The following is a 71,348-nucleotide window of genomic DNA, read 5'->3' as shown; positions in this document are numbered from 1 at the left end:
TACAACCTACAAAATTTAATACATATCGGATCCTGTTCTGCTAGAACCGTGAGGAACATTCCTTGCTTTTTTTATCTTCTCTAAGCTTTGCTTTGATCTAATCCGTTAGATCAATTTTTAGTCGCTCAACGCGCACAGAGCACCATCTTATAACTTTTTATTTCACCAAAACAACAGACCACGTGCAAGGGTGATATACGCTAATTAAGCTGATTTATGCTAAATTAAACGTAACACTACGGTTATTGGTATCAGGACAGTAACCGTTACACTAGCTTTGAAATCCTGAACGTTTCGTTAGAACCCTCTGAATAACAGCCTCATCGCTTAATGAGCTACCCTAATTAAATACTGTAATAATAAACTTTACTCACCTTGATAGTAACAGTAATAAATGCGGTGGGTTGAATTATCAACTCTTGCATCATAAGGATAAGCCCCTATTGCCTTGTCCATATTACCCGTATCCTCATTATCAAACTGTATCCACTCCACGCTAGCCATCGCCCACTTCACCTGCTGGCATTCAGCTGATTCATAAGCCAGTAAGTAAAATGGTTTCAGGGTGGGGAGGGACATGGGATCCTGTTTGTCTCCGTCTGTTCTGCAGCAGAATTGAATCTGCGTATTTTTCATATATGTGCCACGAGGAAGTGCCCCTGACTTCTTGTTTTTATTTTCGTCGTTTTCGTCATCCCATTTGATTAATCCTTTTGTCAATTTTTCTGGGCAGGATTCTCCTTTTCTATAAATGCAGTATTTACCTGTAGGTCAGTAATAGAATTAAGATTAATTATGTCTTATGACTTCAGTGCTTTGCTGTTAGGAATTTCTGATAGACAAATCAGTCTACAGTACCTCTTGGCCAGGGGTTTCGTTTTACGTCTGTCGTTGTATTTTTCTTGATGCAGAAGGAACGTTTAATGCCTTCCTTGTTGACCGTTGCGTCAAGGTGCAGCTTGCTGGATCTGTTGTTGGCGGTATTGTTATTCTCTGTGTCCTGATATCTCCACCCACTCAGCCAATGAAAACCGTCAGCATCAGGACACCCGGATTCTGCCTTTGGTATCCCGTATGTGCCTGCTGGCCAACAAATGGACTCTGTGCAAAATATAAAATAAAATAAATAAACAAATAAATAATACTAGCAATAATAATAATAATAATAATAATAATAATAATAATAATAATAATAATAATAATGATGATGATGATGATGATGATGATGATGATGATGACGACGACGATGATGATGATGATGATGATGATGATGATGATGATGATAATAATAAGGGAGGGAATAGCATCGGAGCTCAATATAGTTTCAGTATTAGAGAGCTTTAGATTGTCTACAAGATTTTTATATTGTATCGCTAATTTTTTTCTAACTCAGCAGTTTTCTTTTTATAGTTCCTTCAGATCGCATATGTTGCGCTGCGCGCCCTATGTGGTTCTATTTTGGCATCCATACGTTTGTCAACTCCAAATAATAGTAATAATAATTTTCAAATGAACAGGTCTGCACTTTGCCTCGCTGTCATAATGAAGTTGACAGCAACTCGAACATGGCTTATAATTTGGAGCCTTTTAAATGGTTGGCTTTCAAAGGTGAAATAAGAAAAGAAGAAAAGAAGACGAAGACGAAGAAAACGCCCCAGCATGTACTATACAACTGCACAGCATACATGCATTACTTACTTCGTATAATTTAATTTTGTTATTTAATAATTAAATAGAAAAAGTTTGTTTCCGCTTTGCATCTCACATCTATAACCATTTTCTCTTCTGTCACCTTACCTTTTCCTTCATTCTTCTCTTTCGTTACCTCCACATCAGGCGTTGGTGTCATCTCCGAGTAAGATGACGTCATTGCCGATGACATCGTGGATGTTTTTGCTGACGTCGAAACGGATGGTGTAGAAATTGCTTTCACTGAGTGAAAGGGAGGAAAAAAATGAAAGAAAAAATACAACAATGTCATTTTATGTGAGTGTCAATGTATTTAGTAATTAGCGCTTATTCGGTTCTAGAGGATACACGGTAACGTACAATTGATTTAAATCTACAGCTTCGATTTCCAGGCCAAATTCTACGCAAAAAGCGTTGATATTGTTAGTTGAACAAACCGAGGGAATTCAATCCATAATAGACCATAGTATAAGGTCTGTTTCCCTCTACGTGTACATTTGCAACAACACCTATACTCATTTCATTAGTACTATAGGAAAAGTACAAAAGACAACGAAAGAAAAAGGAATCAGTTATATTATAAATTGACTAAAAACAACACTCACCACCAAGGTTAACAGCACTGTATGAAGCACTGAAGCCCGTGTACGATTTGTTCTTATCGGATTTGAATATTACCAACATGTTGTTTGACGAGGAGTAGATCCCTTCTTTTGGAGGGGCGCGACCTCCGTAAAATACTCCTAGCGTTTTTCCATCGGCATTCTCTCCATCATACACGTATAAAGCGTCCGTATTATTCTCGCTTTGCAAATTGAAGAATGTGAATGTTAGGTGAATTTGTTGTGGTGGGGTCACCGTGATCGTCCAAGAGCAATACTGTCCATCTGGGTACTTTCTTGGATAGTTTGGTGAGTGGAAAGTGCCGTTGTCTCCTGTTATGGTTTTCGTACAACCTACAAAATTTAATACATGTCGGATCCTGTTCTGCTAGAACCGTGAGGAAAATTGTATTCCTTTTTTTATCTTATCTTAGCTTTGCCTTGATCTAATCTTTTAGATCACTGTTGCGCATATCCCTTAAAACAAATGAAAGTCTGCTCTACAAAAGCCATATTTTTTTTACTAGAGAGGTTTACTTTGTGTAATTTTTAGTCGCTCAACACGCACACAGCACAATCTTATAACTTTTTATTGCACCAAAACAACAGACCATGTGCAAGGGTAATATGCGCTTGTTATACTAATTTATGCTAACTTAAACATGACACTTCGGTTGTTGGTATCAGAACAGTGACAGTTACACTAGCTTTGAACTGTAAGATAGGATAGTTTTACACCTTATAGCCAAGATATTAGTAACTACAAGATTTCTAAAAAAGTCCAGTATTATTAAAAACTTTATCCTGACAGTTTTGTTAGGCAAGGAGACCTCTCTGGATAGCGGCCTCGTCACTTAATGAGCTACCCTAATTAAATATAGTAGTATTTAGTTTTACTCACCTTGATAGTAACAGTAATAAATGCGATGGGTTGAATTATCAACTCTTGCATCATAAGGATAAGCCCCTGTTGCCTTGTCCATATTACCCGTATCCTCATTATCAAACTGTATCCACTCCACGCTAGCCATCGCCCACTTCACCTGCTGACATTCAGCTGATTCATAAGCCAGCAAGTAAAATGGTTTCAGGGTGGGGAGGGACATGGGATCCTTTTTGTCTCCGTCTGTCCTGCAGCAAAATTGAATCTGTGTATTTTTTTTATAAGTGCCACGAGGAAGTGCCCCTGACTTCTTGTTTCTATTTTCGTCATTTTCGTCGTCCCATTTAATTAATCCTTTTGTCAATTTTTCTGGGCAGGATTCTCCTTTTCTATAAATGCAGTATTTACCTGTAGGTCAGTAATAGAATTAAGGTTAATTATGTCTTATGACTTCAGTGCTTTGCTGTTAGGAATTTCTGATAGACAAATCAGTCTACAGTACCTCTTGGCCAGGGACTTCGTTTTACGTCTGTCGTTGTGTTTTTCTTGATGCAGAAGGAACGTTTAATGCCTTCCTTGTTGACCGTGGCGTCAAGGTGCAACTTGCTGGATCTGTTGTTGGCGGTATTGTTATTCTCTGTGTCCTGATATCTCCACCCACTCAGCCAATGAAAACCGTCAGCATCAGGACATCCGGATTCTGCTTTTGGTATCCCGTATGTGCCTGATGGCCAGTAAACGGACTCTGTGCAAAAAATAAAATAAAATAAATAAACAAATAATAGTAATAATAACAATAATAATAATAATAATAATAATAATAATTATAATAATAATTTCAAATGAACAGGTCTGCACTTAGCCTCGCTTTCATAATGAAGCTCACAGCAACTTGGAAATGCTTATTATTTGGAGCCTTTGAAGTGGTTGGCTTTTAAAAATGTTAAGACGAAGACAAAAAAAATGCCCCCTCGGTCTCAACAGCACTATATAACTGCACAGCATACATGCATAACCTACTTCGTATAATTTAATTTTAGTATTAAATAATTATTTCCCGCGTTGTCTAACTATCTGACACACGTGACGTAACTTTCGTACCAAGGACGAAGAGTATACGAATGAGAGCGGAACACCCTCAGACGTTTTTCCTTCGTATTTTCTCCTCGCATTTTGCGCGAAATCCCTGTTGACTTGGACCACAACCCCAATCCCGATCTACTGAGTTCCTAGCCTTTTAACACGCAATCCCGAACCCAAAATTTTGATTGTAACTAAATCGTTACAAGCTGGCTCGCAAAGTCTTCGGTCGAAATATTCCTCTCAATGTCCCTTTTGTTTGAGTAAAGGACAACAGCTGCTCCAATATTGAAGAGAAACAAAACAATAAACAACATAAAGTACACCGTGTTAACACTTCAGTAGGTACTTATTAGTGGCGATGACGAATCCATGGATTGAGGGACCGCCTAAGGTGCGAGCAGAGCCCAGAGTTCAGGGCTGGCCTGATTTATCTTTCTTCACGAGCTTGGCGCTTCTGATCCAGATCCTACTGTTAGTTCACTTATTGCACTTATCAAATACATACCTGATGATTTGAGGAAGAAGAAGAGAAGAGTGAAGAGACTGAAAGGTCTCCACAGCAGCATTTCAATTTCCCTTGAAAACAATGGAACAAGAAATTTAAGTATAACCAGTTTTGATCTAAATTAAAGAGTTCAGATAAGTTCTATTAATCCAGGGATTTTCGTCTAGTGGACCCTAATAGACTGATGATTCCTTTCGGAGGGTATACCAACGCACGTAAATTATTTTACAAATAAGCCAGTTACACTCACAAAATTACAATTCCAGTCGCAGAGGGTCCAAGATGCAAACCTGAGCAAATGAGCAAACTTGTCTGTCTCATTTGAAATTTAAGAAATACATTCTATAAATGAAGCTGAAAAATCAGATCAACAGCTAGATAGATTAAATATTATCAGTTGTGTTCGTCACGTCTCTTACCACTTCTATTTATACCAAGCAGCTCATGTAGTGCTTTGACTTTCAGTGTCAATTTAGCCTTCCTCGCAGACGCTTTTCTGGCTCGTCACGAAATCTTTCCTCCCCAAGAAAGATCGTATAACGGGCCAAAAGAGCGTCTGCGAGGAACTGCTAGTTTCAATGAAGTGGGCTTCACAAGCGATTCTGTCCCTGAAATATTAAGAGATTTAAAATTGTTTAAGATATAGTGATCTGGTGAAAATCCCATTGGACTCGAATGTGAAACAAGATGAAGGGCATTCAATACGGTCGAACATTCCGTAAGCGACCACCCAAAATGCCAAGATTTAGTGGTCGCTTGCGGGAGGTGGTTGCTTACGAGAGTCGAGCCAAAAGGGATCAAAGAGCTTCGCGACTTGCTTCAAGGCAGAAACGTGACGAAATGAGTTATATACACATCCTGTGAACATCGCTGCAGCTTACTGAAATGGCAAACACTAGAGAAGCGAACAGAATTTCTATATCTGGTTCAATGTTATAAGATAGTTTTTGGTATTGATTACCTCTCTTTCCCAGATTTCTTTGAGTCTGTCAGAAGTACTCTACAAGAGCTAACCACGACCATAAACTTTACTTGAGAAGAGCGGTTCGTAATTGCTACAAATATGCCTTTTTTATTCGCATTGTAAGGAAATGGAATGACTTGCCGGGATATATTGTACATGCCGAATCATTATCTGTTTTTAAGAGTAGACTTCAAATTTACTTAAATATTTATTGAATCAGTAGCCACCGAATTTCATCTGGTTATAGAAATTTTAAAATAGTTTTGTAAGAGTGACGCACTTATACAGGGTTAACCTCGCGATTTCCCTATTTAAGATGTTTTTCAAGTATTTGTGTTGAAGCCTCCTGAATAAAAAGTGTTGAATGTTATGTTATATTTTCCACGAACAGGTGGACACATCTATTTATTCGAAGATAATTTATTGCATACATTTCTCTAGGTTACAATACGAGCAGTGATTGATTGTCACTTTAAGTTTCAATCGATCTGTTTGGCGAGATCGTCTGTAACCCCACCCACAGTCTCCATAGCCTCCTCCCTCAAAGGAAGAGTTGTAAATATGCACTGAGACGCAAAAGTGATTTCACTCTCCCCCTATGTAAGACCGAGCGTTTGAAGAACAGTTTTATTTTTAGCCATGTCTATAAGATGTAGATATTTTCTCATTTCCTCTTTGTTATCAGGGCCGTAGCCAGAAAAAAATAAGGACTGAGGCGATATCCATGTTTCATTCCCGGCCTAGCAATTTAGGGTCTTTATGATGATTACGTTTAAACAAAACACTGGGCAGTCAAACCTTATTTGACAAAAATTCCGCTAAGAGCCCTTAAGGCCGTCTAGATCTAGAGATCGAGGTGAATTTTTTTTTTGTGGGGGGGGGGGGGGGGAGGGGGCTATTTAAATGCTGCTTTAGGGGCTCTGTGTTCTTGTATGCGGCTGTTTAATGTGTTTGTTGGCGGTTTGTCTCTATAGGAAGGCCTTAGATAACAACGACCTAAACCAGGTTTGCCTGACCAGAGGTTTCGTGAAAAAAAAGGATTTATGGGGGGGGGGGGGGGGGGGATCAGTCTCGCAGGCTCATAAAACTTGGTCTCGGCCGTTCTCATTTGAGGATTTTCATTTCTAAATGGCAACGAAGTTAGCTGTTAAATGCCAGCGCGATTTGCCTCTGCCCACTAGCATGCCACCGCTGTAGAGGCTCAAGCGGGTCCACAGGGATTTCGCTGTGGACATAAGCTAATGCAAGGCATTTCAGCCTGTTAGAGCCCATCGATGAACGGCACTAGGTCCTCAACCTGTGGAGAGCGCTTAACCTGCGCTAGCACGAACAGCTTCCTGTACTTAGTGGCGCTGCCGCCTGTCCGGTTTTTGCCTCTACAACTTCTTTCCGACCATCTCCGTGGCTTTTTCACTGACACCACCATCTCTACTAGGTGGAATGAAAGACAAAGTTGCTTCGCTGAATACTAGTAATGCCAAAACAAGATTAAATTTTGGTTCGATTATTGAGAAGAACTGAAAGCATGTTATGAGAGCAACTACTTTCCGTTTTTTTTTTTTTGCAAGAAAGCTGTTGATAGAACGCTGCATTTTGATAGATTTTTCTCACTCAGAACAGAGAAGACAGGAGACTCGAGAAATGGCGGAAAACACATGAAAACAAGACAGTTTTCTTTGGGAAGCCGCTGCCTGGTTGGCATGAATTTTTGCTTAATTTTTCTCACCTGTAATTCAGGGCACTGCCTGATTCGCGTTATCATTCAACATAATATCATGTTACGTTAACATTTTTTTTACTTATTTAACTGTTTGTGAATTTGTCAACAATGACTGAGGCAAGTGCCTCGGTTTGCCTCATACTGGCTACGGCCCTGGTTATTATATTTTTAGCCATGTCTATAAGATGTAGATAATTTTCTTATTTTCTGTTTGTTATTATTGGAATTTGTAAATATCCCGTAATTCAGCTTATGGCTGCAATGGTGTTTATAATAAAGTATCTATCCTCTATCCATCCAAGTTCCTCGTAAACTTTGAGTAGCGTGGTACATACAGTATGTACAGCGAACATGGAGAACAGACCATGTGGCAAATGGTCGCTTACAAGAGGTTAAAAACAAAGAAAGCTTATAATGACGTTACCTCAAAAGTGGTTGCAGTCGCTTATGAGAGGTGGTCGTTTACCACATGTTCCAAATATAGGGCTTAGACTTGGAAAAAAATATAGTGTTTTGGATAAGTGGTCGCTTACAAGAGGTGGTCGCATATGGAAGTTCCACTGTAGTCAAGATGTCTTATGTTCGTGACCGAAAAACAGTGCGGCGGTAAAATGATAAGATGCCAGACTGTGATATCGAGAGATAGAATTATTGATGACAGTAGTTGTGCAAGGCATGTCATTTATTATTTTAAAAAAACTAATGCGAAAATAGTTACTGAAACCCTTATAAGAACGTAAGAGTGACGCACCTTATGTAATATGTTGATAACAAGTGCTTACCAGTTTATCGTTTGTCAAATTAGCACCAATTGTGTTGACAAGGGAAGGCGAATTAATTATTTACTATTTCCTTAAAACTCTCTGCCACTTGCTTACATTTTATAGAGCTTGGAAAACATTCGATCCATCTCTCAACAGAAGCTGGTAAGCTCTGCGTGCATAGAAAAACAAGTCATAACCTTTGATTAAAGCGCTGTTTTATGAGCTTTTCAATTGGAGATATTGGAAAATATCGCCAAGACACGGAATTTAAGCAACAAACTTGACCATACGGTCAGCTGTCCAACGACGTGAATGATGACTGGTCAGTTTGGGAAACTCCAGCATTTCTAAAATAACTTGTGTTTAACCTATATATAGATTAATATATATAATTCGAGACACGGGTTGTAAAGAATTTTGCAATCGTTTTGACTGCATAATAAAATCCGCAATGTTTCGATTATTTGTTAAAATGTTGTTCGTCCGTTGGTCGAAGGGGACCATTTATTTATCTTGGAGTAGGGGTAGCCTTGCTCTGTGGCACCGCAGATGACTGGTCAGACCACTCCGCGCCCGAAAGATTCTGTAACAGTGTGAACAAGGAATGGTAGCGGCTACTGTAAATATGTTGGTTCCATTCTTTCTGGCCTGCCTGCGTTCTTCAGCCACAGCAGTCCGGTTGGTTTCGCATGCTTTGGCACCCTTGTGGACAGCAAATCGCCACGCTGCTCTGTCTTGGGCTGACTGCTCCCAGGTGTCGTGGCTGATGTTGAATGCCTTCAGTGAAGCGTTCAGCGTGCTCTTAAATCGCTTCTTCTGGCCACCTTGGAAGTGTTTTCCTTGCTGAAGTTCGCCAAACAGTATTTTTTTTGGAAGTCTTTCATCTGACATGCGAGCTACATGTCCTGCCCAGCGAAGCCGTGACATTATCAGGATGGTGTACATGCTGGGTTGGTCAGCACAGGTGAGGACCTCAGTGTCTGGGATCTTGTCTTGGGATCTTGTCTCGCCACTATTTTTCTAAGGCAGGTGGTGTGGAATTGGTTCAGCTTCCTGGCATGACGCTGATAGACTGTCCATTTGTTAAAATAAAGTAAACATGACATTGCATGCATCCTTCGGTAAATCGGAATAGAAGAGAAAGTCTTTAGATAGTGAATCTCGGCGTATTAAGAGAGATCGGGGAAGTTTTATCACAGCTGTAGGGCACAAACAAAAAACATGGCGAGAAGAACGGTCAAAATTTTTGGCCCACTGAAAAACTTCAGAACCTCTTTACTCTGACAAAACTAATAACAAAAGCAATACCATCCCCTTATGCAATCTGAAGCCTTTTGATGCCGTAGTGGGGACAGAAGAATTCGTCGACGGAACCTCCACTGCACATTAAACCTGAAGCGGCCGTCGAGAGTAATGTTTGGATTTCGGGTTATGTTGATATGCAACAATGAGTTCAAACTGAAGTATCCGCCACTGGATGGATCGTTTTTGGTAGATCAGTCTATTTCAAGGTGTTGACCGTCTCCTGCCTGAGGCTCACTTCTACGCTGATGATTCTCAATTACACCTTTTGTTTTTTCAAGCAACTCATTCACTCAAAACGCGGCGATGAGTTGATAAAACCGAATTACAAAGTCTAAATCTGTCAGGAACCTTGATACATAGTTTAATGCCCCTTTGTATATATTTATGCAAGTGACATATATGATTTCAATATGACATCAAGAAGATGCAATGTAATTCTTAATCGCTGATATCGTGATCGCAATCACAAAATGTGGCTTAGAAATATCAGGCCTCACGTCTTATTTGAATGCAAGAAGCCGAAGTTCTGGTCCTTGCCCGTGAACCATATTTTCCGCACAAAGCACGTTATGTCTTCCTTTTATCATGTTTTATACGTTTACGTACTTTGTCCCTTTGATAGAACAGATCCTTTCAACGACACCAAGTGAAGATTTGGTTGATTCACTTCGTATGAAATTAATATTCCTTGCTGTCTGTTTCGTGCTAAATACATATGCTCTGTCGCGCAATATCAGGCGAGTAAAGATTTGCATTGCTACTCCAACAGATGAAAATATGTGCTTCAACATTTTCTGTGATCTGAAGGAAGGAGATGTATTTGCTTTGTCACACATAATCGGTGAATTAAGATGCAAATGTAGAGCTCGTTTGGTATTCCTTAGGTTTCAACTAAAAGCTGGTGGTTTATAATCAGGCCTCCCCAAGATTAAAACGAGACAAGACAGTTTGGTGCAGGGGTATAAGAGGTAAAATTGCCGAATATACTTAATCGCACTAAAACCAAGGAACAATTAAGTTAACACAATGCAACGAATATATATTTCATAATAGTAGCTTTTGCACTCACTTTTACGAACCTGATCAATTGTTGTAGCTCTGTTAGTACTAACTATTATTTTGCAGTGTACATGTAGTTTACTGGATCACTAGAACCATGTGGATCAATACTAAGTCATTTAAACTTTTACGATCATCTTGAATCGTGTTTATGATAGGGCTACTTGCAGGCAGCGCCTGAATCAGACAAGGTGGCTTTGCATATGTAGAACAGTTTAAAAAGAGGGACGTTTTTTTAATTAGTCAATGTTTCGAAAAACCACAAATCGCGATATTTTTTTACACTGTTCTTGAGCAAAACTCCCTTTATATTAAACGTGCTCTCCAGCGCATCTTTTCAGCCCGTTGTACAATTTGAGCGCTGCAGTAAATGATTCTCAGTCACCAGAAAAGCTTTAATTCGAACCAGCGTTTTGATATATATCTTGTAGCAGGGAAAAATTAAGTCAAAATATATTAACATTTGGCTTCGCTTTGCAGAATATTCCCTTGATCGTTCATTTTCAGGTCTTAGCACATACATCAGGCCAACCAACCTTATCCAACCACAAGTAGTGTGCCAGAAAGCTATCTAGATAATGACGTGAGAAGTAGCATTTTGTACTCTACCCGCACGACAGGTGATTCGATTCTGCTCTTTGGAAGTTTAACACTCTCGAGGGAAGCGAAGAAATTGATTGAAAAATGCAATTGAATCCTAGAAGCGCTTACCTTTCTTTTGGTTTAGCCGCTTTCTCTCTTAACCTGTCTACTAAACCTTTTTGTGGGTCTCCAACGTTTAGTCACTGTTCCTCTATGCACACCTGCTTGTATTCCATTGTCTCAATTTACCTTTATACAGTTGCATATAAATTAGTTTTTGCTCATTAAAATTATGTTGACAATTATGTCATCTTTGGAAGTTTCCGTTGATAACGTGTTCTTCTTCTAACCGCTTTTCTCACACTGACAAATAAACTCATAATGAGAGGTCGTTTTGATTAAAGTTAGAAAATTTGGAAAAGTGAGATATTTTAACTAATAATTTTGCAACAGTTGCAACATGTTGCAGTATGTTTTTGCATTTTGAGCTCCATGGATTAACAAAACTAAGATCTGCTATTATAAATAACTGAAGAAAGTTTTTTCGTGCCAACTTAATTTAGTTTTAATCTTTTATGTACGTGCATTGATAATGCATTTACAGCTGGCTATCGTATCAATCTTCACTCCATAAAGATTTTGAAACATTTTCTGACACATAACAAGGTAATATAAGCGTTTCTCTGGTTCTTAAAGTAACCAAATTTATGTACCAGTAACAAATTTCTAAGCAGAGTAAAACGTTTACTTATCACCTTGGTTCAACTAGTTCACAGCGCTTTTTTGGTTGTTAATACATTGCCTGGCACGTACACTTAGTCTGAGTTTCAGCCTTTTTGCTGTGGGCACGTAAACGGCCAAATGTATGTATACAAAACCAGTTACTTCGAAATAATGCTATATTAAGCAAAAAGATGGTGGATAGTAATGCCAACATTTCCGATGTTTATGGCAATAAACCCTTGTGAAAAAGAAAAAAGAGACCAGACTGAAATATCGAGTAGTGGAAAATTGGTCAAGTGTACTTTCAAAGCACGCGTTATTTGGCATGGTGAAAATCTCTTTGGACTCGAGTGAGTGTTGCTCGGGGAATAAAAAGAACACCATTCTACTGACAGGATTTCCGCATAACAAAGTCAAAAGGACAAAAGGTGAGGCTATGATATCTAAAGATGAAATTACTAATCACACTAGTTTCGTACTTTAAAAAGATTGCGAAAATATATGTTGTTATGGTATCTATGGTATTAGAATGAAAATTAGACCAAATAGTTGAAAGACAGTGGCTATCTAGACGAGGTCTGTGATTGGAGAACGAAACAATAGGTCATTAGTTGGGAACAATGGATCCCCCGCAGAAAACAATGGGAGCTATAGTACTAGACGACCAATGAAAATAGAGGTCTGGAAGAGGTACTGTACTATCCATAGTTTTAGGATCAGAATTAGACAAAAATCCATAGTCTATAGTATTAGGACGAAACTTGGACGAAAATTCTTAGTCTATAGTATAAGGATGTCATTTAGACCAAAATTCATAGTCTATGACATTAGGATGAAAATAAGACCAAAATCCATAGTCTATAGTATTACGACGAAACGTCAAACCAAAATTCAAGGTCTACATATTAGCAAGAATATTATGCTTAAATCAATGGTCTCAAGTATTACGATGAAAATAACACCGAAATCCACGGTCTATAGTATTAGAAAAAAAATTCAGCTCAAATCCACGGTCTATAGTATTAGGATGAAAATTAGACCAAAATCCATTGTCTATAGCATTAGGACAAAAATTAGACCAAATCCAAAGTACAAGCACGTAAATTCAGTGTAAATTAGACCTATATCTATAAAATTAGGATGAAATTAGACCAAAATTAAAAGTCTATAGTATTAGGATGAAAATTAGAGCAAAATCCATATTCTCTACTATTACGGCGAAAATTTGACCTAATTCCAAGGTCAATAATATAAGGACGAAAATTAGACCAAAATCTATATTCGATAGTTCTAGGATGAAAAGTAGACACAAAATCAATATTATAATAATTTCATCGACCATTGCGGCGTATTTTGCGGGCTAAAATGGAGAATTCAGCGGGATAAAATATATTTTAGCCCGCTGCTCTGAGCCAATAAAAAAGAAGAAAATAACGTAGCCAGCCAATCAGAACTGGAAAACCATTCAACTGTTCGCGCCGTTTTGTTGCTTGTTTGACTGGAAGTGCATGCCATTTGCGAAAAAAAGCTGTTTGAGCTACAAAATGGCTGAAAAACCTAACGAAGAAGCAAATTCCCAGTCGTCTCAGCTGGCTAGAGAAGAGGACTTACAGAAACTCGTGGGCGATGGTGCAAATAATGCCTGTAGTAGCTCCATGGCGGCGGCGAGGTGAAGGTAAACAGTTTGTCTTCGTCGAACGAAACCCGGTTAGTTTAGCACTTGCACAATTAATTTTAACTCCTGTAAGTGACCATGTCTTCGCTGTTCACAAATTCTGTTATTTTCTCTTTGAAAACTTAGAAGCAAATATTTTTTCGACAAATTTTGCGGTGTTCTGTCGAAGTTTAAAGCTTATGCAACAATAAATACTTTTGTACAATGAAATGACTGTAAAATAAACGCCGACGCGACGCTGGCAGCGTTCAAGATATCTCTTACTGTACTGTCTTTGATTTCTTTTCTGAATGCCCTCTGAAACTATTATAATAGTAATAGAGTTGATGTTCTTGGGCGTAAATATGTTTGTGGCCCTTCTCAGAACTCATTTTAGCCCTTGCATGCGGCTCGGGCTAAAATGAATTCTGAGAAGGGCCACAAACATATTTACGCCCACGAACATCAACTCTATTGTTATAGTCTATAGCATTAGGATGGATATTCGACCAAAATTCATAGTCTATAGGGTTAGGATGAAAATTAGACCAAAATCAATGGTTGATAGCATTTGGATGAAAAGTAGTCAAAAATCCATAGTCTATAGTGTTACGATAAAAATTGTACCAAAATCAATAGTCTATAGAATTAGAATTAAAATTAGAGCAAAACCAATGGTCGGTACCATTTGGATGAAAATTAGAGAAATACCCATAGTATTAGGATGAAAATAGGCCAAAAAATCAATAGTCTATAGTATTAATTTGGATGAAAATAGGACCAAAATCCGTAGTGTATAGAGTTAGGATTAAAATTAGACCATAATCCATGGTCTACAGTATTACGAAGAAAATTAGACTAAAATCCATTGTCCATAACATTAGGATCAATACTTAGGCCAAAACCCATAGTTTTTAGAATAAGGATGACAATTACACCAAACTCCACGGTCTATAGTATTAGGACGAAAGCTAGACCGAAATCCAAGGTCTATACTATTAGCAAAAAAATTATGCTTAAATACACGGTCTATAGTATTGGGATGGAAATTAGACCAAAATACATTGTCTACAGCATAAGGACGGAAATTAGACCAAAATCCATAGTATAAGCACGTATATTAGACCTATATCTATAAAATTAGGATGAAATTAGACCAAAATTAATGGTCTTAGAACAATGATGAGAATTAGACGAAAACCCATATTCTTTACTATTACGACAAAATTAGATCTAAATCCATAGTCTACAGTTCAAGGATGAAAACTAGACACAAAATCAATAGTCTATAGCATTGGGATCACAATTCGACCACAATCAACGCTGTATAGTATATGGATGGAAATTACAACATAATCCATAGTCAACCAAAATTCATAGGATATGCTTATAGTCTATAGTATTAGGGTAAAGTTACGCTAAATCCATAGTCTATAGAAATAGGATTAAACTAGTGGTCGGTAATTTTAGGATTAAAATTAGACAAAAATCTATAGTGTATAGTATTAGGATGAAAATTAGACTAAAAACAATAGTCTATAGTATTAGGATAAAAATTAGATTAAAATCGGTAGTCTATGGTATAAGGAAGAAAATTACACCAAAATCAATAGTCGACAGTATTACGATGAAAAATAGACCAAACTAAATGGTCTATAGTATTAGGATGAAATTATACCCAAATCCATAGTCTACAGTATTGGGAGGAAAATGAGAGCAAAATCAATATTCTATAGTATTAAGAGTAAAATTTAAGCTCAATCAATAGTCTATAGTACTAGGATGAAAATTAGACCGATATTAATGGTTAATAGTATTAGGATGAAAATTAGACCAAATCCATAGTCTTTAGTATTAGGACTAACATTAGCCAAAAATCTATAGTCTATAGCGCTAGGATGTAAATTAGACGGAAATCAATTTTCTATTGTATTAGGATGAGAATTAGACCAAAATCCATAGTCGATAGTATCAGGATGAAAATGACACCAAAACAATAGTCTATAGTATTAGGATGAATATTAGACCTAAATCGATACTATATAGTATTAGGATTAAAATTAGAGCAAAATCAGTTATCTATAGTATTTGTTTGAAAATTAGACCAAATTCAATAGTGTATAGATGGAGGACGGAAATCAGAGCACAATCTACAGTCTATAGTATTAGGATAAAAATTAGACCCAAATCTATTGTGTATAGTATTAGCATGAAAACTAGAACAAAATCCGTTGTCTCCAGTATTAAGATGAAAATTAGACCAAAATCAATAGGCTATAGTATAAGGATGAAAATTACTCCAAATTCGATTGTCTATAGTATAAGGACGAAAAAAAAAAAAAACAAAATCAATAGTGTATAGTATTAGGATGAAAATTAGACTAAAATCAATGGGCTATAATATAAGGATAAAAATTACTCCAAAATCAATTGTCTATAGTATTAGGACGAAAATTACACCAAAATTAATTGTCTATAGGGTTGGGATGAAAATAATACAAAAATCAAAAGTCTAAAGTATTAGGATGAACATTAGACCTGGAGCGGCCACTTCCGGTTGCAGCCTCGCTCCAGGCCTCTTAAGTTTTAGGTTTCCCAGTAGGTATCGCGCGCGTTGTTTTTAAGCACGAGGTCGAAAAATAAACATGTCGTGTTAAATCGTGTTTTGTAAGTTTTATTTGGTCCAACCAAAATTGGTCCTTCGAGTCCAAATACAAGAAATCAGCCGCTTGAGGATGAGCCTTAAAAGTACGTGGCACTCGGTGGATGAATGTGTGATATCCCCGCTTCGAAACAGTCCTGAAATAAGTCCTGAAGACTCGATAAGTCAAGTTCCAAGTCAGAATGATTCCGTCAAGTCAAAGTCCTCGTCAACCTCGTCCAAGAGAAAGCGAGAAGCACGAATTAAAGCTGCCGTCGCAAACCTGCAAGCAAAACAGTTAGCCGAACAAGTGAAGCGAGAAAATCAAGTCCGTGAGGAGGAATTTCGCGAAGAAACGGCCCAAAGGGAGTTGGAGCTAAAACTCGAATATCGGAAACGGGAGTTCGAGCTTCTACGAAAGAAAAGAGAGAGCGAAAAAGCCGTCATCTCAGCCCAGAATGAAGCTGAATTAGCCCAACTCGAACACGAAATAATAGGGCAAGAAGTCACCGAAAGAAACGCCGAAAAGAACCAAAACAGCAAGGTCAGTGAAACGATAACATCTCTAAAACCTTATTTAATGAACACTGATGCTGAAAGTAAGGATCATTTTTCAAACCCATGTACTGAGTTGAAACCTGGAATGACATCGGGATATGTTTCCCAAGAACTCAAAACATCAGATCATACACCTCTGCAATATGACAAACAAGTTGTCATGTCGTATGCAAATACTCCTTTAAATCCAGTTGCCAAGTGTTTACCGCCAAAGGTTTTAGAGTTTTATGCACCCAACATTGGTGGGTGCACCTCAACTCAGCCAGACCCATTCAGCCAAGGAAGTGAATATACATCTCAGCATATAATTACTCCTGTGAGTTTAGGGTCAGATCCTCAAACAAATACAGTGTCATCATGTCATTATGTGAACTTTCCCCAACCATTGGTTGGCTATAGTAATATATACGCACCTCCAGTCACATCAGTTACTTGGTCAACAAAACCTGAAATCAAGTATCCAGAAAGACTGAGTAGCCAAACTCCTCAAGACATTCCTTTGTCGTCAAGACCTACATGTGTTAGTACATCACCTGCTGTCAGTAATAGTTTCCAAGCCTATTCCCCTCATGATCCAAAGTTTGAAAGTCCATTGAATCACTCTTTCCCAAGTAGTACACCGTTGTGGGGCCCAAGCTCCAGAAGTACTTCAACTCCCCACTCAAGTCGGGTCAAGTCAAACCCCCTGCATCGACCAGCTCAAGTAGACCCTAGGGGAGAACCTGTAGATGCATTTATTGACAGGCTCATAGATGGCCAGGAAACTGTTTTTGCCGAAAGTCTCAATAGCTCACTGACAGACTCTGGTACAGCTCTGCTCCGAGCACAAGAGCAGCAACGCTTACCACCACTTGAGCTTTTCAAGTTTACAGGCAAGCCAATTGAGTGGCCCAAGTTTATTGAGAGATTTCGTGACCAGATCCATAATAAGACAACACTGACTGACTCTGATCGATGTCTTATCTGTTCCAAAATCTCAGCGGTGAAGCAAAGAAAGCCATTGAAAGTTTGGGTGTGACTGGCCATGGTTACCCAACCGCCCTCAAAACACTAAAACGACAATTTGGGAACCCCAGCAGTGTGGCATCAGCCTACTTAAAGAACATGCTTGATAACTCTTGTGTGACTCCAAATGATAGACAGGCATTGCGTGATTATTATTATCAAGTGAAAGCTTGCACTACCTGGTGCGTCAAGATGGGCCAGTCTGCTATACTCTTAACACCAGAGTATCTAAGTAGGGCTACTATGCGATTACCCATTAACCTCAGAGTGAGATGGTACGAACATATTGATGGTCATGCTGAGAGAGCTACCCTGCTAGGATTCGAGAAGTGGCTTTGCAAAAGAGTTGACACCTTATTCAACCCACTTGAGATTTCATATGTGAAGAGTGGAACAAGAAGCAGTCATGTATGAAACCAAAGTCAAATTTGAAGCTGCATTCTCTCGCTACAACTACCAAGCCTCCCAAACCACCTCAAGTTCAGCCGCGCATGAAGGAGGTCGGGAACATAGTCCATGTTAGTGAACAGAAGTGCGTTGTGTGTTCAGACAGACACCGTGTTGCGTTTTGTCCTGTTTTTAAGTCCAAAGCCTTGAAGGAAAGGAAACAAGTTGCGTGGGAGCACAGACTTTGCTTTAATTGCCTGAAAGCAAACCATCAATCGAAAGAATGTCCAAGTACAAACCGTTGTCTTAGGGAGCATTGCAGCCGACCACATCACACTCTCCTGCATGAAGATCGTCAAAGCGATCCACATACTGATAGTTCAGCTTACAGCGAAGGCACCGGTATTCAGTCATCAATCCCGCCAAAAGAGAGTGCTCAACCAGTGGTACCCAATACAAGTTCTCCTCTAGTTCCATCTGATGTCCCTCGAAGCATTAACCAAGTGAGTGTTCAGCCTCGGAGAAAGGTCCTCCTTCAAGTCCTGCCAGTTCAAATCCATAGCTATCGTGGTGTAGTCGACACATATGCTGCCCTTGATGCTGGGAGCGACTCGACCTTGATTAGAAAGGACTTAGCAGACCACCTGCAGCTTGAGGGTGAGACACACCAGCTAAGTTTAAATACAGTTGGCTCTGATGGCAAGATCCAGAACTTAAGCAGAGTAAGTTTCTCCCTGTCATCTAAAGACCATCCACAACTGATTTCTGTACAGGGAGCATGGGTTATTGACAAACTCAGTGTCCCATCTGTCAAGGTGTCAAAGGAAAAGGCAAGCGGACAATGGAACCACTTGTTGAACATTGACCTTCCCGAACTCTATGGTAGTGATGTGAAAGTTCTCATTGGGTCTGACATGGCTCACTTACTGATTCACCTGGAAGTTCGCCAAGGGCAACGGGATGAGCCCATTGCTGTAAAAACCCCCCTAGGGTGGACCCTGTTTGGAAATGTGGACAATGGACACTGTGACACAGTCAATGCCAACTTCCTTGTAACTGATCAAGAAACTCAACTGCAGAAGCAAATTGAGCGATTTTGGGAGATAGACTCCTATGCTACCAAGCAAGCCCCCTCTGATTCTGGCATGTCAGCTGAAGACAGAAGAGCTCTGTCAATATTAGAAAGCAGTACAGTGAAGGAAGAAGGCCACTACAAAACAGCATTGTTGTGGAAAGGCGAGCCAAATTTGCCAAACAATCGCGCTATGGCTGTTTCACGTCTCCATTCTACTGAAAGGAAACTTAAGAAGAATCCAGAGCTGGCAAGGAAGTACCAGGATGTGATAAACAGTTATATCAGTAAAGGACATGCTAAGAAATTGACACCTGAAGAGTCAAAGGGAATGACCCCAAAGACATGGTACCTCCCACACCATGCGGTACTGAACCCCAACAAACCTGGGAAGGTTCGTGTCGTTTTTGATGCAGCCTCAAAGTATGACAGAGTTTGCCTGAATGACAAGCTTCTCACTGGTCCTGACTTACTCAATAATTTGGTAGGAATCCTGATGCGATTTAGAAGTGGAAAGATCGGCATTATGGCGGATGTGGAACAAATGTTCCATCAAGTCGGAGTTTGTGAAGAAGACAGAGACTCGTTACGTTTTCTGTGGAGAGATTTAGATGAAACTAGACTTCCAGATGAGTACCAAATGACAGTGCATGTGTTTGGTGCTGTTGACTCACCCTGTTGTGCCAACTATGCACTACAAAGGACTGCCCTTGATCAGTCAGAGAAGTTTAGTAAGGATGCAGTTCATGCCGTTCTGCGTAACTTTTACATGGATGATCTTTTATCCTCGAAACCAAATTCTGATGGCGCTACCAACTTAGCCAAGCAGCTAATTGAACTCCTAGCAACAGGAGGATTCAGGCTCACAAAGTGGATGTCGAACAGTCGAGAGGTCCTGGCAGCGATCCCATCCTCTGAAGTGGCATGTAACACTGTTGACCTTGATTGTAATGAGCTGCCACAAGAAAGAGCCCCTGGTGTCAAGTGGTACACAGAACAAGATTTCCTGTGTTTGCAACCAGTGAAGAGTGGCTTCCCTGACACTAAGAGGGGAATATTGAGCGCGGCGAGTAGCGTATTTGATCCCCTTGGTTTTGCTGCACCATATGTGATTAAGGCAAAGCTGATCATACAGGAGTTGTGGAGGCGTCAAATAGACTGGGATGAAGAGCTACCTGATGAAATTCTTCAGGGCTGGCAAAGCTGGAAGGATGGTTTAAAGTCATCTCAGATTATTGCAGTTCCCAGGTGGTATGGATTCCACCGTGATGAATGCCAAGATGTGCAACTACACGTGTTCTGTGACGCTTCGGAGATTGCCTATGGAGCCGTAGCCTATTTCCGAACGATTAGTTGTGGACGTGTAAATGTGAGTTTCATAATGAGTAAGACAAGACTAGCTCCGATCAAGACCTTGACTATACCACGCCTGGAACTGCAAGCTGCAGTGATAGCAGTCAGATTGAGGTCGAAGATATTGGAAGAAATCGACTTTGAAGTTGATGATATGTACCTCTGGAGTGACTCAGAGATTGTCCTCCACTACATTAGGAACACTCATAGGAGATTCAGCGTTTATGTGTCACACAGAGTTGCTGAAATTACTTCTAACTCTGACGTTAGGAAGTGGCACCATGTACCAGGTTTGATAAATGTGGCAGATGACTGCACAAGAGGGATCGAAATGTGTGATTTGACTCCTGAGTGTCGGTGGATCAATGGTCCCAAATTCCTCATGCTCACTGAAGATCAGTGGCCAAGAAGCGAAAGGGCTCCAGAATTTGATGACCGTGAACTGGAAGTAAAGGCTTCAGTCCTAACAACGTCAGCTACCCCCAGTGTGAGCATGGTCACATGGGAGAGGTTCTCTTCCTGGAGGAAGCTGGTGCGCGTGTATGCTTGGTGGATGAGGTACAAGTTCAAGTTAAAGTGTAAAGTGAAGAAGAAATGTCCACCATCAGAGCGACAGGGGAAGACGTTGTGGCCGATGATCTTAAAGAGGCCTCCCTAGCCTTATGTCAGTTAGCACAGATTGAGTCGTTCAAGGAAGACTATGAAGATCTTCAAGCCAACAGAGCACTACCCCACAACAGTTCATTACTTCCGCTGCAGCCCATTTTCCTAGGCGGAGTTATCAGAGTCGGAGGTCGTCTCAACAAAGCTTCTATACCCTTTGAGGCAAAGCACCAAGTGATTCTTTCCCCCGCACATCCAATTTCAAAACTTCTGGTTCAAGATCTTCATGAGAAACATCTGCATGCTGGGAGAGAACATACTCTAGCCCTTGTGCGTCAGCAGTTCTGGATTCCCCAAGGAAAATCCCTTACTAGGAAGACCATCAATGATTGCCTGTACTGTAGGAGAAGGAGAACTGAGCCCAAAGTGCCTGTGATGGCAGACTTACCCAGAGAAAGACTTGCGCTTTTTGAACCTCCGTTTACAAATACCGGAGTGGACTATTTCGGTCCCATGAGCGTTAAGAGAGGGCGAAGCACCGAGAAAAGATGGGGTTGCATCTTTACATGTCTTACCACCCGTGCAGTCCATTTGGAGCTAGCAGGAGACTTAAGTACTGATTCGTTTATCATGGCATTGAGGAGATTTCGAAGCCGCAGAGGCAATCCCAAGACGATGCGTTCCGACAATGGAACTAATTTTGTTGGGGCTAAGAGAGAACTAGAGGAAGCATTGAAGTTGTTAAGTCAAGAAAGCATTGCTGGTGAGCTAGCCCACCAAGGGATCACCTGGTTCTTTAACCCACCATCGTCCCCTCATATGGGAGGAATCTTTGAGTCACTGGTAAAGCAAGTCAAAAGAGCCATGAAGACTGTCATTAATGACCAGGTTATGCCAGAGGAGACACTCCATACAGTTCTTGTTGAGACTGAGGCTGTACTAAATAGCCGCCCGTTAACTTCAGTCAGCGATGACTTGAACGACTATGAAGCATTGACACCAAACCACTTTCTGATTGGAAGAGCATCTCCTAACAACCCTCCAGGTCAATTTGAGGAGCGAGAAGTTAACAGTCGCAAGCGGTGGAGAATGGCGCAAGCCCTAGCCGATATGCTGTGGCGTCGGTGGCGGAAGGAGTATTTACCTAGCCTGACCACCCGTTCCAAGTGGAATAAAGAAGAGAGAAATTTACAAGAAGGGGATCTTGTCCTCCTGAAGAATGATGATGCGCCTCGCTCGCATTGGCCTCTCGGACGGATTCTCAAGACTTTCCCAGGGAGTGATGGCAGAGTGCGTATGGCAGAAGTGAAGACTCCAAATGGAATCTTGATGCGCCCAGCTGCTAAGCTGTGCTTATTGGAAGCGTCTACTTGACTAAATGAACAGTAAAGGACCTTATGAAGACTGTAAACACTTAAGACATCCTTTTGTCTAGAGCCTGCTCGTTGTCGTTATTTTAAACCTAGGAACTGTTGTTAATGGTCATTCGTTTCGGTCCGTAAACTCACTGGGGGGGAGGATGGAGCGGCCACTTCCGGTTGCAGCCTCGCTCCAGGCCTCTTAAGTTTTAGGTTTCCCAGTAGGTATCGCGCGCGTTGTTTTTAAGCACGAGGTCGAAAAATAAACATGTCGTGTTAAATCGTGTTTTGTAAGTTTTATTTGGTCCAACCAAGACCAAAATCCATTGTCTATAGTATTTGTATGAAAAGTAGACTAAAATCAATAGTCTCACGTATTAGGTATGACAATTAGAGAAAATCAATAGTCTATAGTATTAGAATCAAAATTGTACCAAAATCAATAGTCTATAGTATTAGGATGAAAGTTAGACCAAAATTCATAATATATAGTATGAGGATGAAAATTATGCCAAAATAATTAGTCTTCAGTATTAGGATAAAAACTAGACCAAAATCCCATGGACTATAGCACTATAACCCGCAGAAGATGAAGTCAGCGTGAGAGTTAATCAGAAAATTCTTTATCAGAGCGTTACTTCCACATAAAAATGATTGCCAAGGGTGTTTTACGACACGCCATGATCCCTAGAGTCATAAACAAGTGAAAAATGCCGACTTCAGAAGTTGGTCATTTTTGGAAAAAAGTCGATTTTTGGACGAAATACAAATATTGTTTTAAAAGCTTTCAACGGAATCAGTGTGTCATAAAACGTCCCCTGAGAAACTTTTTAGGTTACCAAGGGAGTTTTACGACACGCCGAGATCGCTGGGAACATAAACAAGTGAAAAATGCCGAGTTAAAAATTTGGTCATTTTTTTTTTTTTTTTGCCAAAAACCATGGACTTACACCTTGGAAAAAAGTCGATTTTTGGACAAAATACAAATATTCTTTTAAAAGCTTCCAATCGAATCAGTATATCCGAAAATGTGCCCTGAGACACTTTGAGGCCTCCCAAAGGGCCGGGGACAAAGAAAAATTCCACAAAAAATGAAGTCAGGGTAAGAGTTAAAATGAAAATTCTGTGTCAGGGAGTTATTTGCGCTTAAAAATGATTCCCAAGGGAGTTTTACGACACGACGAGATCCCTAGGGGCATAAACAATTGAAAAATGTTCACTTCAAAATTTGGACATTTTTTCCCAAAAACCATGGACTTACGCCTTGGAAAAAAGGTCGATTTTTGGACGAAATACAAATTTTATTTTAAAAGCTGTCAATCGAGTCACTGTGTCAGAAAATGATCCCTGAGAAACATTTTAAGCCTCCCAATGGATCAGGGACAAAGAAATAGCCAACAAAAGATGAAGTCAGAGTGAGAGTTTAACACACAATTCTTTAGCAGGGCGTTATTTGAACCTAAAAATGATTCTCAAGGGAGTTTAACAACACGCTGAGATCCGTAGGGACATAAACTAGTGAAAAATGCGACTTCAAAATTCAATAATTTTTTGCAAAGAACCATCGACTTGCTAAAAAGTCGATTTTTGGACGAAATACAACTATTCTTTTAAAAGCTTTCAATCGAATCAGTGCGTCCAGAAACGTCCCCTGAGACACTTTTCAGGCTTCCAAGGGAGTTTTATGACACGCCAAGATCCCAAGAGACATAAAGTAGTGAAAAATACCTACTTTAAAAGTTCATCATTTTTGGCCAGAAACCATTGACCTACCCCTTGGAAAAAAGTCGATTTTTGGACGAAATAAAAATATTCTTTTAAAAGCTTCCGATCTAATCATTGTGTCCGAAAATGTCCCCTGAGATAGATTTTAGGCCTCCCAAGGGACCAAGAACAAAGAAATTGCCCACAAAAGATGAAGTCAGAGTGAGAGTTAAACAGAAAGTTCTTTGACAGGGCGTTACTTCCACTTAAAAATGTTTCTTAAGGGAGTTTTACGACACGCCGAGGTCCCTAGGGACATAAACAAGTGAAAAATGCCGACTTCAAAATTTGGACATTTTTTGCCAGAATCCATGGACTTACTCCTTGGAAAGAAGTCGACATTTGGACGAAATATAAATATTCGTTTTAAAGGTTCCAATCGAATCAGTGTGTCCGAAAAAGTCCCCTGAGACACGTTTTAGGTTCCCAATGGAGTTTTGCGACACGCCGAGATCCCTAGGGACATAAACAAGTAAAGAAAACCGACTTCAAAATTTGGTTAAGTTTGGCCAGGAACCATGGAAAGAAGTAGATTTTTGGACGGGATACAAATATTTGTTTAAAAGCTTCCAATCAAATCAGTGTGTCCGAAAATGTTCCCTGATACACGTTTAGGCCTCCCAAAAGACCAGGGACAAAGAAATAGCCCACAAAAGGTCAAGTCAGGGTGAGTTAAACAGAAAATTCTTTGTCAGGGCGTTATTTGCACTTAAAAATGATTCTCAAGGGAATTTAATGACACGCTAAGGACATAAACGATTGAATAATGCCAACTTCAAAATTTGGTCATTTTGCGACAAAAACCATGTTTTTTCCCCTTGGAAAAAAGCCGATTTTTGGACGAAATACAAATATTCTCTTTAAAGATGCCAATCGAATCATTGTGTCCGAAGACGTCCCCTGGGACACTTTTTAGGTTGCCAATGAAAAAGAAATTCGATTTTTGGACGAAATACAAACATTCTATTAAAAGCTACCAATTAAAAACAGTGTGTCCGAAAATCTCCTCTGAGTAACTTTTTAGGCCTCCCAAGGGACCAGGGACAAAGAAATAGCCCACAATAGGTGAAGTCAGGGTGAGAGTTAAGAAAATAAAAATTAGACCAAAATCAAAGTTTATAGTATTAGGAGGAAAATTAGAGCAAATTCAATAGTCTATAGTATTAGGATGAAAAGTAAACCAAAATCCATAATGTATATATAGTATTAATATGAAAATTAGACCAAAACTCAATAGTCTGAAGTATTAGGTTGAGTATTAGACCAAAGTGAATAGTCTATTAGTATTAGGATGAAAATTAGAGCAAAATCAATAGTCTATAGTATTAAGATCAAATTTTTACCAAAATCAATAGTCTATAGTATTAGGATGAAACTTAGACCAAAATCCATAATGTATAGTATTAGGATGAAAATTAGACCAAAATCAACAGTCCATGAATTAAGACGAAAATTACAGCAAAATCAAAAGTCTATAGTATAAGGATGAAAATTAAAGCGAATTATTAGTCTATAGTATTAGGATGAAAATTAGACCAAAATCCATAATGTATAATATTAGGATAATAATTAGGCGAAACTCGTAGTCTATACTACTAGGATGAAAATTACACCAAAATCAATAGTCAACAGGTATTAAGATGAAAATTAGACTAAAATCAATAGTCTATAGTATTATGATGAAAATAAGACCAAAATCTAAAGTCTATAGTATTAGAACAAAAATTAGATCAAAATCCATTGTGTATAGTATTAGGATGAAAATTAGGTAAAAATCCATAGTCTTTAGTAATAGGATGAATAGTAGACCAAAATCAATAGTTTACAGCACTAGGATGAAAATTAGAACAAAATACATAGTCAGTAGTTGTAGGATTAAAGTAAGACCAAAATCAATAGTCTGTAGTATTAGGATGAAAATAAGACAAGATCAAAAGTCTATAGTATTAGCGTAAAAATAAGACCGAAGTCAATAGTCTACAGTATTTGGATGAAAATTAGACCAAAATCAATAGTCTATAGTATTAGGGTGAAAACTGGAGCAAAATCGACAGTCTATAAAGTATAGTATTAGCGTAAGAATTAGGCCAAATACTAGAGTTTATAGTATTAGGATGAAACTTAGGCAAAAAAATGTTTATAGTATTAGAATAAAAGCTAGGTCTAAAAGAAGCAAGCAAAATGAGGAGCCGGTTTCTCACATTCGCGTCCTTTTACTCGGTGTTACTGAGCAAATAAACCGACAATTTTTTCTATAAAACAAAATTAACCAAAGGCAAAAATTTTTTCCTCGTTCATAAGCGAATTTGAATGACATCCTCCTAATAATAGTGTTTTGCAAAATTTTGCACAGTAATGTAAAATTACTGCTTATTTTATTGCACCTTCATATTTGAATATTTCCATACATAATTCTTTCAGTTCCTTAGACCAATTTCGTAAACGTTTGGTGGTAATCGACCGAATAATAAGTGTAAGATCGAATCTCCTTTAAACGTGTTTTTTTTATTACGGACTTTATACGCATTGACAGGATAAATGACTAGGTTTGCTTAAATAGTTTTACTTACAATTGCTTATGCAATATTCCCTTGAATTTCATACAGAAAACAGTTCTTTAAGTAAAGTGAAAATGTGCTCAATTAGAACGGAAGTTTCTTAGCTCAGTTTTTTGTTTACTCTTTACTTAACTTTTAAGCCTTATAACTGTTAAAAATGGTCTATTAACTACATTAAAAGCCAAAATCTACAAACTTTATATTTCACGTCATTGAGAATAATGGAAAACTACTGGGAACATTGCTCCACTCTATTTCTGAGATTATTTTCGTTTTGATTCTAAGATGATAACTTATGCTTGCTCGTTAATATCTGCATGGGAGGTTACTCCATACAGTTCAATGCCAGCGTTGTCCACGCAGAAAGGATTTGTCTCGTGCTTGATATTCCTGCTTTGGCCTTCATCTTTGAATTCCACTGTTTTCCTGCACCAAAGCAAACAAACAGTGCTTTGTTGTTATCAATTCAGTCATCAAGACATGGCTTGATCTCTGAAATTTGATTTTGAAAATCATGTTCTTGACAGTAATTACCCCATTCAATTCCACATGAAAAAACCCTCATAAGTCTCTTTTTTGTGCGATAACCAATTGTGGCAATGTGGCGATAATGTAAGACATGCTAAACGTTAACCGAGGGAGCAGAGTAGTATGACACGATGTTTTTCCTATCTAGATCGGACTTTTTTTTACATAACGGCGATAGAAAAGCTATGACAATCACTCTTGAAAAAATAAATAGTAAGCCCAGACAAATGAGGTCCGCAATTGGAAGTCATATCATGTGGGTATTACGTCATGACTACCAAATAGAAACAATCTTGGTTCCCGCGCCAAGACAACAAAAATTAACTGCAATGTAGTCTCATAACCACCAAAAACCAAACCAAACTAACAAAAGGGCTACAAACATTACTATAAGAAAAGTGAACGGTGTCAATAAAAAACAAATAATATTCCACTTTAGCAAAAGATCCTTGTCAAAATTTGGTTGTGATAGTAAGATAAATTCAAAGAATACTAATATATCTACCACATCACGCCAGATAACTTTCTGAAAATTCACAAAGTGTGATGACCTTTTTCAAATATTTAAAAATGGCAAACCTTTAAAGGCGTCGGGAGCAAAATCCTTCCCACCACCAATTAAAATAAGTTCACTTTCCGATATAAAACGTAACAGTGCGATTTGCTGGATATCGATTCCTTCTGTAATCATCTGCCACATTATCTAACTCTCGTTAGGATTATACGAACATTCCACGAGCGTCTTACCGTTTATAATAAACGAATGCGGCAAGTACAACCACAGCTAACAAAACTGACAACGCCAGCGGCACAACAACAGCAGTGATGTTAAAACCTGCAAAGTCGTGAAAAAAATAACTGGTGAAGCAAATTCTTTGTTACCAAATATGCGCAATCACGTTTTGGTTTAGAAAATGAAATCTATGTTATATTGGCAGACTTCCATTCTGTTTATTGATTTATAGAGGAAAAGCCAATTTTATTTCTCATTCGTCTGTTATAAAGGTAAGGACGATTTTGAGACTCTAGAGGGTGGTTCTCGGTCTCATAAGCATTAAATTAGAATATCCACTAAAGGAAACCCGATCCACGAAGAAAAACGTATGCTTTTTTGAACAAATCAATACAGGAAAACAAATATTTAATTTTCGTGAACCATCAATATTTAAAACAGGTAAAGTTCGTGTTTCAGTCTGAATGTTATATTTTCAATCTATCAAAAAGAGTCCTTTAACACTGAAAATTACCTTTGCCTTTTTGTTCTCCTTTCCGTCCCTGGTTGTCTGCTGTCGTTATCAAGGATGACTTCATTGTTGGTTGCAGGTAAGGCCACGGTGATGGCGACGGCGATAGGAACAGCGAGAGCGAGGGCGAGGGCGAGGGCAAGGGCGAGGGCGAGGGCGAGGGCGAGGGCGAGGGCGAGGGCGAGGGCGAGGGCGAGGGCGAGGGCGAGGGCGAGGGCGAGGGCGAGGGCGAGGGCGAGGGCGAGGGCGAGGGCGAGGGCGAGGGCGAGGGCGAGGGCGAGGGCGAGGGCGAGGGCGAGGGCGAGGGCGAGGGCGAGGGCGAGGGCGAGGGCGAGGGCGAGGGCGAGGGCGAGGGCAAGGGCGAGGGCGAGGGCGAGGACGAGGGGGAAGGCAAAGGCCGGGCCGAGGACGAGGACGAGGACGAGGACGAGGACGAGGACGAGGGCGAGGGGAAGGGCGGGAATGAATACAAGGACGAGGACGTGGAAGAGGACGAGGAAGAGGACGAGGACGAGGGGGAGGGCGAGGGCGAGGGCGAGGGCGAGGGCAAGGGCAAGGGCAAGGGCAAGGGCAAGGGCAAGGGCAAGGGCAAGGGCAAGGGCAAGGGCAGGGACGAGGGCGAGGACGAGAAAGAGGACGAAGACGAGGAAGAGGGCGGGGGCAAGGGTAGGGACGAGGACGAGGGCGAGGGCGAGGGCGGGGACGAAGGCAAAGTTGTCTGAAAGGGCGGTGTTTTTGGCGACGATGATGGTGATGTCCACGTCAGTGGTAATGGCATAGAAGATGGTAATGGCCATGGAGATGGAGATAAATCTAGAAATCAAATGGAGCTTAAATAAGGAGATTAGGAAGAACATTACAAACAGAGAGATGAGATTACAAACATGTTTGCGTATGGTTAGTGGAGACGAAGAGCATGAGGAAGACTGAGACCAGGAAGATGGAGACAAGGTTAGATGTAGGGCTGTGTATGGAGATGAAGACAGAGATAAGAAAGTTAAAACGGCGATGTATTTGAGGATACGGGTGCCTAAGGATTTGGAGAACAAAACAAAGTTGAAGAATAACATTAAGACAGAGATAAAGACGCAGACAGAGATGAATAGGTGATTACTGGCTACTTCGAATACTGTATGAAACATTAGAAATTAACGTGAACAAGAAATACTGTTTGGGCTAAATCATCATTAGACTCTATTCAGCGTCATCAAATTGCAATTTCCCTCACCTTTGAATCCCACGTCAACCTGATTCTCAGAAAAGGATATCATAATTTATGTAATGGCAAGTCAGTTGAGATAAAATTAAAGGCAAAAAAATTGCCTTTAATTTAAGTTAATTGCCTTTGAGTGTTTGTTCTTTTGCCGTTCAAAACCGTAGCTTAATTATTACCTGATATTAAACTGAACAGTAGATGTCCTGTTTATCTAGAGATTGCAACTCCTGGTTAGTCCAAATTGGTTACAAAGAAACTTACCCAAAATGTCAAGAGTACTGTAGGAAACACGGAAGCCTGTGTAAGAGGTGTTGTTATCTGATTTGAATATTACAAACATGTGGTTTGACGAGGAATTTACTCCTTCTTTTGGGGGAGTGTGACCTCCGAAGAATACTCCCAACACCGCTCCAGTGATATTCTCTCCGTCATACACGTATAAAGCATCTGTGTTATTCTTGCTTTGCAAACTGAAGAAAGTGAACGTTAAGTGAATTCTGTGTGATGGAGCAACAGTAATCCTCCAGGAGCAGTATTGACCATCCGGGTACTTTTGGGGATAGTTTGGTGTGTGGAAAGTGCCGTTGGTACCGGATAGACTTTCGTTACATCCTAGCAAATAATAAAGAAAAGGACGCATGGTATTCAAGGACTGGAAAACGTCACTACGTCGTTATCGTTAAGACGATAAGTAGGCAATCCTCTAGTTTAATGTTGCTCGATGGTGATAATAAACTCGTCCAAGTTTTGGTTTCACCTATAGAACGTATAATTATAGTATGCTTATGTGGCTTGATTGCAAAGAGAATAATAACTGTTTCACCACTTTAAAGACAAATAACAGATAAAAGTACAGAGAACAGCCGTCACGAGTTCAATTCTAGAACGCTGTCGAGTTTATTACTTTCCATATAGACGAGTCATCCTAGAATGTAATGAAAGAAACTTTCGCTAATAATTCTTAGACATTGAAAAAAAAATCAATATTACCATATCAAAGCTTGGGTACGCATCAGCTTCAAACAAGTCACTTACCCTGATAGTAGCAGTAATGAATCTTGTGATTACTGATTCCTGCACCATGTGGATAAGATCCTCCTTCGCTGTCTGCATTACGTGTATCTTCATTATCAAACCGCATCCACTCCACATTAACTACGGCCCACTTCACCTGCTGACATTGTGCTGACTCATAAGCTAGCAAGAAAAATGGGGTCGTGGTGGGGAGAGAAATAGGTTTGCTTTTATCGCCGTCTGTTCTGCAACAAAATTCAATCTTTGTATCTCTGGTATATTCCCCATCGGGAAGAGTTCCCGATTTGCTGTTCCTATTGCTGTTGTCTTCGTCGTCCCATTTAACAAATCCAGATGACAAATTTGTGGGGCAGGAACCGCCTTTTTTGTAAATGCAGTATTTACCTGAAGAGAGTCAGATAAATTGTTTTAATTGTGTTCTAGCTCTTTAAATTCTCGCTATGACGATATTTTGTGAATAAAATTATATCATTGCATTACCTTTAGGCCAAACGCTTGGTTTCATGTCTGTCGAGTTAGTTGTTTTCATACAGAAAGATCGTTCAATGCCTGACTTGCTTACTGTCGCGTCGAGGTGAAGCTGGCTGGATGTGTAGCTGTTAGGGTTATTATCTTCGGTGTCCTGGTATATCCGTCCAATCAACCAGTGAAAGCCATTAGCATACGGACACCCGGATGCAGCTTTTGGCAGCCCGTATGAACCTACTGGCCAACAGGCGGACTCTGTAAAAGTAATGCTGGTTTTAAGAATCGCTGACTTTAGCATGGGGAGGACATTTGATGACGTCACCATTTGTAATCGACCTTATTTAGCCAGAAACATGCTCACGGATTGAAAATAATATTAATAATTGTGTTGTTACCCACAGCTCTGCTCAGTTGTACAGTGGTATGGAATCAAGCTGACTGTTACAAACTTGGATGATATTTAAAGATTATTTGTAATATCGTCAAACTCAAATTGCTGGCAAATTCCAGGCATAAAGTTTGTGTTCCACTCTTGTTTTACTATGAACATTCAACCAGCCCATTCGTATTTTCATCTACACAGTTTTATTTTTCTCCAGACGAAAAACAACTAAAGAATAAAGAAACCGTGGAACTAGCGTTCCTGTATTGACATAACAGCCCTACTATCCGCCATCACCCCCCTTGCATGGTATTGGCACCCCACCGGATGTGAGATTTTGCTGTTTCTATGCCAGAATAACATGAAGATTTGATCAAGCCGAAGAAAAGATCGGACCTCATCAGAGGCAGGGAGCTTTGAAAAGTTTCAAGCAATGAAATTTCCCAAACATGCTTTCTGTGGCCATTTTAACCTCACCTAGACCTGGTGATGGAAGTGCGAAGAACGGCCAACGTTTGTTTCTTTCAATTTAATGCTTGGGCAAACGCAACCCAGTAGTGACCTTGTTTAGAAATTTGTCCGAGAACATTTGCGTGTGCTACGTTTGTGTTCACAGACGCGATTACCATGGAAAGCAATCACAACATTAAAGTTTTTTAGAAATAGAGAAATTCCTGCTTTTAGTTTCAAAATGCTTTTAATAATGGACCGCGCCACCGCATCCCTTTATTCATCATCCTAAGACCCATTCCTCAGGTGTTGATCAAAGCAAATTAGAACTTTTCATTTTCATAGTAGCCTGGGCTTTGGCTTACAGAAATGCTGGAAGAGAGCAGAAAAATATCTCGGTAAGATTTCGGAATGTTTTTGGGGCAGTTATTGTTAACCAGGTACGAATCAGAAGTCACTTTCCCTTTGCTGTATGTGTCCATGGGTTGCGAACACTTCTGATCACATTTTCTTCGACTCTGGTCTCAAGCGTTCTGAAGACTACTCATATCCCATGTTGTGGACAATTTGGGTTATAACCCTGTCTATAGTAGCTTTGATAGTGAAGCTCTGCCTGTAACCAGACAATTAACGAGATTTACTAGGTCATCGAGCAGCAATGCTTTTACTTATATTCATAAGCGAAGTACAGCTGTTACTTATCAACGTTCATTTTTCATACCCGCCCATAGAATGTCCTACCTTCACACAAGCCACATCTCTTTAGTCTCATTTAAAAGTTTACTCCTTCAATATTACAATAAAGCTCTGAACCTGTACGACGTTGACGACATTAGAACCTGGAAAACAATCTTTCCCAGGTGCAACATAGCGAGGACTCTACTGTGCCCGCCGACGTGCTGCTTCTAGGAATTTGAACTTTCCTTTTTATTCCGTTGATTTTTGTTGCTTATATATTAGTTGCTTTAATAAGGTTTTAAGTTTTAAACAATTAACGTGGGAACCGCTGTAATTTGCTAGGCTGTAGTGGTCCCCCTGCCTAATATTTTTTTACGTACATTCGTGTATATAGATCTGTACCTACATTTTAGTAAGGCGAAGGTAAATAAATAAATGATAGATCAGGCCGCCGAATTGCCCCCCCCCCCTCCCCCCCCCCCCCTCTATGGCTCCGGGAATATTTAAACTATGAGAATGGTTCTTGGAGGATGAATTGCCCGTCCAAAAATGTTTCCTCGAGCTCCGCAACGAGAAGCAATGACATTATATGACATGTTATTATATTGTCACCATTGCTCAGTGGCGGTCATGTTGGATCCGCCATCTTAGAATTCCTGATTTCTTGAAACTTCAGTAATGCTTTAAAGTAGAGCGAAAAGTAATCAAAACCAATAGAGCCAATAACGTAAAAGTCAATATGAGTTAGAAAAGCATGATTTCCTCAAAAAGGTATTTAAGAGCCGTTGGCAGTAACTTTCAAGAATCCGGCGACAGAAGCGAAAATTCGAATTTCCTTTTATTTGCCCTAAAAGACCCTTTTGGAGAACTATTTTCAAAAATAATATTCAAAAGTTCCAGCGAATTTTTATTTTGTTTCGTTTCGCAAAGTACCGTGCAATGTTTGCAATGGACAAGAATCCAATCCCATCTGTCTTTTGTTAAGGATGCCAGAATAAGCTCTGGCCTGGAGAGCCAATTGGATCATACCAGTTGTCTAATCTGGGGTCCGATCCTTATGGTCCATAGTGTCTCAAGTCCAGTCCGAGGGCCTGTTTAATTCTTCCAGTGGCCACGCAAAACAAGATGGCGGCCAACGCACTCTCACTCTGAACGTAGGGTAACAGAGAGCAGAGTGTTGCTTCTGGTGAATAAGCGTACCTATGAGAAGCGGGCCACCGCTGAGAGGTCAAATTTCGAGAAAATGACCGAGGCCTTTGCGATCGAAGAGCACCATGAAGATCAATCGAAGCCATGCTGCCGGTGGCAACACGACCGAAGGATGAGAGAACGCGCCAACGGGTTAGCAGAAGTTATTATTCGCAAAGAAACATTCGCAAAGAACCGTTTAGCAAAGTACCATTCGCAAAGTACCATTCGCAAAGTACCGTTTAGCAAAGTACCATTTCGCAATGTACCGTTTCGCAAAGTACTATTTCGCAAAGTACCGTTGGCAAATATGGCAAATATGGCAAAAATCACTCTATCTAAGGAATGGCACACATTGTTTTCTTTACGTGGGCAACTTCAAATGAAATAATGTTCAGGCCGAGATAAAATACAGTTTGGAAGAAAGCACGAGGGATGTAAAAATGATCGTGAAAACATCAGATCGAGAAAACGTTGCCTTGTCTTGAGCGAGAGTTTTAAAAAATGTACTAATTCCATAATTTCAATCGGGCCATCGGACACGTTAACGCCGATTTCGAACTTTCCCAATTTTTGCCAAAATAAAAATTCGCTGGAACTTTTGAATATTATTTTTGAAAATCGTTCACCAAAAGGGTCTTTTGGGCAAATAAAAAGAAATTCGAATTTTCGCTTCTGTCGCCGGATTCTTGAAAGTTTCTGACAACGGCTCTTAAATTTGTCAAAAATTATAAATATTTGTCATGATAACACCAAATGTGACTTCTTTATTTACATACTTCATTTATTCATTTACTTCTTCTATTACTTAAAATTGTGTAAATTTATTTTGTCAAAAAAAATAGTTGCAATGGTAACATGAAAGTCAATGAACAATAATCTACGAGTCAAATTGTTTGCAGATAAAATTCTCATTAAGTCAAGGCGTTTTATGGCCTTAGCGTTTGTTCAATTATTAAAAAAAAAGTCATTTAAGTTTAAAGTCGCGGCTGCCGGATCCGCCTTTCAAAGGAGTCCGGGTGGGTACATGTTATCACGAACCAAGGAAGCTGGCAAAGGTTATGAGAGATAGCCGAAGACTTTTCCTAATTTCTGTTATCGGAAACTTAATGGACATTAAATGGTTCGATATTGGATGTTTTCAGATGCTGAGAGAACAACATGCACATTTTCACCAATGCAATGGATAGTATAATGATGTTCATAAAAGCGCAATCGTATTCTGAAATCAGAAGTACGTACGCGCTCTGTTTATTTGCTATTTAAAGGAGGAGCGCTTCTGTTTCGGATTATGAAACACTCACTACGGATCTTAACGAAAACTTACCTCTTGACTCGACTAAGTTCACGAACGTAAACAGGAAGAAAATTGTCCAGAAGATCATCTTTCATTATCACCGAAGACACTGCAACAAGAACTTTATGTATTAGGGATTTGTGGGTAAACCTCATAACATAGGCAAATACAAATGATTTCTTTTAAGTGAACTAAAGAAGCTCTTCCATTTCTAGTAAATATACATAATCTGGTAGTTTTCGTTTTTGAAAGAACCATTGAGACCGGAGAAATTGCTTCCGATAAGAAAGTTAATTTTTGCTAATTTCTGTTTAGCATACATCTTTTAAACATTTTTTTCTTGTTTTTTTCCTTTTACCTTTTTTTTTTAGTTCACCTTTTAAAAATTTCAATAGCAAGCCTAAATGTGGTACACAATCCCAAAAACTTACGGGCAGGAAAAATGGACAAAAGGTTATCCAGTTAAATAGAGGAACATATTTAAATTTAGTTTATAATGCAAATTGGTGAGATTTTCAGAATCAAACAACAAGCAAGGCTCGAGAAAACGATGGCAAGTATTTTCATTCGCTAGGGTTGTCCATACAAAATATTAATTAATCGTCTTCAAACTTCCCTTTTTGTAGTTTATTGGTGCACACGTAGAAGCTAATCTGCAGCCTTGCCATGCCTTGCCTTGACAGCCTTGAATAGTTCTCGTGCATTATTTACTTTGTGTTTTTTTCTGTCCTTGCTTAAAACTTGTCATTTAGATAGTTTTGTTCGAACTGAGCTGTCTAACAGAATAGCGTTCCACTAATTTAACATTAATTTACAGGTTATATCTGACAACAAAAGAGCAAGGAAGGCGGGGAAAACAAAGGTCTGAAATAAATCAAAATATCTTTCGTAAGGTTTTTGGTCTGAAATTTATCGCCTGATAATTATGCAGTGCAAGTAAAAATAAACGATAAAACGGAACAACGTTTCGGAGTCGTCTTGACACCATTATCAAGTTCGAAATGATAGAAGTAAATAAAGTTCGGGTTATCGTTTATAATTATGTAGCGCAATCATTTTTGTAGTTAAAGTGCAAGCTGTTCCCTAAACATAAACAGATCGATGCCGATAGAGGCGCTGCTTCAGGGTTTCCAAGAAATGAATCGGACACAACGGAAACTCTTCATTTTTACTTGACAGAAACAGTTGCCCACATTCCAGTTTTCCAAGTGAGAAACGGTCAGCACCGTAGACCTGACATGATCAAAAATGCCCTTGCTCTTGCTACTATTTTTTTTATAATAAACATGTTTAGAGCATCAACTTTGATTTCCATTTGGTGGTTAATGACAACGCAAACTTTCTTGATTAGATAAATATTGATTCGTATTCATATGAGCTTAGAAGCTTTTGTTGCTGAGTTCGTTTATTAATGCGTGCATCTTGTTTGGTATGTATTAATTGGTTGAAAGTTTTCTGAAAGTATCTTTATTTCGCTGATCGTCTTCGATTTAATTCAAAGCTCAAGCTAATGTGAATGCATGACTCTCACTTAGCAGATAAAAGAATTCCTGACCTCTCCGTGTCTGTTTTCAGTGCTGTTTTTATCTCTAAATGAAGTGATTAGAAAACCGAAACCAATTTGAGGGAGTGAAAAAGTAGAAGAGGAAACTTCGTTTGTTGGTCCTTTGTTGGTCTTTCGTTAAACCCCACAATCACGTACCTTTTACACTGTAGTAACTTGAAATTCTGTGTATCCTCAAACCAGTAAAAGTGCAATTAATTTCTTTTAGATGAAGGAACCAAGACTGTTAAAGATTAACACTCTAATAATGCTCATTCGCGTGTTTTACTAAAAAAAAAAAAAACTGAAAGGGGAGACACCTGCCCCTGGAAAATGAATAATCTTTTCTCGTTGTTAAGTTTAATTGCACTTTCCCTCGAATAAATTTTCGTAGCTGCTCATAATTGTTAAAAGATTGGCTAACGGCGTTTCGCGTTGAGCAACATGCAATTATTAAATGTTAATAACTCAGGGCCGCCATATTAAAAGTTTGACCTTAATTGTAGATACATACATAACATTCATTTTAACACAAGAACGAAACGTCAGTCGAGTTAAAAAAGGAATTTTTTTAAAGTTTTTGCATGATTTGCCGCGTGGGAATCCGATTTGTAAGAAATTTCGCTGATTCATATTTCGGAGATGAAAATGACTACAATATCCATTCAGGCCCTCATGTGCGAATTATATTTTTCAGTTCTCCTTTTGTTTATCATGATTATTGCTGAACAGATGTCGACATTGTTTCTTAATAATTCTTTTGTCGAACTTTAACTCAAGTTGGGTCTCGTAATTATGTTTTTAAAAGTTCATAAACCTCCATAAGCAGGCATCGGTTTAATAATGTGGCATTTAATAAGAAGAAAATCTAGCGCTAAAAGAAAATTTTACCGGGAGCACCGCTCTTTTCATAGAGAAAAGGGTGTTCTTTGGAAGACATAACCCGTGAGGGCAAAACTCTTATTTAGGCTAAACACGCACATGAGAGTCGCGTAGGCCTGTCAACCCCATTATGCCAGTTAAATTACTCTAACGTCATACATACATATTTAAAAATTCTAGCATTTGGAAAACTATACAGGATAATAAGAATATTCAAAAAGGGTGGTAGGGGCAGGAAAGGCGGAGACAGTACCTAATATATCAAAATAGCTAGCAAACTAAGTAAATAAATAAACAGATAGACCTTTTGCATAAATGGCGGCCAATTTATTATTCTTTTCAATATATGTTAATTAGGCCTATTAACCTCATTTCAGAGTAAAACTTCTTTTGAATTTTGCACACGCTGACGAGGCTAGTAAGGCTATTTTTCATGAAAACAAGAGAATAATTTATCGGCCGCCATTTATGAAAAAGGTCAATAATAAATCACATCATCATATCACACCACAGGTAGACCACCCTCTGTTTGTGTGGTGTAATTACTGTTGGGAATTTTAGATTTTATATTCACGCGACACGATCGGTTGAAATTTGGAGATATTTAATATTGTCTTTTAACTTTTTGGTTGAAACATAGTTTCAAGGATATGTTGATTGAGTCACGCGTGGTGCTCCGAGCCGTAGAAACCTTCTCTGGTGAGTTTTCTGTTATGTGCATGTTAAAATGGGGTTGACAGACCTGCACGACTCCCACTGTGTGTCCGTTGTGTTGATAAAAGCCTTTTCATGCTTTAACAAGCATGTCTTTAAGCGATTTTCCTTTTGTATAAGAGATTATTCCCTTTAGATCAAAATGTGATGACACCGCTCTGCTTAATGGTGTTGCTCTTGATCGTGAGGGGGAATTCTCAAATATGCTGAATGGAGGGTTTCTTACTGATCACTCTGAGCCGTAACGATTAGGTTTTTATATGCCATTGTGTATGCTAGCTCTGTGGCATTTGTTAAGGTTTATCGGCTTGGATTGACTTCACGATTTCAGGTAGCGCTAAATAAATGTTAGCTGTGAAGATACAGAATCCGTGGATTTCTTAATCCGTGAATTAATGCTTATGCTATTGTATCTCGTTGCGTGAAGATTGCAGATTATTTATCACGGATATGCTTGTCTAACGGATTCTCGTCTTTACAAAGCTGATCATTGTTTTCTGTCGCTTTCGAGAGCTATAGCTTTGTTGTAGTGCTGTCTTTTAGCTCTCTGAGTTGCTTCTTATCTGAAAAACAGCTATTGTGTTCTTAGAGCTGACATGTACCTCCATTATTTTGTGGCTTAGCTCGCATCGGCAGCAGATATTTAAAGCGAAGACAGACAACTGTCTTATGAGTTTCTTGGATGCTAGTGAAATTTCTTCTGGTGAGTGTCCAATGTTATCTGTCATGCAAGACTGCAGTTTCGATTCTATTGGAATCTCATCTGTTGCTGTGTATCTCGTCGACACGGGCACACTCAAATGTTTTAGCCGTATTTATATCGCTTAGCGGATCAAAAATGGCCGGTACTAGAGAGAGGGAGACAAAGCAGGCAAGAAGCCGCCGGCGACCACTATGTGTCGCTACTTCAAACAGGAATTGCCACAAAATTGAAAAATTCGTGCCTTTTTTTCAACGGCTTCCGATGAACTTCATTTTTCGCCATGTCGTGGCCGAGCTTGGGCTTCATTCGTCAAATTTCCTCCGAGAAAAGCAGAGCTCAAGTCCTTCAGGTAGGTTTCAAAATATGATCTGTAGCAAAGACAGCAACCAAACGAATTCTAAGAATGCGGTCAATTTAAATCAACCAATCAAAAGTGTCAAAACTCCCGTTTAAGGCAGGGTTGAGTATTTAAAGCGTAACGGTCGCTAAGCGTTGATTGGCAGATTTAAAATGGACTGCATGCTTAGCCTTTGGTCGCTAACGTTGTTACATATCATAGTTTGAAACCTATCTGGAGGACTTGAGCCCCGCTTTTCTTGGAGGAAATTGACAAATGAAGCTCAAACTCGGCCACGACATGGCGAAATATGTAGTTAATCGGAGGCCGTTAAAAAAAAGACCAGAATTTTTTATTTTTTTTTTATTTTGCGACAATTCCGGTTTAAAGTAGCGACCCATAGCGGTCGCCGGCGGCCTCCTCTTTGGCCGGCAACGCTGTTGAACAGTAAACTCGCCAGAGAAAGGTTTTGTACGGCTCGGAATGGCAAAAAAAAAAAAAACAAAACAAACAAACAAACAAACAAACACGCGTGACTCAATCGACATTTCCTTGAAACTTTATTTCAACATAAAGGTAAAAGGCGACTTTAAATATCTCCACTCAGTTAAAATTTCAGCATATCGTGTTGCGTTATATGAAGTCTCAAGTTCCAAACAGTTAAACAACAAAGAAAGAGAGTAATCTGCCAGTGATTACACTGCACACTATTGCTGCGCATTACTTAACGAAATAAGTCATTGCAGGTAATGCGATCTATGTAATTTGCGCAGTTAACATGAAATGAGAAACGCATTAAATTAACCTTAAATTAAACAAAATTGGTTAGATCGGGCACCTTTTAATGTTTGTTTCAATTTGAACGGTTGTTGTTGTTATTATTATTATTATTATTATTATTATTATTATTATTATTATTATTATTATTACTGAAATTGTGCTTGAAAATAGTCTCTTTTTTTAATCGAAATAAATTGTAAAAGGGTTTTTAATAGCTCTTTTTTTAAATGTATACTTTTAACGTGTAAACAGCAATTTGTGTGGAATATTTTAATAAAGATATATTTCATTTTTAAATTTAAAAATTATTATTATTATTATTATTATTATTATTATTATTATTATTATTATTGTTATACCTGTAACTATTACTATTACTATTACTATTACTATTACTATTACTATTACTATTACTATTACTATTACCATTACCATTACCATTACCATTACCATTACCATTACCATTACCATTACCATTACCATTACTATTTACTATTACTATTACTATTACTATTACTATTATTATTACTATCTCTATCTCTATCACTATCACTATCACTATCACTATCACTATCACTATCACTATCACTTTCACTATCACTATCACTATCACTATCACTATCACCATCACCATCACCATCACCATCACCATCACCATTACCATTACCATTACCATTACCATTACCATTACCATTACCATTACCATTACCATTACCATTACCATTACCATTACCATTACCATTACCATTACCATTACCATTACCATTACGATTACTATTACTATTACTATTACTATTACTATTACTATTACTATTACTATTACTATTACTATTACTATTACTATTACTATTACTATTACTATTACTGTTACTATTACTATTACTATTACCATTGTTATTATTTTTATTTTTATTCTGAATTTTTTGTATATTACCCTGTAACTGCAATTCTAGTACACCCAAGTTCTACGGCGGCCGACAGTGTCCATCGAAACTAAAAATTCAAAATCAAAAGTCGATTTTCAAAGTGAAAAGTCAAAATCAAACATCAAAAGTCGATTAACGAAATAAAAAGTCGAATTAAAAAGTGGATTTTCAAACTGGAAAGTCGAAAAAAAAAATCGATTTTCGAATCGCACTACTCACCTCTCAATTTCGACTTTCGAGTTTTCACTTTGACCACCCCTCCCCTCCCCTAAACTTTTTTTCATAACAGAGCCGAAGACTGAGGCGAAGTTTTCGTTCATTGAGGAATGGACGAAGAACAGAAGGTGCGCGGTAAGAACTTACTTTGCATTGCAAAAGAGCAATTAAATTCACATAGTACAAACCAAAACACGTATTTACTTTCTGCTCAAATTCTAGTTCAAACACTCGTAGATAAATTGCTACAACTCAATGAAAGACCATCGATTATTTTGAAGTATTTGCAAAGGGCTCTTGGAATCCGTTGGAGGTTTGTAGTTTGAGGACTTTGAGAGCTTTAATTAATGGTTTTACAACTCATAAGCTTAAGAAACTTCCTTTCTTTCCTTATTAAAACGAAAGTGTCCACTGTTTAACTCCGTGTACGTCATAAATCTTGTGGCATAATTTTTGGTCTCTGTACATGTAAATAACTTAAATGAGCTCCCCCCCCCCCCCCCCCCTTTCAAATAATGTATATTATACAACTTGCTTGTCATGCTGACATGTACAGTATCATGTTCTCTTGACAGTAATAATTATTATAGCTTGCAAAGCAGGCGTAAATTGAGAGAGAATGGATAAGGGAACAGCAAAAATTGGGTTGGGGTGGGTGGGTAAGGGGTTGCTGGAGAATATAATAGTTATTGGGGGGGATGCCTGTAATACAGACTATGTTCTGTTCATTCTGCCTTTGCCGACAACACTCTGATTGGCTAAATTATCTGTGCAAGATGTATATGAAATAATTGAAGTGAGAACATCACTTCCGTACAGTGCGATTGAGGCCAAGCGGGTAGCTGCCCAGCTTCGTAATGGCTGGTCAGCTTGACCTCTTGGCCGATCAAATTTAAGAACAAGTGAAATTGTCGGCATAGGCAGTCGCACTTTGAATAAGAATTCATAAACAATCACACTTTGTAAAGATTTTTTAACATTTTAATAGGAAAGCATTTATTAGAAAATGACAGTTGTAATAAATCATGTAACAGAACTGCCATCACATGTTATTGTTCTCAGTCTTTAATCACTTTCTTCAATTTGTCATCTGCTTCTTCCTTGCCATATCCTAAAGGTATTTGCCAGTCAATTTCCTATTGAGTTTTCTTTAAATCTCTAAAATAAAAGAAAATGGTTTAATCAACCAGTAATTATTTAAAACATTTAGTCCCTAAAAAAATTTGTGGAGTCCCTATTGATACGTCATAAACATAATTGCCCACTCCCTGCTCTTACACAGCTGATATCAAATCAGAATAATATGAATACACAGACAGGAACACAAAATTTGTTTTTTCATAGTACCATTGGGGCTTCTAGATTGTTGCACTCTGGGTTGTTCAGTGGAACAAAAAATCTGCATCATTGACAAGCAAGAAGCGGAAATGAGTGCCAGAGCAGGCTGCATCATTGACCAACCTATGCCAAATATGGTTATAGAGAAAAACGTTGGGTAAGGGGGTAATGGATATTCAAAGAATGTAAGCTTGTTGACAATGTTTGTAATATATAGATACTATTTAGTTTTGTTTGTTCTTTCTGCAAGCTCTAGATGTGGACCTCACCCCCCTAAAGCCCTCTTCAAACCCCCTCTTCTAATATTAAGGTCTACTGTCACTGAGCTGATGTGTGGTTATTGAACTCAATTGAGAGAAAAAAATGATAATAGTTTATAATTATTATTATCATATGTACCTGAAAGAAATACCATGCATGCATGCATGCATAAATAAAGTTATAATATCCTATTTTGTTTTAGAGTGCTGATTATTAAGGGGACCCCACTCTCCCCTCTTGTCTATCTTATCAACTGACATTATCCGTAAAACTACAGAATACAAGGCACTTCAGTCCACCTCACTTGCATGTGTTAGAAGCTTGTGTAGAATGGGGCATATCACAACGGGAACTATTGTTATTCAGTGACATGCAAATAAGTGCCCTGCATTCTGTACTTGCTCCGTATTACCTCTTCCTGGATTCCCATAACTCTTTCAATTCAATGCCCTTTGAGCATCTATGGACAAAATGCATAATATTACTTGTAAACAACCAATATACTATAAATTATTCATAGACTAACATAGGGGAACCATCCAAGCATGAAATATAACCTATATCAACTAACCGAAATAACAAAAAAAGAAGAAAGACGACAGATAAATATACAGCAAAAACCAAACAATAAATATATATTTTAGCGTGTCGATATGAACTGTGACCTTCATGTTTCTGTTCTTTTGTCATGTTTCAGTTCTTTGATGGAGACACACTAAGTACGCATTGTGCACCATTATTTTAGAATTAATAATAAAGTGACACATATTCGGCAACAAAACTCTGAAAACTTACCCATCAGGCGTTTTCTGTCAGAGTAATTTATCTAGATCTCTGATATCCATTTTCAGAAAAGCATCTTCGCTTATCTGTTGGATCAAGTAAAATTAAAAATATGATAATCTCAACTCCGGATTTTTTATCCACTAATGTAATACCAAAAGAATAGAAAGCAGTAAAGAAAACAAAAATAACTCAATCGCTGAAAATATGTTATTTATATATTTTTGTTTTCGTTGGGGGGGGGGGTGGGGGAAGGGAAGGGGGTACTAACATTTTCTTACTCCAGCATCGATGCTTCCCCGTGTGTCAGGGTATATTTCATGTCAATTCAACGCCAAAAACTTGCCAATGTCCTTCAAATTTTACGCCTGTAGGCAAAGCTTTGGCCGTGGTGATTTCTTTTTTCTTTGAGGAAGCGCGCGGTGTACGCCAGTCAGGGGATGCCACGCTGGAGACATTAGGCGCGACCATGAACCACGATTAACTTGAAAAATAAGACTGAGCAATTGAAATACACATAAAATGAGCCGTTTAACTGAAAATGCATTAAATTATCCGAAACATTTACTCAGTCCACAAGCTACAATCGTCCATTTGCAGTTTTTAATAAATCATGGTTCAATAACATCTGGTACGTGCACGAGCTTTGAGTTTCAAAAGTACTGAATATTTACTTCAGCTTTTAAATATTAAGGTACGTCTCACCTCATTCAGTTGAAACAACTGTTTGATGTCCTTTTGCCCAAATGAATGCTGCAGCTTTGTCCAGAGTGTGTGAGCCATGAAGAGCCGGAAAGGAGAACACACATGAATGCGCGATCGTTGCCAGCAGTTGAGGTGCTGGGCGAGGCTACCAAGTCTTCCGCTTTGATAGAGGAGGGGGGTGGAGGGGTGGTCAAAGTGGAAAGTGAGAAGTGAGAATTGCGTTTTTCAAAAAGCGATTTTCTGTTGTAATAGTTAGTTTTCGATTTTGGGAAATCGATTTTCAGTTTTGACTTTAAACTTCATAAATCGATTTTTGACTTTGACTTTCGCTTTGCAAATCGAATTTGGATGTTGGCTTTCCAATTTGAAAATCGACCTTTCAATTCGACTTTTTATTTCGTTAATCGACTTTTGATATTAGATTTTGACTTTTCACTTTGAAAATCGACTTTTGATTTTGAGTTTTTACTTTCGATGGCCACTCTCGGCCACGGTACAAGTTCACCGTAGTTGGGAAAACGTTTCGTCTAATTTCTTTGGAATTGTTGACCAAATGGAGAGAAATGTGACAAAATAGCAGGGATTACTTTCCCTTGTCCCATTGCAACCCCAAGTTGTGAGATATGATTGTACGGCCTGCTGTGTGCCTTTATTTCAGGGTTCCTTTAATTTACTGAAGAATTTTCGTCACGCCTTTTCAGTTTATAAGTTGTCGTTTCGCATCATAATTTTTGGTATCGCTCGTTATTGATAGCTCGCGTTTTGCTCTGAACTTAAGTTTTCCGCCCGTAAATCAACAATAAGAATCGTTCTGGGACGGCAGATTCCGGGGACATTATATCTGTACGTCTTGTGTAACTGCCACGGTATATATTTTGCAATAAACATAGACTGCTGAGGTCAAGATTTCAGCGGCTCCGTTGCTGAACTTAAAAAGAAAACCACAGAAAACTTTTTCGGTGCACCTGTTGCGTGACACTGTCCAATTGTTTTTATTTCTCTTTTTTTTTTTTTAATTCTTTTTCTTCCCCAGTCATCTATATAATTTACATTAGGAGAATGAAGGTGTTAAAATAACGGAGAAAGGGCCAAAAATAGAAAGATTAATACTTTGCCCTAAAGACGGAAAAAACAAGGATCATATATTACGGGTCATTATATATTATGGTCATATGTTATTGGTTTTCAAGGAAGAGATTACTAACAAAAGACAACTTTAAAATAATGCAAACATTTTCAGTAAAAAGCTTTCAATTTTTTAGAAAAATGAAACTTTCAGGCAATCATACTATTTAGCTCTTTTACTCAAAATTTTTTTCCCAAACGTCATAAAACGATGGCAACTATAAAGCCATAAAATTGTCGAATAAAAGAGCTAATTTGCATATTGAAACATATCCGGCCCCGGGTTGTTTCGAGGTTGTTCAAAGGATGAAGATTAAAAATTTACTCACCAGTAAAAGGCTTTTTTTTTTAATAAAGTTAGATGGTAAACTTAAGGCACAGTAATGAATGACAGAGATACAATGTTCATTATAGGTAACAATTATTTTCACCGACACTGTTTCACTGTTTCACTTTCACCGACACACTGTTTTAGTATAAACCACACAAGCTGAATAACTAGCGGACGAAATATTCTTTCATTTTTGACGTTATACCGACGAATGGTGGGAAATTTTGAAATCTCGGGTAAGCGATTTCTTATTGTAGAAAGTTCCGTCTCGCTTTCTGGCGAGCAAATAAAACTTTAAAAGGCACTTGTTTAGATGCTAAGATGTCATTTCTTCAATTGTTGTGTGAAATTCGTCTTGTTGTTCAGTTGAAACCATGCTGCAAAACATTATGGGTCAGCACCGGTCACCAAAGCGTATTTGACACAGGTAACCATGCAAGCGTGGTATAAGAGTTTGTATGGCGTTAAAATTAAATCGAAATTTAGACAACAATATTTCCACAAAAACCCACAAAAAATATAATTAAGTCTGAAAAAGCTTACCCGGTGTTTTTTGCTGCGTTTCCAAGGCTTCTCAGTGCTTCCAAACGCCGTTTTGATTAATTTATTTCTCAGCGGCTGGTCTACGTGCATCACTGTATTATGTTAATGAGAGGTTGGCAACTACAAGTCGAATTTAAATGACATTTGGGCCGTCATTTGAGGAGAGTACTTCTAAAATTTGGTGGCAGGGGAAGGTTGACTGATAAGACAATTGACAGTTTGCAAGTCTATTATGGAAAAGCAATCAGGGAGAACACCCATGATATTGGTGCTATGCAAAATGCAGTCATGGCCATATGGCATCACACCCAAGCTACCGATGACAACCCTGATCATGACCTCTGCCCGCCTACTGAACACTTATGGTGTGGTTTTCAGAGGGATCAAGCAAATGGAACTACAGATTATTCACATGAGCACCCTCTTCCACCAGCTGTGGCCAAAGCCATTCTTCCTTCGTTTGAAGCCCTGAGTGACAGAGATTTTCTCAGCAGATGTTTGCATGGCGGGACGCAAAACAGAAATGAGGCCATCAATGCTCTCGTTTGGCAAAGGGCTACGAAAGAAAAGCATTCAGGCTTACCAGTGATTGAACTAGCAACTTTCTTAGCTGTTGCACATTTCAATGATGGGGCAGCATCATTACTTTTGGACCTTCAAGAACTTGGTATTGCTCCTGGTGTTCACAGTGTTGCCGCATGTGATAAATTAGACAGCACGCGTATGCGCCACTCCAACCGTAAAAGCTCTGAACCGGCCAAGAAACGCCGAAAACAATTGAGGAACTGGGAAAAGGGATATTCAGAAACTCTGGAGGCACAAGAGGGGCCATCCTATGAAGCTGGGGTAAAGCGTCGTGATTAGGTTTTCTTGCATCTTTTCAGAGTAGGTTTTTTTCATGTAAACATTGACTTACAGTGCCACAAATGGTTCATTGCATAGCCATGGAACTTATCTTACTGCTTGCCAAGTGTTAAGTTCATAGTCTTGGCCCTTCCAGAGAAATTGATGTTAGCGTGATCCATAGAAAATTTGTCTCGGAATTGGGTGTGGTCAGGCCTAGTGCCATATTTCCTAAGGTATTTAATTAAAGCCAACCAACTTTGGGAATATTAATATATAAAAACTAAAGGAAACACTGATAGGTTGATTGAGTTTCTTGCAATGAAAAGTATCTATAAAAACTGACCAAAATTACTCGTTTTTTGCCTATCGAGCCACCTTAAGCAGTCGCTTACCTGCCTCATCATATGACAAGAAAGATGATGTGCGGTCCTTCCTGACAGTGAGTTTAATTTGTCACAACATTCCACGGAAACGGCTCGGTCGGCGGTAAAACTGGCACCTGATTTGAAATAAACTTTGTTTTTAGCGAGGGCCTGTGTCTCAGTAAATGAAGTTCTCCGAAATGAGCTGCCCAGGATGGACCGCACATCATCCTTCTTGCCATATGATGAGGTAGGTAAGCGAGTGCTTAAGTTTCAAGCAAATTTTAGCGAGGGTTTAAAAGTGCTCTCCTCAAATGACGGGCCAAATGTCATTCAAATTCGACTTGTAGCTGTGAACCTTCCATTAACATTAATCGGTGATGCACGTGGACCAGCCGCTGAGATATAAGCCACTCAAAACGGCGTTTGGAAGCACCGAGAAGCCTTCAAAACACAGCAAAACACACCGGATAAGCTTTTTCAGACTTTATTATATTTTTTTGTAGGTTTTTGTGGGAATATTGTTGTCTAAATTGCGATTTAATTTTAACGCCATACAAACTCTTATATCACGTTTCCACGGTGACTGTGTCACATACGCTTTGGTGACCTGTGGGGTCTGTTATTAAAAGATAGTCCAGGCAGTGTTTAACAAAACCACGTTCTAAGCCATTTCCAATTTTGCCAACAATCATATCTAAACATTGTTTACTGCCGACAGTAACAAGAAGGCTTGCATGAAAGGCTAGAAAGCTATTTATCCACGTAAAATAAACTACTTTTAAACAGATTTAGAGTACTGGCCCTATATGTTTCATTGTTTACATTGTTATTATAGTGCTCGGCAGTTTTCGTATACAAGACATTTTATTTTCATTTTTTGGATAAGAATATGAGGTTGGAAAGATTAAATACCTTACTATTTCTGAATGCCGTCAAGCTAAACTTTTTGTATTTTTGTATTTTTTGTAACATCTGGCTTGTTTATCGAAATAATTTCCTTTTAAGTGTCGGAGGCAAAACGGGAAGCCATCTTGTTTCTCTTCGGCTGCTCGTAGGTGAATAGTACTTGGCTAATCACCTCCGAGCTAGCCAATCAGCGCGCGCGAAAGACACTTTTCACTTGTGTGGTATATATTTACACTAATTATTAAAAACTGGATCATTGTATAATGCAATCCCTGGAGTTTTATTGGCTTAGCGGCCATGGTATACAGTCATTTCAACTAACGTTGTCGGTTCAAAGCATGAAGCTAAAAGTTAAGACCATAAGTCTACGTGGGATTTTTATGAACAAATTCATCAAAATCAGTCATGCCTGGAGAAAACAATAGGTTGTAATTAGCAGTACAATGACCTGCACGTGCAGGGATGATTTTGATGAAATTGTTCATAAAAAATAACCCCACAAAACATTGCGGTCTTGTCTTTTAGCTTTATTTTGACCCGACAACGTTAATTGAAATAGCTGTATGAGCCATTATACCATGTCCAATAAATAGAGACCACTAAAAAATCCAGCAATATTTCTTGATGGTTTTTAATAAAACAATTATCGTACTCACACTTGGTGGATACAACATATAACATAACATAACATAACATAACATAACATAACATAACTTATTATATGAACAGGAGTGTTTTACTGAAAACTAAAACACTCGTAGAATGCATAACCACTACATCTGGGACCAGAGTGACGTATTTTCCGTATGTCACTCGCGAGTGACATATCGGCAATGACGTCAAAACTCCCGCTTTTTTGTTGAATGAACTTAGTTTGCTATTCAGAATAAAATAATGGCGGCTGCAAGATTTGTTGTGGTAAGCGACGACGGTGTAAATGCATTTTCCACACAACAAGAGAACGAGAATACTAAGAAGAAAACGCTGTATGATCTAAAGATTTTCAGACAGTTTCTCGAAACTTGCGACGAGAAAAGAGAAATAGAGAATATTACGCCTGCGGAAGTACAAGCAATCATCAAAAAGTTTGTGCTTGCTCGAAAAAACAAAAAAAAAAAAAAAAACGGCGACGAGTATGAGCCCTCGTCTATCAGAGCTTTTCTGCAAAGTATAGACCGCTATCTCCGAAAAAATAACTATGGATTCTCATTTCATAACGACAAAGAATTCAACGAAGTACAAGATATTTTAAAGAAGAAACAAAAGCAGTTAAAATCTATCGGCAAAGGAAACCGACCCAATGCAGGGGATCCGCTCTCAGATGAAGATATCGCAACGTTTTACAGCTGCGGAGTCTCCTAGATCCCTGCTTAACGCTCTATGGTTGAACAACTGTATTTACTTCGGGATGAGGTCTGGTAAAGAACAGAGAGATCTTTGTTGGGGTGATTTGCAGTTGAAGACTGATTCAGAGGGAAACCGCTTCGTCGAGTTCAGTCAGGAAAGACAAACGAAAACGCGCACTGGTGAAAACCCTCGAAATGTGAGGGAGAAAAAACCTCAAATGTACGAAAACAAGAACAACCCAGATCGCTGTCCTATTGATACTTGCTGCTTTTTGCCCAATGCCCTCGAGCGTCTTACAAAGGAATAAAACGGAAACGACTGCTAAGCAGGCTAAGTGGATACAAACGCCAGCCTAAATAGGATTAAGGAATTGTTTAAGCAAGACTACTGCTTTCTATTGTTACTTTATTGGTATTATTGCATTTCAGCTCCTTAGACCCATTTCGTAAACTTTTAATTAGTGACTGAAGCGACGAATAATAAGTATAGGAATCTCCTTTAAACGTGGTGTTTTTATAATGGACTTTTTAAGCATTTTCAGGATAAATGACTAGGTGTGCTTTAAACGTTTTACTGGCAATTGCTTATGCAATATTCCTTCGAATTTCATGAGAAAACAGTACTTTAAGTAAGGTTAAAATGTACTCAATTAAAAGGGAAGTTTCTTAACTCAGTTTTTTGTTTACTCTCAACTTAACATTTAAGCCTTATAACTGTTTTAAAATGGTCTATTAACTACATTAAAAACCAAAACCTACAAACTTTATATTTCTCGTCATTGACAATAATGGAAAACTACTGGGAACATTTCTCTACTCTATTTGTGAGATTCTTTTCGTTTTGATTTTAAGAATATAACTTATGCTTGCACGTTAATATCTGCATGGGAGGTTTCTCCATACAGTTCAATGCCATCGTTGCCCACGTAGACAGGATTTGTCTCGCGCTTGATATTCCTGCTTTGGCCTTTAACTTTGAATTCCACTTTTTTCCGGCACCAAAGCACTTTGTTGTTATCAATGTAGTCATCAAGACATGGCCTCATCTCTGGAATTTTATTTTGAAATAATCATGTTGTTAACAGTAATTACCCCATTATATTCAACATGAAAAACTCCTCATAATGAGTCTCTTTTCTGTGTGATAACCAATTGTGGCAATGTAGCGATAATGCAGGACATGCTAAATGTTAACGGAGGGAGTAAAGTATGACACGATTTTTTTCCTATCTAGATGGGACCTTTTTCCATAACGCCGAGGATATTAAAGCTATGACAATCACTCTTGCAAAAATATATAATAAGCACAGAGAAATGAGGTCCGCAATTGGAAGTCATGCCATGTGGGTATTACGTCATGATCACTAAAGAGACACCAACTTGGATCAGCAAAGGCAACAAAAATTATCTGCAATGTAGTCACACGACCAACAATAACCTAAACCAAACTAACAAAAGGGCTACAAACATTACCCCTATAAGAAAAGTGAACGGTTTCATTAAAAACAGGAATATTCCACTTTAGCAAAAGATCCTTGTCAAAATTTGGTTGTGATGGTAACATGAAATTCAGTAAATACTAATTGACCCCATCGCGCCAGATCATTTTCTAAAAAATTACAAAGTTTAATGATCTGTTCAAATAATAAAAAATAAGGCAAACCTTCATAGGCGTCGGAAGCCAAATCGTTCCTACCATCAATTACGACAAGTTCACTTTCGGATATAAAACGTAATACATGCAATTTGCTGTCTATCGATTCCTTCTGCAGTCATCTGCGACATTATCTAACTCTTGATAGCACTATACGAACATTCCACGTGCGTCTTACCGTTTATAATAAATGAATGCGCAAGTACAACCACAGCTAACAAAACTGACAACGCCAGCGGTACAACAAAAGCAGTGATGTTAAAACCTGCAAAATCGTGAAAAAATAAACTGGTGAAGCAAATTGTTTGTTACCAAAGATGGACAGTCAAGTTTTGGCTTACAAAATGAAATCTATGTTATAATGGCAAACTTTGCCGGGAAAACCATAACGATCCTTGGAAACGTGAGTAAACGTGACCGCTTGAAGTAACTTTCAAACTATCGAAATGGTTCTCATTAAATAGTTTAAATGTATTTTATTTCATCAACTTTATCCGAGGCGGGCGCAATAAGTTACCAATCCAGTAGGGTTAATGGTACGATAGAATAGCACAATATGAAAAATTTTGGTCAATAAAGTAAAACTAAACCTGGCAGAGAGCGGTTATAATAGAGCTCAAACGGTCAAGTCAGGAATGAAGGCATGCATGGGTCCGGCAGTTATTTCGCCCAAGACTTCTATGTTAACTGGGCGGCAGTGTACCGAAAACCCTTTCAATGTACAAAAATTTGCAAACTCTTAGTTTTTCAATTTAAGCGTTTTCACAGAAGATTTGCCACCAATAATTTCCTGAGAAAAATAAATATCAGTGATAAAGACCTTTGCAGTTTCTGCCAAAGGGAAGAGGAAACACTGATTCATTCATTCTGGAATTGCACAGTTACCTCTTTTTTCTGGCAAGCTTTTAAAGAATGGTTGCCCTGTATAGAAAGCCGCCCCCCACCCCCCCCCCCCCCTCTACTTTTGATTTATCGCTTCCATTGGTTATCGGTTTAAAATCCCAGCTTTTGCAAGACAAGTATCATTTAAATTTTATGTGCGAAGCGTTTTAATATGTGTAATGCACAAACCAATTTGTTTTGTTAGTAATGTATCGTAAGCATTCTATTGTTGAATAAAAAATAAAATAATAATAATAATAATAATAATAATATTAATAATAATAATAAGATACAGTTTGATTCTATTAAAAACCTGAGTGATTTTATAATAATAATAATAATAATAATAATAATAATAATAATAATAATAATAATAATAATGATAATAACAATAAGACTTCTGTGTGTGTAAATCTTGTTTTTGGAGGATATGAGCGGTATGCAAATTAGATCATGCGACTCCGTATGGCCAGAAAATGCTAAAAAACGGTCGACCAAAAGTTGAAATGCTTCTCCGAGAAAAAAAATGGCTATTACAATTTCAAACAAATGCAATTCTTTGGCTTGTTTGAGAATAAAACAAAAAAAACTTTTGAATCACTTTGAAGAGCATTAATGGAAACAGCCGAAATAACAGAGAACAGTCTTTCTGAGTACAATTCCAGAAACCTATCGCGTTTATTACTTTCCATATTTCCGAGTCACTCTACAATCTCTCGGAAGTGACTTTCGCTAACGGTTCTTGCCGTATTATAAAATAATTCATATTACTATATCAAAACTTAGATGCGTATCAGCTTCAAAGACGCCACTCACCCTGATAGTAACAGTAATGAATTTTGTGATTACTGATTCCTGCACCATATGGATAAGATCCTCCTTCGCTGTCTACATTACGTGTATCTTCATTATCAAACCGTATCCACTCCACATTAACTACGGCCCACCTCACCTGCTGACATTGTGCTGACTCATAAGCTAGCAAGAAAAATGGCGTCCTGGTGGGGAGAGAGATAGGCTCGCTTTTATCGCCGTCTGTTCTGCAGCAAAATTCAATCTTTGTACCTCTGGTATATTCCCCATCAGGAAGAGTTCCCGATTTGCTGTTCCTATTGCTGTTGTCTTCGTCGTCCCATTTAACAAATCCAGAAGACAAATTTGTGGGGCAGGAGCCGCCTTTTTCGTAAATGCAGTATTTACCTGTAGCCAGTCAGTTAAAATTGTGTTAATTGTGTTCTAGCTCTTTAAATCTCGCTATGACGATATTTTGTGAATAAAATGATATTATTGCATTACCTTTAGGCCAGACGCTTGGTTTCATGTCTGTCGAGTTAGTTGTTTTCATACAGAAAGATCGTTCAATGTCTGTCTTGCTTACCGTTGCGTCGAGATGAAGCTGGCTGGATCTGTAGCTGTTAGGATTATTATTTTCGGTGTCCTGGTATCTACGTCCAATCAACCAGTGAAAGCCACTAGCATACGGACACCCGGTTGGAGCTTTTGGCAGCCCGTATGAACCCACTGGCCAACAGGCGGACTCTTAAAAGTAATGCTTATTTTAAGAATCGCTGACTTTAGCATGGTGAGGAAATTTGATGACGACACCATTTGTGATCGTCCTCATTTAGCCAGAAACATGCTCACGGATTGAAAATGATAATAATAATTATAACTGCGTAAGCTTAATATCCTTGTATTGTTACCCACAGCTTTGCTTAGTTGTACAGTGGTGTAGAATCAACCTGACGGTTACAAACTTGAATGATATTTAAAGATTATTTGTTATATCGTCAAGCTCAAATCACTGGTAAATTCCAGGCATAAAGTTTTTGTTCCACTCTTGTTTCATTATGAAAATTCAACCAGCCCATTCGTATTTTCATCTACACAATTTTACTTCTCTCCAGAGGAAAAACAACTAAAGAATAAAGAAACCGTGGAACTAGCGTTCCTGTATTGACATAACAGCCCTACTATCCGCCATCACCCCCCTTGCGTGGTATTGGCACCCCACCGGATGTGAGATTTTGCTATTTTTATGCCAGAATAACATGAAGATTTGATCAAGCCGAAGAAAAGATCGGACCTCATCAGAGGCAGGGAGCTTTGAAAAATTGAAAGCAATGAAATTTCCCAAACATGCTTTTTGTGCCCATTTTAACCTCACCTAGACCTGGTGATTGAAGTGCGGATTCTTCCTTCGCTGACGGCGAACGTTTGTTTCTTTCAATTTAATGCTTGAGCAAACGCAACCCAGTAGTGAGCCTTGTTTAGAAATTTATCCGAGAACATTTGCGTGTGCTACGTTTGTGTTCACAGACGCGATTACCATGGCAACCAATCACAACATTAAAGTTTTTTATAAATAGAGAAATTCCTGCTTTTAGTTTCAAAATGCTTTTAATAATGGACCGCGCCACCGCATCTCTTTATTCATGACCCTAAGACCCATTCCTCAGGTGTTGATCAAAGCAAATTAGAACTTTTCATTTTCATAGTACTCTGGGCTTTGGCTCACAGAAATGCTGGAAAAGAGCAGAAAAATATCTCGGTAAGATTTTGGATTGTTTTGGGGGCAGTTATTGTTAACCAGGTACGAATCAGAAGTCACTTTCCCATTGCTGTATGTGTCCATCGGTCGCGAACACTTCTGATCAGATTTTCTTCGACTCTGGTCTCAAGCGTTCTGAAGACTACTCATATCCCATGTTGTGGACACTTTGGGTTATAACCCTATCTAGAGTATGTTTGATAGTGAAGCTCTGCCTATAACCAGGCAATTAACGAGATCTACTAGGTCACCGAGCAGCAATGCTTTTACTTATATTCATAAGCGAAGTAGAGCTGTTACTAACCAACGTTCATTTTTCATACCCGCACATAGAATGCCCTACCTTCGCACAAGCCACATCTCTCTAGCCTCATTTAAAAGTTTACTGCTTCAATATTACAATAAGGCTCTGAACCTGTACGACGTTGACAACATCAGAACCTGGAGAACAATCTGTCGCAGGTGCAACATAGCGAGGACTCTACTGTGCTCGCCAACGTGCTGCTCCTAGCAATTTGAACTTTCCTTCTTACTCCCTTGATTTTTGCTGTTCATATATTAGTAGCTTTAATTAGGTTTTAAGTTTGAAATAATTAACGTGGGATCCGCTGTAGTTTGCTAGGCTGTAGTGGTCCCCCTGTCTAATATATTTTTTTTTATTTATTTTTTTTTTATGTATCTTCGTGCAAATAGATCTGTACCTACATTTTAGTAAAGCGAAGGCAAATAAATAAATGATAGACCGGGCCGAATTGCTTCTATGGCTCGGGGAACATTTAAACTATGACAAAGGAGGAGAACCAGGTATCCCATGAGTCTCCGCGAAAAATTATCGACTAGAAGGTGTCAAGTATCGATGCGAAGGCAAGCACGCAGTCCGAAATCGACTGAATTTCAAGTGGCTATTTTTCCTTATTCAGGATCTGAGAATGTAAGTTAAATCGTTTTGTGTATTGCTTTGGCAATTAAGTTCAAGTTTGCAATACAATTTCGCAGCTAATTTGCCTAAGAATAAAGAAAAACATACAATTGTTTGGAGTGGTATGCATGATCGACTCGCTTTGTTCGTTCGCGGCTCTCAAATGCTTGACCCAAATTTGACTCTAGCGAGTTCAATCCGGGGTACATTAGCGTGAAATCTTGCCTGTTGTTGCTCGAAAAGTATCTCCTTTGAATTTTATTCAAGGGGCCCTGAAGTCCCCATGTTTTGAAGGAATTTTTGTTCGTTGAAGTTTGCCTAAATTGGCGCCAAGCATGTCAACAACTGCATAATGCTGCTTTTGAACGATCACTCGTTTTCCCGGTCGAAATGAACAGTACTTTAAGAGACAGTCCGCGTTAGATTCGACCGGTCAATTTTGGCCAGTCGTTCAATTTCCTTCAAATTTTCAGCAACAGACAAAGTTGATATAACATTAATGAAAACACATTTCTTTTGATTCTAACCTTAAAAAGACCCGAAATTTTGAGGCGAATGTTCAACCCTCCCGAATCCCCGAAAATCGACCTTTCACCGAGTCGAAATTAACCCGTTTTCGGATGTTCGCCGCCGAAAAAATATTTATCCGGAAAACCTTACATTTATACCACGAACACATACACTATACTACTTTACAAATATGGTATATAGAACTCATATTATTGAGAACTTTTAAAAGGAGGGCATCTCAAACATACCGTTGTTAACGATTCGTGCATGGCGCGTGTCAAGTGCTGCAACAAAAACCAACATTTCTCAAAATTCTGACTTACTCTGGAAGTCTCGTGTATTTTTTCAAAGAGTACTAGGATAGTGTCCTTAAACTACGGAATAATATTTAGTGGCTCTCTATACTGCGAAAAGATACGGCCGCAACAATTTTGGGCAAATCTCTTATTTTCCGACACGTGTTGTGTGACAGCGATGGCATCCCAAGGCAACAAATTTCGACTTTTTCTGTCTTGACCGCAACTTAAAGTAGACAAATACGTTTTAAAAGGGTAAACAATTAAAAACGTACCTTAAAAGTTCCACTGTTTTGCTTCCAAGACTTCATGTTTCACCGATTAACTGTCAGCAAATTTGATGGCCGTGTCACGGTATCCGTGTTCTTTATTTGTTGGCTTGTAGGCGACGATCATGCTAGCTAAAAACCTGAACAGCTCTACAGAGTTCCGTGAAATTAGTTCTGTTATTCAACCGGGCACTCTGCCGACCAAACAGTCATCAGTTGCAGAATTTACATCGAGGAAAGACTTTTGAAAGTTGTCGTCCATCTATGTTTTGAAATAACAACCGCTGACCGCAACAACACTTCCGGTCTGATCGAACCGGAAACAGAACATCGTCTACAGTAAGGAGTCGTGCACTAAGTTCAATTTCTAGAGTTTTATTGTTTTAACTTACTGTTAATTACTTGATTATTTCTAGCTTATTTTCTACTTCAAATGCATACATGTTTATGCCGGGCAACTCATTATTTAACCATTTTACGTTATCTTAGATGTATTGGTGGTTTTCACCTCACACATCGTCACGCAAGTAAAAAAAATAAAATCCGTAAACAATTCAATAGATAAAGTCAAGAAATAGATATGTTGTAGAAGAGTGATACATAAACAACGTGTGAAAGCCACAGGGCTGTGCGATATCTCATAACAGAGTTATTCAAGAAAATGTACCACGGAAAATTATAGAGTTTAGTATGGGACGCCATGTTGGTGTTCCGTCTGAGGGACACCAACATGGCGGCGGGAAACCAGCAAAAACATCTGGAGTTTACCTTGGCTATTTCAAAGCCTTTCTTCTCCCTGCTGAACTTTCACACATTAACATAGACGTTTCTATTTAACAATTAGATTATGAGCTCGAGATTTCTATTGCGTGATAGTTGATGAGGGCGAAGCCCGAATCAACTATCACGCATAGAAATCGAGAGCGAATAATCTAATTGTTTTAGTATAAAACAACTAGTCGTTCAAAACTAAACAAGTAAATTATCTATTTCCTCATCGCAGACACTTCCAGAACGCGAAGAGGCGGCCGCCATTTTGTTGAAAATCGCTACTCACTATCTATCACAGAATAGATAGCGAGTAGCGTAGCCAATCAGAGAACGGCATTCGTGATAGAACACTAGTAGATTTATACTAATACATGTTAGCTGGTGAGACCTAAAAAACACGTGGCAAATCGATGTTTTCATGTATACGTGACATGTTTAGAACAGCAATCCTTCTGTCACGCACTGCGCAAAAATCTAAAATTCAAACTGCTCTATTTTCAAAAGAAAAAAATCAGCTATCTTGCTGAAAACAAGCAAGCCGATGGAATTTTATATTTTCTTTTATCTGATGAAGATAAAAACCCAAAATTGTGTTTAGATATAAATTTCAGTTTTTTATGACATCATGTGAAAACCAGAAATTTTATTAGAATAATAACAAAAACTGTAAAAAAAAATATCGAAAAACTGCGAAATATATAGAAATGAGACTTCAGAAAGGTGTCAACAGCAACTGCGAATTTACGAAACTTGCAATAAATGAGACGTCAGAATGGTCTCACCGAGAACTGCGAATTCTAATGTAAAAAGAAGAAAATGCAGGAAACTGCGAAAATTTGTAATTTTCAGTTGAAAATCGTAAACTTTGTAGCTACAATTTCGTCCTGGACCGGCATACCGCTACAAGAGGCTAAGGTAGCAGAGTTTTTCTTTATCTTGTTTGTATCCCGGAGGTTTTATTTAGGCTAGACTTTTCAGTGGCTCTCCTGTTTGCTATCTCCGAGAGCGACAGGTAGCTGCATGGAAGGCAATCATTAAAAACTGAGTGTACCTAAATATTATTCTGTCTCTTAGCTAGATAATTTTACAGAAAACACGAACATTTTTCAACAAAGATTGCCAAGTGCTGAACCAAATCCCTCTTTCTGTTATTTGCTGTAAACGGGACTTCATAGTTCTTTGGAATGTTCTTTAGCATTGAAAAATTAAACTGTGAAAGTTTGTTGGTTTTCTGGTACTGGCAAAGGTCATAGACGTCGTAGTAAACGGGATGTTTTTGGATTTTTGTTATTATTTTAGTAAAATACATCGTAGATAACGTAAAGGGGTAAAACAAGGAGTTGCCCGGCATAAACATGTATGCATTTGAAGTAGAAAATAAGCTAGAAATAATCAAGTAATTAACAGTAAGTTAAAACAATAAAACTCTAGAAATTGAACTTAGTGCACGACTCCTTACTGTAGACGATGTTCTGTTTCCGGTTCGATCAGACCAGAAGTGTTGTTGCGGTCAGCGGTTGTTATTTCAAAACATAGATGGACGACAACTTTCAAAAGTCTTTCCTCGATGTAAATTCTGCAACTGATGACTGTTTGGTCGGCAGAGTGCCCGGTTGAATAACAGAACTAATTTCACGGAACTCTGTAGAGCTGTTCAGGTTTTTAGCTAGCATGATCGTCGCCTAAGAGCCAACAAATAAAGAACACGAATACTGTGACACGGCCATCAAATTTGCTGACAGTTAATCGGTGAAACATGAAGTCTTGGAAGCAAAACAGTGGAACTTTTAAGGTACGTTTTTAATTGTTTACCCTTTTAAAACGTATTTGTCTACTTTAAGTTGCGGTCAAGACAGAAAAAGTCGAAATTTGTTGCCTTGGGATGCCATCGCTGTCACACAACACGTGTCGGAAAATAAGAGATTTGCCCAAAATTGTTGCGGCCGTATCTTTTCGCAGTATAGAGAGCCACTAAATATTATTCCGTAGTTTAAGGACACTATCCTAGTACTCTTTGAAAAAATACACGAGACTTCCAGAGTAAGTCAGAATTTTGAGAAATGTTGGTTTTTGTTGCAGCACTTGACACGCGCCATGCACGAATCGTTAACAACGGTATGTTTGAGATGCCCTCCTTTTAAAAGTTCTCAATAATATGAGTTCTATATACCATATTTGTAAAGTAGTATAGTGTATGTGTTCGTGGTATAAATGTAAGGTTTTCCGGATAAATATTTTTTCGGCGGCGAATATCCGAAAACGGGTTAATTTCGACTCGGTGAAAGGTCGATTTTCGGGGATTCGGGAGGGTTGAACATTCGCCTCAAAATTTCGGGTCTTTTTAAGGTTAGAATCAAAAGAAATGTGTTTTCATTAATGATATATCAACTTTGTCCGTTGCTGAAAATTTGAAGGAAATCGAACGACTGCCCAAATTGACCGGTCGAATCTAACGCGGACTGTCTCTTAAGCACGATTCTGTTCGGTTCTATTCGTGTAAGGACATCAAGTGGTGACATAAATGCTTCCTTTAAGTCGATATTCAAGCAAACGGTAAATGCATGGAAGAAGTCGAAGAAGAGTCGAGTGGCAAGCGGCCGTTCAATGTTTCTGATCGCACAAACAAGCAAAGAAGCCACTCTCGTAAGTCTTTTGGAAAACTAACCTGTCCTATGACCTTTAGAAACCGACAACAGGCTAAGTTTGACGAATTGACATAACTCTGACTGTCTAAATCTAAGCAATTCACGTAAAGCAATGGCGACGGAGAGCGCAGATCAGCGTTCACTCCGAGAAACCCCATCGCAAATGCGAGAGCGCGTATCAACATCGAGTTGATAATATAGTTGGAAGCGAGGCATTGTGAGATACCTGAATTTTCCTCCTTTAACTATGACAATGGTTCTTGGAGGATAAATTGCACGTCCAAAAATGTTTCCTGAGCTCCGCAACGAGAAGCAATGACATTATATGACATGCTATTATATTGTCACCATTGCTCAGTGGCGGTCATGTTGGATCCGCCATCTTAGAATTCCTGATTTCTTATAACTTGAGTAAAGCTTAAAGTAGAACGAAAAGTAATCAAAACCAATAAAGCATATTAATATGAGCCAATAACGTAAAAGTCAATATGAGCTAGAAAAGTATGATTTCCTCATTTTGAAAAAAAAAGTATTTTCCATTTCCTCAAAAAGGTATTTAAGAGCCGTTGTCAGTAACTTTCAAGAATCCGGCGACAGAAGCGAAAATTCGAATTTTTTTTTATTTTCCCCAAAAGACCCTTTTGGAGAACTATTTTCAAAAATAATATTCAAAAGTTCCAGCGAATTTTTATTTCGTTTCGTTTCGCAAAGTACCGTACAATGTGTGCAATGGACAAGAATCCAATCCCATCTGTTTGTTGTTAAGGATGGCAGAATAAGCTCTGGCCTGGAGAGCCAATTGGATCATATGCCCACCAGTTCTCTTATCTGGGGTCCGATCCTTATTGTCCATAGTGTCTGAAGTCCAGTCCGAAGGCCTGTTTAATTTTTCCAGTGGCCACGCAAAACAAGATGGCGGTCAACGCACTCTCATTCTGAACGTAGGGTAACAGAGAGCAGAGTGTTGCTTCTGGTGAATAAGCCTACCTATGAGAAGCGGGCCACCGCTGAGAGGTCAAATTTTGCGGAAATGACCGAGGCCTTTGCGATCGAAATCGGAAGGAGAGAGCACCATGACGGATCAATCGAAGCCATGCTGCCGGTGGCAACACGAGTGAAGGATGAGAGAATGCGCCAACGGGTTAGCAGAAGTTATTATTCGCAAAGTACCGTTTCGCAAAGTACCATTCGCAAAGTACCGTTTCGCAAATACCATTTCGCAAAGTACCGTTGGCAAATATGGCAAATATGGCAAAAATCACTCTATCTAAGGAATAGCACACATTGTATTCTTTACGTGGGCAACTTCAAATGAAATAATGTTCAGGCCGAGATAAAATACAGTTTGGAAGGAAGCACGAGGGATGTAAAAATGATTGTGAAAACATCAGATCGAGAAAACGATTCCTTGTCTTGAACGAGAGTTTTGAAAATGTACTAATTTGCATAATTTCAATCGGGCCATCGGGCACGTTGAGGCCGATTTCGAACTTTCCCAATTTTTGCCAAAATAAAAATTCGCTGGAACTTTTGAATATTATTTTTGAAAATAGTTCACAAAAAGGGTCCTTTGGGCAAATAAAAAGAAATTCGAATTTTCGCTTCTGTCGCCGGATTCTTGAAAGTTACTGACAACGACTCTTAAATTTGTCCAAAATTATAATTAGTTGTAATGATAACACCAAATGTGACTTCTTCATTTACATACTTCATTTATTCATTTACTTCTTCGTCAACTTAAAATTGTGCAAATTTATTTTGTTAAAAAGGTAGTTGCAATGGTAACGTGAAAGTCAATGAACAATAATCTACGAGATCAAATTGTTTGCAGATAAAATTCTTATAAAGTCAAGGCGTTTTATGGCCTTAGCGTTTGTTCGATTATTAAAAACGAAGTTATTTAAGTTTGAAGTCGCTGCTGGTGGATCCGCCTTTCAAAGGAGTCCGGGTGGGTATATGTTATCACGAACCAAGGAAGCTGGCAAAGGTTATGCGAGATAGCCGAAGACTCTTCCTAATTTCTGTTATCAGAAACTTAATGGACATTAAATGGTTTGATATTGGATATTTTCAGATACTGAGAGAATAACATGCACAGTTTCACCAATGCAATGGATAGTGTAGTGATGTTCATAAAGGCGCGATCGTATTCTGAAATCAGAAGTACATACGCGCTCTGTTTATTTGCTATTTAAAGGAAGAGCGCTTCTGTTTCGGATTATGAAATACGCATTACGGATCTTAACGAAAACTTACCTCTTGACTCGACTAAGTACACAGACGTAAAAGGGAAGAAAATTGTCCAGAGGATCATCTTTCATTATCACCGGAGACACTGCAACAAGAACTTTATGTATTAGGGATTTGTGGGTAAACCTCCCAACATAGGCAAATACAAATGATTTCTTTTAAGTGAACTAAAGAAGCTCTTCCATTTCTAGTAAATATACATAATCTGGTAGTTTTCGTTTTTGAAAGAACCATTGAGACCGAAGAAATTGCTTCCGATAAGAAAGTTAATTTTTGCTAAATTCTGTCTAGCATACATCTTTTAAACATTTTTTTCTTTTTTTTTTTTTTTTCTTTTTACCTTTTTGTTTAGTTCGTGTTTTAAACATTTCGGTAGTAAGCCTAAATGTGGTACACAATCCCAAAAACTTTCGAGCAAGAAAAATGTCCGAAAAGTTATCCGGTGAAATACGGGAACATTTTTAAATTTAGTTTATAATGCAAATTGGTGAAATTTCCAGGATCAAACAACAAGCAAGGCTAGCGAAAACGATGGCAGGTGACTTCATTCGCTAGAGTTGCCCATACAAAATATTAATTTATCGTCTTCAAACGTCCCTTTCTGTAGTTTATTGGTGCACACGGAGGAGCTGATCTGCAGCCTTGCCATGCCTTGCCTTGCAAGCCTTAAATAGTTATCGTGCATTATTTACTTTGTTTTTTTTTTTGTTCTGTCCTTGCTTAAAACTTGTCATGTAGATAGTTTTGTTCGAACTGAGCTGTCTAACAGAACAGCGTTCCACTAATTTAACATTAATTTACAGGTTATATCTGACAACAAAAGAGCAAGGAAGGCGGGGAAAACAAAGGTCTGAAATAAATCAAAATATCTTCCGTAAAGCGTATTTGACACAGGTAAGCATGCAAGCGCGATATACGAGTTTGTATGGCGTTAAAATAAAATCGAAATTTAGACAACAATATTCCCACAAAAACCCACAAAAAATATAATTATGTCTCAAAAAGCTTACCCGGTGTGTTTTGCTGCGTTTCCAATGCTTCTCAGTGCTTCCAAACGCCGTTTCGATTAATTTATTTCTCAGCGGCTGGTCTACGTGTATCACTGTATTATGTTAATGGAGGATGGCAACTACAAGTCGAATTGAAATGACATTTAGCCCGTCATTTGAGGAGAGCACTTCTAAAATTTGCTTGAAACTTAAGCACTCGCTTACCTGCCTCATCATATGACAAGAAAGATGATGTGCGTTCCTTCCTGACCGTGAGTTTAATTTGTCACAACATTCCAGGGAAACGGCTCGGTCGGCGGCAAAAATGGCACCCGATTTGAAATGAACTTTGTTTTCAACGAAGGCCTGTGTCTCAGTAAATTAAGTTCTCCGAAATGAGCGGCCCAGGAAGGACCCCACATCATCCTTCTTGCCATATGATGAGGTAGGTAAGCGAGTGCTTAAGTTTTAAGCAAATTCTAGCGTTTTAAAAGTGCCCTCCTCAAATGACGGGCCAAATGTCATTCAAATTCGACTTGTAGCTGTCAACCTTCCATTAACATTAATCGGTGATGCATGTGGACCAGCCGCTGAGAGATAAGCCACTCAAAACGGCGTTTGGAAGCACTGTCAAGCCTTCAAAACACAGCAAAACACACCGGGTAAGCTTTTTCAGACTTTATTATATTTTTTGTAGGTTTTTGTGTGAATATTGTTGTCTAAATTTCAATTTAATTTTAACTCCATACAAACTCTTATATCACGCTTCCATGGTGACTGTGTCACATACGCTTTGGTGACTTGTTGGGTCTGTTATTAAAAGATAGTTCAGGCAGTTTTTAACAAAACCACGTTCCAAAGCATTTCCAATTTTGCCAACAATCATATCTAAACATTGTCTACTGCCGACAGTAACAAGAAAGCTTACATTAAAGGCTAGGAAGCTATTTATGTACTTAAAATAAACTACTTTTAAACAGATTTGGAGTAATGGCCCTATATGTTTCATTGTTTACATTGTTATTATAATGCTCGGCAGTTTCCGTATACAAGACATTTTATTTTCATTTTTCGCATTAGAATATCTGGTTGGAAAGATTAAATACCTTACTATTTCTAAATTCCGTTAAGCTAAACTTTTTGTATTTTTTTTTATTTTTTGTAACAGCTGGCCTGTTTATCGAAATAATTTCCTTTTAAGTGCCGGAGGCGAAACGGGAAGCCATCTTGTTTCTCTTCGGCTGCTCGTAGGTGAATAGTACTTGGCTAATCACCTCCGAGCTAGCCAATCAGCGCCCGCGAAAGACACTTTTCACTTGTGTGGTATATACTTACACCAATTATTAAAAACTGGAACATTGTATAATGCGCCTTACCCACATCAGCGAAGTGAATATCGAGTTACAGTTGTTTTGTCACGCTGGCTTATTGATTTGAGCCATCCCTGCTAAAAACAACACTCAAAATAACACGACAGGAACAAAGTCACACTTTTTTCTCCATTTTACTGATCGACTGCTTCATTTAAGGTGACTCGATCCAGTTATTTTTTGGTGGTACCACCCTACTTTGAAGCTCTCTGGTATCCCCACCTTTACTTTTATCGTAAGTCTAACACATAGAATGTATAACATATAGATCAATCTACAATATAGCAAAAAAATTTTGGCGATCAGAGTAAATGTCACGTGGTTATAGTGCCACGCCCCTTTTAGGTCTGAGTCGAAATTCTGCTGTTGCCGGCTTTTTTTCGTGAGAATCTCTCGGCTACACATAGTGCGCATTAGTGCCTTGCGCTGAACAAAGTTTCAACAAAATCACAAAGACCCAATTCGAGAAATTTAGCGCTTTCCAAATTTAGGTCATAATTTATGTAAAAATGATAAGGAAACTTCAAACGATTATATCTAATAAACTATGAGATTTATTCCTTTATTTTGGGGATCTTTATAACAGGTGGACCCTTGCACGTCAGCAGAAAGCGTTTGGGTCTTGTAAATGCGCCCGATTTCGAGCAATGCAAACATATAGAAATTATAGTTTTAGCTATTTGTTGACGCTTGTCAACGTTTCAGAGTCCTCCTCACAAAAAAAAAGCATTTTCTTAAAAATTCGTAGTTTTTTTCCCTTCAAATTTTTTCAGGGCTACAATTGATTAACTAACTACCCGGATTCCGAATTTCATGGTCATTGAAAAACTGTGACATTATCTTCTATAAGCCCAAATTTGAGTAAACATTGAAGATTTTTAGCGTTTTGGCTGAGATTGTGCTTTGGGAGTTTTCTATTGTTTCGAGTCTGTCATGATACAGCATTCTTGTTCAGCACGCGTGCAATGACCACGCTTGCCTGACTTCCGAATGCATTCATTGGACATTGAACGCGTGCTTAACAAGAATGCTGTATCATGACAGATTCGAAACAACAGAAAACTCCCAAAGCACAATCTCAGCCAAAAAGCTAAAAATCTTCAATGTTTACTCAAGTTTGGGCTTATAGAAGACAATGTCACAGTTTTTCAATGACCATGGAATTCAGAATCCAAAAAGTTAGTCAATCAATTGTGGCCCTGAAAAAATTTGAAGGAAAAAAAACTACGAATTTTTAAGAAAATGCTTTTTTTTTAAAAGGACTCTGAAACGCTGACAAGCGTCAACAAGTAGCTAAAACTATAATTTCTATATGTTTGCATTGCTCGCAATCGCGCGCATTTACAAGGCCCTAAAGCTTTTTGCTGATTTGCAAGAACCCATCTGTTATAAAGATCCCCAAAATAAAGGAATAAATCTCATAGTTAATTAGATATAATCGTGTAAAGTTTGCTTACCATTTTTACATAAATTATGACCTAAATTTGGAAAGCGCTAAATTTCTCGAATTGGGTCTTTGCGATTTTGTTGAAACTTTGTTCAGCGCAAGACACTAATGCGCACTATGTGTAGCCGAGAGATTCTCACGAAAAAAAGCTGGCAACAGCAGAATTTCGAATCAGACCTAAAAGGGGCGTGGCACTATAACCACGTGACATTTACTCCGATCGCCAAAATTTTTTTCCTATATTGTAGATTGATCTATATGTTATCCATTCTGTGTGTTAAACTTACGATAAAAGCAAAGGTGGGGATACCAGAGAGCTCCAAAGTAGGGTGGTACCTCCAAAAAATAACTGGGTCGAGCCACCTTAAGAAGATAAAGGAGCTGTAAAGTTTGATTTGCACTACTTTTTCCTGCGACATTTTAATGGTTTGCAAATTTATTGCACATGTTTCGTAAGCTAATTGACGGGAATAACTATATTATTTCAGAGCAGAACAAGAAAGAAATCTGGGATCAAAAAAAAAAAATGGCTGTCTTCAGTCAGTCTGATTAGTTTTAAGGCCCAATATGTGATGCTTGGAAACATTCACGGGCTCCAGATGTCAAGTGTTTGTGAATCGGTTCTGATCTCATAATTCGTGACGTGAATTGCGAGCCGCAAGTATCGCACGCATATTCGATCTTCCTTGAGTGGGAAAGAGTTTGAATCAGAGCTTTAAACTTAGGAAAAATAAAGTTCTTTTCTTCGTCTTTGGAGATATGAGATTTAATTTAGAGAAAATTACATTCCAGAAACACTTTTATTTTAATGAAAATAGGCATTAGTTTCAAGGCCATTTTGAGTAGCGTACACAAATCTGCATGCCTTAGAAAGCAGCCAGCGAGTTTGGAATGTTTATTGTATTAATTTTCTTGTGGGATGGTTGGTCTAGGTTTGTGTAAAGTTTCAGGTTCATTGGGGTATTTTACACCGTGAACAGGGCTTCGTCCTTTGACCTAAATTTTTGCGATTTTCATCGGCCCGTGACCGCACCTAGGCTGCATTTTAAACTCTTGCAATTTTCTCAAAAAAAAAATAAAATACCTTGAAACTTTAAAATACAATTTTCGTAAATAGTTAATCCAAGGGAATCTTCAGGCGAAATATAAGAAATTCGACCAAGTGGTCGCTGAAATGCAGTTCTCGATTCTTACAGGCAGCCGTTCTTAATTAGGCAAACCTCACCAAACTTTCTTTAATTACAGTGTTTAATCACATTTAATTGTTCATTGAGTAATCGTTACTTTTAAACAGCATTTAAACATTTCTTTGTCATGTTTTTTTATTATTTCAGTCGATTTGAACGATTTTCAGAGGTTTTGGAGAAACCGCGAAATCCAACATGATAGATCAAAGTTTCATTGCACAGCTTTCCTGGTCTTGAGGCTACGAAAGGTGGGTACAAGCCTGCGTTGCTAACGTTTCCGTTTCTAAACAAATGTAGAAACGGGTGGGAGGGGCCGGGATGAATCCTTCCTCACCTCTTTCTTCTCCCCCCCCCCTCCCTCCACTCCTACTTTTTTGCTCCTTCTTTTCCCAATGCCCTCGCACGTCTTTCAAAGGAAGGGAACGGAAACGAGTGAACGGAAACGACTGCTGCACAGGCTGGGTGGATACAAACGCCAGCCTAAATAAGGATTAAGCAATTGTTTAAGCAAGGCTACTGTTTTCTATTGTTACTTTATTGGTATTATTGCATTTCAGTTCCTTAGACCCATTTCGTAAACTTTTAGTGACTGAAGCGACCGAATAATAAGTAAAAAGAATCTCCTTTAAACGTGGTCTTTTTATTGCGGACTTTTTAAGCATTTTCAGGATGAATGACTAAGTTTGCTTAAAATGTTTTACTTACAATTGCTTATGCAATATTCCTTTGAATTTCATCGGGAAAATTTTTTTTTTAAGTTAAGTAAAAATGTACTCAATTAGGGCGGACGTTCCTTAACTCAGTTTGTTTGTTTACTATCACCTTAAATTTTAAGCCTTATAACTGTTAAAAATGGGATATTAACTACATTAAAAGCCAAAATCTACAAACTTTATATTTCACGTCATTGAGAATAACGGAAAACTACTGGGAACATTCCTCCACTCTATTTGTGAGATTGTTTTCGTTTTGATTTTAAGAAGATAACTTATGCTTGTATGTTGACATCTGCATGAAAGGTTACTCCATACAGTTCAATGCCACCGTCGTCCACACAGACAGGATTTGTCTCGTGCTTGATATTCCTGCTTTGGCCTTTATCTTTGAATTCCACTTTTTTCCTGCACCAAAGCAAACAAACAGTCATCAAGACTTGATCTCTGGAATTTTATTTTGAAAATCATGTTCTTGACAGTAATTACCACGTTTTTTTAAAAACTGGATCATTGTATAATGCAATTCCAGGGATTTGATTGGCTTAGCGGCCATGGTATATGAAACATTATACCATGCCCGAGAAATGACGAACATTAAATTGGCTTCTAATTGTTCTTGCAAAGCGAAATGAGCAAAACCTAGCAAAATTTCTTGATTGTTTTTAAAACAACAATTATTCCACTCGCGCTTGTTGGATATGAGATGATTATAGCCATCTCGGCGCTACGCGCCACGTTGGCTATCTGTAATCTCATATCCAACAAGCGCGAGTGGAATAATTGTTAAATATTCAAATGAAAGAATCCTCATAAGTCTTTTTTATGCGATAACCAATTGTGGCAATGTAACGATAATGCAAGACATGCTAAATGTTAACGGAGGGAGGAGAGTAGTATGACACGACGTTTTTCCTATCTAGATCGGACTTTTTTACATAACGCCGATATTAAAGCTATAACAATCACTCGAAAAAATAAATAGTAAGCCAAGAGAAATGAGGTCCGCAAGTGGAAGTCATGTCATGTGGGTATTACGTCATGATTACCAAATGGAAGCTATCTTGGAACCGCCAAGACAACAAAAATTAACTGCGATTTAGTCACACAACCAACAAAAACCAAACCAAACTAACAAAAGGGCTACAAACATTACCATAAGAAAAGTGAACGGTGTTTATTAAAAACAGGAATATTCCACTTCCGCAAAAGATCCTTGTAAAAATTTGGTTGTGATAGTAGCATCAAATTCAAATACTAATCTACCACATCACGCCAGATAACTTTCTGAAAATTCACAAAGTGTGATGATTTTTTCAAATATTTAAAAATGGCAAACCTTTAAAGGCGTCGGGAGCAAAATCCTTGTCACAACCGGTTAAGAGAGGTTCACTTTCCGATATAAAATGTAACAAGTGCGATTTGCTGTATATCGATTCCTTCTGTAATCATCTGTCTCATTATCTAACTCTTATTAGGATTGTAAGAACATGTCACGAGCGTCTTACCGTTTGTAACAAATGAATGCCACAAGTACAACCACAGCTAACAAAACTGACAACGCCAGCGGCACAACAACAGCAGTGATGTTAAAACCTGCAAAGTCGTGAAAAAATAAACTGGTGAAGCAAATTGTTTGTTAACGAAGATGGGCAATCAAGTTTTGGCCTTACAAAAATGTAATCTATGTTATATTGACAGGCTCTGCCGGGAAAAACATAATGATCCTTGGAAACGCAAATATAAATGACCAGTTGAAGTAGCTTTCAAACTATCGAAATGGTTTTCATTAAATAGTTTTAATGTATTTTATTTCATCAACTTTTTCCAAGGCGCAATAAGTTGCCAATCCAGTAGGGTTGTTTAATGGTACAATGGAATAGCACAATATGAAAAATTTTGGTTGATAAAGTAAAACTAAAGCTGGCAGAGAGCGGTTATAATATAGCCCAAACGGCCAAGTGAATTCATGCATGCATGGGTCAGGAATGTTATTTCTGTCCAATCATGCGTCCCAAATCCACTTGCAAAACCACATAGTGTTAACTGTTGTTTGCGCGGCAAGAATTGTTTCGCCTTTAGATTTACCGGCTAATTGATTTACATTGAGCTTGTTCTGGTCGTTTAAGCTCCAAGATTACTCATAAAGAAACAGAACAGTTCAAGTATTTGTCCTTTCACCGATCACTGGCGCTCCGAAACAACTGTTGCGTTCAACATGTGGCGCCGTTGCCAATACCTGTATTATCCAATACTCTCAAATAAAACAAGTGAATTCAACAAAAAACACGAACGATTTATTGAACGATGAAAACTTATTCCAACTCAACAGTCACCCGATATTTCGGAAACAATTTTGAAGCCTTAACTATGAGAAATGTTCGTGTTCTTACTTAGCAACACGATTTTAAGCAAAATTTGACCTTTTTTGATTCTCTTGATTTCGATTAAGCCCGATTAATAACGGTTATTCAGTCTACGGTTTTGACACGTGAAGTCCTCAAACATGATTAGCTGAAAACAATAAGCATTCCTGACACATTTTAGGTGATCACGGTTTTCCTGGTCGCACTGTAATTCACCTGGGCGTTTCATATTTTGTCTGTCATACGATATTTCCTGAGCTGGCACGTGGAAATGTGATATAGTTGAGAGAGTCAAAAGCAAAGTGAAATAACCTATTTGACGGTTTGAGACTCTAGAGGATGGTCCTCGGTTTCATAAGCATTGTAATTAGAATACGCACTAAAAGAAACCCGATCCACGAATAAAAACTTATGTTTTTTGTACATATCAATACAGGAAAGCAAAGATTTAATTGTCGTGAAACATGAATATTTAAAACAGGAAAAAGTTCGTGTTTCAGTCTGAATTTATGTTGTCAATCTATCGAAAAGCGTTCTTTAACACTGAAAATTACCTTTGTC

General features: G+C 38.4%; 7 protein-coding genes and 1 long non-coding RNA gene across 9 annotated transcripts in view; 3 read left to right on the top strand and 5 right to left on the bottom strand.

Moving 5' to 3' along the window:
- Positions 1-11,398, bottom strand: part of LOC146466385 (tolloid-like protein 2) — a 27,781-nt gene extending 16,383 nt beyond the window's left edge. The window contains exons 1-9 of one of the 2 annotated variants that reach the window (XM_085127384.1): positions 11,286-11,398; positions 4,763-4,833; positions 3,677-3,919; positions 3,193-3,582; positions 2,295-2,645; positions 1,798-1,932; positions 859-1,101; positions 375-764; positions 1-6 (exon numbers count right to left, since the gene is read on the bottom strand). The exon at positions 1-6 is cut by the window's left edge and continues 345 nt beyond it. In XM_085127384.1, coding sequence (XP_084983510.1) covers positions 1-6; positions 375-764; positions 859-1,101; positions 1,798-1,932; positions 2,295-2,645; positions 3,193-3,582; positions 3,677-3,919; positions 4,763-4,823 — 1,819 coding nt within the window. In that variant the 5' untranslated portion in view covers positions 4,824-4,833; positions 11,286-11,398. The remainder of the gene's footprint in view (positions 7-374; positions 765-858; positions 1,102-1,797; positions 1,933-2,294; positions 2,646-3,192; positions 3,583-3,676; positions 3,920-4,762; positions 4,834-11,285) is intronic. The other variant, XM_085127381.1, reaches the window with a different exon arrangement.
- A 6,749-nt stretch (positions 11,399-18,147) lies between these two features.
- LOC146466384 (uncharacterized) lies at positions 18,148-22,526 on the top strand. The gene is made up of 2 exons (XM_085127429.1): positions 18,148-21,107; positions 21,158-22,526. The coding sequence occupies exons 1-2, from the start codon at positions 18,148-18,150 to the stop codon at positions 22,524-22,526; spliced, it is 4,329 nt and encodes a 1,442-aa protein (XP_084983555.1).
- A 4,243-nt stretch (positions 22,527-26,769) lies between these two features.
- On the bottom strand, positions 26,770-29,875 carry LOC146466383 (uncharacterized). Its single transcript, XM_085127428.1, has 4 exons — positions 29,833-29,875; positions 28,608-29,417; positions 28,108-28,195; positions 26,770-27,258 (listed from the first exon to the last, which is right to left on the bottom strand). The coding sequence occupies exons 1-4, from the start codon at positions 29,873-29,875 to the stop codon at positions 27,126-27,128; spliced, it is 1,074 nt and encodes a 357-aa protein (XP_084983554.1). The 3' UTR covers positions 26,770-27,125.
- LOC146466382 (protein tolkin-like) lies at positions 29,812-31,648 on the bottom strand. Its single transcript, XM_085127427.1, has 3 exons — positions 31,336-31,648; positions 30,856-31,239; positions 29,812-30,432 (listed from the first exon to the last, which is right to left on the bottom strand). Exons 1-3 carry the CDS (start codon positions 31,646-31,648, stop codon positions 30,032-30,034), a joined length of 1,098 nt encoding a protein of 365 aa, XP_084983553.1. The 3' UTR covers positions 29,812-30,031.
- Positions 31,649-41,269: 9,621 nt separating this feature from the next.
- LOC146466381 (uncharacterized) lies at positions 41,270-43,949 on the bottom strand. Its single transcript, XR_014868026.1, has 3 exons — positions 43,814-43,949; positions 43,431-43,478; positions 41,270-42,577 (listed from the first exon to the last, which is right to left on the bottom strand). It is a non-coding gene; the product is annotated as an uncharacterized LOC146466381 (long non-coding RNA).
- A 2,446-nt stretch (positions 43,950-46,395) lies between these two features.
- LOC146466380 (uncharacterized) lies at positions 46,396-47,369 on the top strand. The gene is made up of 2 exons (XM_085127426.1): positions 46,396-46,406; positions 46,667-47,369. Exons 1-2 carry the CDS (start codon positions 46,396-46,398, stop codon positions 47,367-47,369), a joined length of 714 nt encoding a protein of 237 aa, XP_084983552.1.
- Positions 47,370-49,516: 2,147 nt separating this feature from the next.
- Positions 49,517-49,984, top strand: LOC146466379 (uncharacterized). The gene has a single exon (XM_085127424.1). The coding sequence runs from the start codon at positions 49,517-49,519 to the stop codon at positions 49,982-49,984; it is 468 nt and encodes a 155-aa protein (XP_084983550.1).
- Positions 49,985-68,503: 18,519 nt separating this feature from the next.
- LOC146466378 (uncharacterized) overlaps positions 68,504-71,348 on the bottom strand; it is a 12,699-nt gene continuing 9,854 nt past the window's right edge. Inside the window, exons 6-8 of the mRNA XM_085127407.1 lie at positions 71,342-71,348; positions 69,930-70,017; positions 68,504-68,829 (exon numbers count right to left, since the gene is read on the bottom strand). The exon at positions 71,342-71,348 is cut by the window's right edge and continues 338 nt beyond it. Of these exons, the coding sequence (XP_084983533.1) occupies positions 68,697-68,829; positions 69,930-70,017; positions 71,342-71,348 (228 nt within the window). The 3' untranslated portion in view covers positions 68,504-68,696. The remainder of the gene's footprint in view (positions 68,830-69,929; positions 70,018-71,341) is intronic.

Source organism: Pavona decussata, unplaced genomic scaffold (assembly GCF_977016875.1).
Source record: "Pavona decussata unplaced genomic scaffold, jaPavDecu1.1 SCAFFOLD_144, whole genome shotgun sequence".
Lineage (NCBI taxonomy): Eukaryota > Metazoa > Cnidaria > Anthozoa > Scleractinia > Agariciidae > Pavona > Pavona decussata.
The sequence above is the reverse complement of the archived record's forward strand: the minus strand, read 5'-3'. Positions and strand labels throughout refer to the sequence as shown.

Coding starts and splice junctions, on each gene's coding strand:
- LOC146466384 (XM_085127429.1), top strand. CDS start 18,148: ATGAAACCAAAGTCAAATTTGAAGCTGCATTCTCTCGCTACAACTACC. Junction 21,108..21,157: donor GTGTATGCTTGGTGGATGAG/GTACAAGTTCAA, acceptor GTCCACCATCAG/AGCGACAGGGGAAGACGTTG.
- LOC146466383 (XM_085127428.1), bottom strand. CDS start 29,875: ATGATATCCTTTTCTGAGAATCAGGTTGACGTGGGATTCAAAG. Junction 29,418..29,832: donor GGTTGACGTGGGATTCAAAG/GTGAGGGAAATT, acceptor TTTGATTTCTAG/ATTTATCTCCATCTCCATGG. Junction 27,259..28,107: donor GCATTCGTTTATTATAAACG/GTAAGACGCTCG, acceptor GCTTTGGTGCAG/GAAAACAGTGGAATTCAAAG.
- LOC146466382 (XM_085127427.1), bottom strand. CDS start 31,648: ATGGTGACGTCATCAAATGTCCTCCCCATGCTAAAGTCAGCGATTCTT. Junction 31,240..31,335: donor ACCAAGCGTTTGGCCTAAAG/GTAATGCAATGA, acceptor GACTCTCTTCAG/GTAAATACTGCATTTACAAA. Junction 30,433..30,855: donor TCATTACTGCTACTATCAGG/GTAAGTGACTTG, acceptor ATTATTTGCTAG/GATGTAACGAAAGTCTATCC.
- LOC146466379 (XM_085127424.1), top strand. CDS start 49,517: ATGGCGGCTGCAAGATTTGTTGTGGTAAGCGACGACGGTGTAAATGCA.